Source organism: Podarcis muralis, chromosome 16 (assembly GCF_964188315.1).
Source record: "Podarcis muralis chromosome 16, rPodMur119.hap1.1, whole genome shotgun sequence".
Classification (NCBI taxonomy): domain Eukaryota; kingdom Metazoa; phylum Chordata; class Lepidosauria; order Squamata; family Lacertidae; genus Podarcis; species Podarcis muralis.
Genome location: NC_135670.1, coordinates 4,728,966 through 4,799,093, shown reverse-complemented (window position 1 = coordinate 4,799,093; position 70,128 = coordinate 4,728,966). Strand labels below are relative to the sequence as shown.

At 46.8% G+C, this 70,128-nt stretch overlaps 3 protein-coding genes across 4 annotated transcripts; 2 read left to right on the top strand and 1 right to left on the bottom strand.

Annotated features, from left to right (window-relative positions):
- The first annotated feature begins 1,976 nt into the window (after positions 1-1,976).
- On the top strand, positions 1,977-3,837 carry LOC144325869 (uncharacterized). The gene is made up of 4 exons (XM_077920654.1): positions 1,977-2,388; positions 2,487-2,603; positions 3,031-3,077; positions 3,721-3,837. Exons 1-4 carry the CDS (start codon positions 2,103-2,105, stop codon positions 3,769-3,771), a joined length of 501 nt encoding a protein of 166 aa, XP_077776780.1. The 5' UTR covers positions 1,977-2,102; the 3' UTR covers positions 3,772-3,837.
- A 5,856-nt stretch (positions 3,838-9,693) lies between these two features.
- On the top strand, positions 9,694-26,842 carry APH1A (aph-1A gamma-secretase subunit). Its single transcript, XM_077920808.1, has 7 exons — positions 9,694-9,855; positions 14,611-14,781; positions 15,485-15,558; positions 17,020-17,142; positions 19,122-19,249; positions 23,121-23,244; positions 25,384-26,842. Exons 1-7 carry the CDS (start codon positions 9,743-9,745, stop codon positions 25,446-25,448), a joined length of 798 nt encoding a protein of 265 aa, XP_077776934.1. The 5' UTR covers positions 9,694-9,742; the 3' UTR covers positions 25,449-26,842.
- Positions 26,843-30,760: 3,918 nt separating this feature from the next.
- Positions 30,761-58,635, bottom strand: CA14 (carbonic anhydrase 14). 2 transcript variants are annotated; one of them, XM_077920806.1, is made up of 11 exons: positions 57,890-58,635; positions 48,153-48,173; positions 42,952-43,131; positions 41,744-41,886; positions 39,672-39,767; positions 39,459-39,525; positions 38,855-39,012; positions 38,206-38,332; positions 34,131-34,151; positions 31,821-31,905; positions 30,761-31,510 (listed from the first exon to the last, which is right to left on the bottom strand). In XM_077920806.1, the coding sequence occupies exons 1-11, from the start codon at positions 57,948-57,950 to the stop codon at positions 31,441-31,443; spliced, it is 1,029 nt and encodes a 342-aa protein (XP_077776932.1). In that variant the 5' UTR covers positions 57,951-58,635; the 3' UTR covers positions 30,761-31,440. The 2 variants fall into 2 exon arrangements, with proteins under 2 accessions (XP_077776932.1, XP_077776933.1); XM_077920807.1 differs by having other exon boundaries at positions 31,769-31,905; positions 57,890-58,625.
- Between the last annotated feature and the right edge of the window lie 11,493 nt (positions 58,636-70,128).

The window sequence follows — 70,128 nt, the reverse complement described above, 5'->3', positions numbered from 1 at the left end:
GTCTCTAAGCCCCACTCACCTCACAGAGTGTTTGTTGTGGGGGAGGAAGGGAAAGGAGAATGTTAGCCGCTTTGAGACTCCTTAAAGGGAGTGAAAGGCGGGATATCAAATCCAAACTCTTCTTCTTCTTCTTCTTCCACTCCTTCAACTGTTTTTTTGTTTTCAGGTCTTTATATTGCACTTTAAAACCTCTATTTCTGACCTTTATCTCCTTATAGTCAACTCTGTCTCTTTGGTCTAGAAAGTTATAAAATGTTTTAGGTTTCGTTGCAGGATTTATTTCAATCCCGCTAGTGTCTTCACATTTTTGCAACAATTATTCATATACCCAATAAATTTACTCCAGCCTCTTTGAAACTTTTGGTCGTTCTGGTTCCGGATTCTACTGGTCAGCTTGGCTAATTCTGCATAGTCCATCATCTTTGTCTGCCGCTCCTCAGTCGTTGGCAACTCCTGCACTTTCCACTTTTGAGCTAATAAAGTTCTTGCTGCTGTCATGGCGTACAGAAATAGTCTTAGCAATTTCCTCTCCCATCAAACCCAGCAAAAATGCTTCTGGCTTTTTGGGGAAGGTATATCTAAACATCTTTTTTAGCTCGTTAGATCAATTCCCAGAATGCCTTTACTTTATCACAAGCCCTGCTGACCTTTCTCAATGGTCCCCATCACCCCACTGCAACGCCCACATGAAGGTGGTTCTCTGGCAAGAAGCTGGTGTCACATTAAACCTTTTCCACTGAAGCTGCTGCACATTTGATGTGGGCTCTGGACTTCTGGCTGCTGCCGCTACTTTCAGCAATGTTGTTGACCACATACCTTGTTTTGTCCTCCGCAGGTAAGATTTATTCTGCTGCTTTTGCCCAAATCTTAAAGCCTGAGAAAGCGATTTTGTTGAATATTTTTTATAGACTCTGAAACTTTCTGTAGTTTTGGTAAAACATTTCCCACTTTTTCCTTAAATGTGCATCTGATTTCTAATGTTTCAGTCACAGGGCAATGTAGAGATCCTTGAGCGGTGTTTTATCTTTTTACGGGAAAAGACTGGGGTGCAAAACTGCAGCCGTTAACGGTCCTTGTGGCGTTTCCCCTCCACAGTGCTTCCAGCCCACCTTTCGTTCCTGTATCCAACGCAGAGGTTCCAGTTTGTGGGTATTGGAGAGTCGGCACAGATTCCGTGCACTTCTGCCGAAAAAATTGAGGATGGCGGATTATCATTCAGTTGGTATAAAAGAAGAGAAAGCAGATTGCCAGTTTTAGTTAAACGTTGTAACGATGGAAAAACCGGGGACAGATTTGTCTGCAGAGCTGAAGCTTACAGTCAAAACTCAGTGCTGGAGATCTTGAATGTCCAGAGGTCGGATTCTGGCATATATTTCTGTGTCACAACAAATTATAATGTCAACAAAGGATTATGCCTACTGGTTGTTGGAGGTAAGAGATTAGGTCTGAGATTTGCACTAGAACCACTGAGTGGTGCAGTTAAATTAGCATCCGTTCTCAAGATCATCTCATATGTTGCAGGCAAGGCTGTTGTTGAATTCTAGCCCCACTCTTAGTAGCCTTTCATCCTGTCACAAAATATCAGAAACCAGCCTCGTTCGGCCTCCATTGGCACCAAGAATCTCATGGAGGGTCTTTCACATCCCTCAACTGCACGGCTGTTTCCTACGATTCTCTCTAAGAAACTGCTCTGGCCTTTGCAGGAGCAAAACATTAACCCAGCCCTTCCCCATACCATTTAAGGGGGCCTCACCCCAAACCTCCTGACCTAGATGCAGCTTTCCATAAGGCAGATCCACCCTAGGGATGCTTAGGAATGGATCGAAATTAAAACCGCCGGCATCATAATTGCATGACACAAATATCTCATGCAAGCCACAATTGGGATACTGTGTACAGTTCCAGTTACCTGACCTGAAAAGGGATATTGTAGAGCCAGTAAAGGTTCAGAAGAGGATGTAGGAGGAGAGTTTGTGCTTTTTAGTTTTTAGAAAGGGCAAATAAGAGAGGGCAGGATAGAGGTGGATGAAATTATGCAATGATGAATCTCTCCTCTCCCTATTTTTTTCTCATCAGACAGTTATACCCCGAGCACCCGGGTGATGCTTTTAAAACCCTCTAAGCAAGGCCCGTCTTCCCAGCTGGAAAACCAGCTCGCTTGCGTGGTCCATGGAGCGTGCAACTTAGTCCAGGTTTCCTGGGACGTCCCGGGAGGTCTCCCTCATGAGGCCTGGACCCTTTTAGGAAAAAACAACAGTGGGTCCTTAACCTTCGTCAGTCTCCTTCGCTTCCCCATGGAATTACACAGCGGTGGGGGAAATATCACCTGCGAAGTCAGGTTCAACTCCTCCAGCACCAGCGTGAAAAGGACCGCCATGTTCAATGCATGTGAGTGATGCAGTGTTGTCTTCTGTCGACAGCAGAAATTCCTGAGTAAGCAAAGCTGGGTTTTTTTTTAATATATTCTTTCTCTCCTTTTTTGAAAGCTTCTTCCACAGATGATAACGGGAACTGCCAAGTCTACAGAGTGTCGTTTGCTGTCGTTGGAGTGTTGGCATCACTGCTCATCTTTCTGAGTTTTATTTGGATCCGAATTGGCCCAGGTAATATGAGGAGCTGCACCCCGGGAAAGAACCATGACAATATGCCCTATGCCAGTGTCTCTTTACACAGAGGGCAAAATGAAATTTTGCTGCCTGTAGTGCACAAGGCAGCCGGGGCTTCGCACTATTTGTTTTATGTTTTAATTAGCAAGATATATATATATCACTTAATCAACAAAAATCAGTTGTATAAAACAGTGCAAAATGTGCATAAGAAAATACTGTAAAAATCAAATATTAAATTTGTGTGTGTGTATCAGGGTGGTCCAACCACTTTTTGGCAGCCCTCGACAATATTCAAGAAAAAAACACATCTTAAAGCCTTTTTTAAAAGTGTGTCATGTGTTGTTAATGATAGCACATATGTCTGCTTGTGTGTTAAATTTGTTTAATAATCAAATATAGTAAAACTGTTTTGCTCCCGAAGGGTGTCACACCAAGATCTCTGGACCTCCTCCTTCAGAGGAAATACAGGTAAGGGCTCCTTTAAAAATATAGATGGGTGATAGGAATGGGGAATAAATTTGATTCCGTTTGCATTAAATTCAGAACTATCAAATTTGCACTTCCTGAAACACTATGAGAACTGAAACACAGCCAACCTTTGAAGTTTGCACTTCCCAAAATTTTGCAATGTTGTTCTCCATCCAAACAATGTTCACAAACAGGAATATATTTATGAAAATAATGTACAAAAATGCATCCCATTAGGGATAATTACTTGAGAAAATCTGTTCATGAGTCAGAAGTGCATACAAAATGAAATCTGCACTAAAATGTTGTATGGTTTTCATGAAGCTTTTTTAAATAAAAAAATCACAAAATCGCTGCAGAAATGATGATGATGATGATGATGATTTATTATTTATACCCCACCCAGCTGGCTGGGTTTCCCCAGCCACTCTGGGCAGCTCCCCAAAGAATTAATGATAATAATATTAATAAAGTGATAAAATATCAGACATTAAAAGCTTCCCTAGATGTGGAGAACTGTATTTAAAACTGGAAAAATGAGAAACGGAGACAGAGAGGTCTGGATGCTTCTCACATGGCCAAAAAGGCATTGAGTTTAAGCCATCAAGCAACTAACAGCCCTCTCCTCCAAATTTTATAACAGGATGAAATTTCCTATGGCCAGCTGGTCTTTCAGGCAAGACCTAAGATGTGAGGAAGAGAAGACCAACAGTGCAAGGGAAGAAATCCAAAATTTTGAAGGACGTCTGAGAAGCATCAGTTGCTAGACTCTGATTTGGGAGGAATATATATGTGTGTTTGTGTGTGTGTGTGTGTGTGTGTGTGTAATAGATTTGTTGTCCCAGAGCACCTTATCTCTCTCAATTGTGCAAAACTTCATTTCCAGCAGGCAGCTGAATGCCTCTTGCAAAATGCAGACACTCTCTGCAGGTGGCCACAAATAAAAATAAAAAGCAGCGAATGTAAGATGTAACGTCTGTTGCCTTTTGCTTCTCTCTGTGGCAAACCTGCTGTGACCAATGCAAGAGCTTTTGAGACATGGAGATCTTATCTCTCTCAAGGACCACAACGGGGCAATTTTGCATTTTGTGGGCTGGGGGAGACTGTGGCTTTTTGCAAGAGCAGGAATTTGAGGTGTGATGATGCCATGGGGGCAATTGTGTCAAAAAACATTTGCTGTGCCTAACTCTGAGCCACTTTTGCTGTGCATTTGTGGCTTGTTGACATCAGATTGCAAAATTCTACACGGGGAGGAGGTGGTTCAAGAAATTTCTACCATTCTGAGAAAGTTTTGCACTGAACAAATCACACAAGCAAAGAGGGAGGCTTGTTGACGTAGGGTATTGATATTTCTCAGAAATAAGCCCTTCCACAAATCTCTGAATAAAAAGAAACTTTACTCAGAGCCCTCCATACTGAGCTCAGAGCAGCCAAAGCTACACTATTAATAATAATAAAAAAGCAGAAACTGTTAAAATAATCAAATTAATTGTCGTCAAATCCAGCAATGCACGCAATAGACCCTCCTCCCCTTTCTTCCTTAAGGCGTTTTGTCTTGAATTTAAATTATTGGCCTGTAGACAGAATCGGCTTTAATTTTCAATTTAGCTGCTTTGAGAAATTTGTAAGTGCCAACAGTGTTTCATCAACAAATCCATGAGCTGACAAGAAACAACTTTTGCCCAGAATATTGTTAAACCCAGCGATGCCTCTGAGTTTTGCAAGTGTTTCTTTAAAAAGTGTGTCTTAATTTTTGTTTGGTTTACATGCATATTTTCAGCTTTTGGGTATTGCTTTTTTTCTGTAATAAACTTGATTTGCTTCACAGTTTGTCTTCTGTTTGAGTCTGACTCTGCTATTTGCAAAAAAACACACCCCATTTTTCATTTTCCCGCCTTTTTTGGCTTTGTGTCGGCCATCTTTGCTCCCTCAGTTACCTCAGTCTGTCGCACAAAACATCTTATTTGGTTGTTTTTCTCTTTACAGGCCATACCAGACAAACAAGTACTTAAAATTATAAATTCGTAATAGTCCAAAACATAATAATCTTTTCAGTTTCAGTTTAATTTAGGCTATGGAGTTTTCAAAGCAACCACAGCAAAAAAAAGAAAGAAAGAAAAAAGGACAATCAACGATGTCTTTTAAAATGAGACATTAGCAATATATTTAAACGTAAACCAAAGAATTTGGACATTGGAGGTTGTTTATTTATTTCCCTCACCAACTTTTGACATTTATTTATGGTTTCATTAGGAAATGGAGAGTTGTTGGTTTTTTATATTCACTTATCAGTAATATTTATATATATATATGATTTTGAGTTTAACTTGCAGTGACCTGGTCCAGAGTACACAGCGGGACATAACAAAATAGCTAGTCAATACATTAAAACTTGACATTAAAAAATAAATAAATCCCTGTTTATGCACTTACTACCTTTTAATTTTTTTAAAAAAAATGTGGTTTTGGTATGTGAATAATTTTGCATATATGTTGCTGGGCTGTTCCTAGATTTCTCCCTTTCGCAACATTGTTTATTTGTGCATTTCTTTCCGCCTTTGTCACTGGTAAAACGTGACAATCCTGAGCTCCTTGGAGGAAGAACAAGACATAAATCCATTTTAAAAAGCGGTTCTGCTTTTATCAGATTTCCCCTTAGGTTATTTTCTTTCTTTCTTTTTTTGCTTTCTTTCAAAAAAAATTATTGATTTTCCAAAAAAAATTAAACAAATAAACAAACAAACATAAATCTCAACCGTATTTAAACCAAACTTAGTAACATTGTTAAGTGACTGCCTCGTATCCCCCTGGTTGAATTTCAGTGTATATCATTTTAACGGTTTTCCAAAACCAATATTCTTTTAAAATTAACTTAATCACTTAACACCTTTCTTTCTTTCCAATTCAGCATTAAACATATTAATTCATCACATGACCTATTTAAATCCTAAGCCTATCTATTATCTCCAAGCATCTCCAATTAATTTAACTTAACATATTTAACTAAATAGTCTTTAAATTTCCTCCATTCTTACTGGTACTCCTCCTCCTCCTGGTCACGGACTCTTCCAGTCAGGTCGGCTAGCTCCAAAAAAATCCATCCTCTTCATCTGCCATTCCTCCACTGTTGGGACTTCTTGTGTTTTCCAATTCTTAGCTAATAAAATGCGAGCAGCAGTTGTGGCATACAAAAATAATTTAACATCTTTCTTGGGCAATTCCAAACCTGTTATTCCAAGAAGAAAGGCCTCTGGTTTTTTGATAAATGTATATTTCAACATTTTGTTTCAATTCATTATAAATCTTTTCCCAGAGGTCTTTCACCTTGGGGCAAGTCCACCACGTATGATAAACGGTACCCTCTTTATCTTTACATTTCTAACACAAGTTATCACTGTTACGGTAAATCTTTGCTAATTTTACAGGAGTCAAATACCATCTATACATCATTTTCATTATATTTTCCTTCCCCTTAGGTTATTTTCGCCTCGTTCAGAACGAACGAAGCCAAGCTAGCCAGGCCTAATCGACTTAAATGGGTCTACTCTGAGTAGGACTGGCACAGGGTGCCACTCAAAGAGGTTACCTATAAACATTTATCTGCCTACAAGGGAGCAGATACTTCTCTATCCCTGGAGAATTTTACAATAATATTAATTTTATTATGGAATAATTTGAGGGGGGGTGGTATAAGCGCTGCCCCACATAATCCATCCCATGATGTGGTACACACACACCATTTGAATGGCAATGTCCATCAACTTTTATATGCCTGTTGTCTTTGTCCATGGAGTTTTCTTGGCAGGGATACTGGAGTGGCTTGCCGGTTCCTGCTCCAGGTGAATCATGTTTGGTCAAAACTCTCCACTATGACCTGTCCATCTTGGGTACCCAGCACGGCACAGTTCATAGCTTCTCTGAGTTATTCAAGCCCCTTCGCCATGGCAAGGCAGTGATCCGTGATTTTTTCTTGGGAGAAAAGCAATGACAAACCTAGACAGCATCTTAAAAAGCAGAGACATCACCTTGCGAACAAAGGCCCATATAGTTAAGGCTATGGGTTTCCCAGTAGTGATGTATGGAAGTGAGAGCTGGACCATAAAGAAGGCTGATCGCCGAAGAATCAATGCTTTTGAATTCTGGTGCTGGAGGAGACTCTTGAGAGTCCCATGGACTGCAAGAAGATCAAACCTCTCCATTCTGAAGGAAATCAGCCCTGAGTGCTCACTGGAAGGACAGATCCTGAAGCTGAGGCTCCAAGACTTTGGCCACCTCATGAGAAGAGAAGACTCCCTGGAAAAGACCCTGATGTTGGGAAAGATGGAGGGCACAAGGAGAAGGGGACAACAGAGGACGAGATGGTGGGACAGTTCTCGAAGCCACCAGCATGAGTTTGACCAAGCTGTGGGAGGCAGTGGAAGACAGGAGTGCCTGGCATGATCTGGACCATGGGGTCACGAAGAGTCGGACACGCCTAAACGACTAAACAACAAGAGCCCATCAACTTTGGGGGTCCCGGCCTTCTCAAATATTTTATTGGGGAGGCAAAGACCCCTCGGCCCCCTGGGAGTTGGCTCCTTTGCACCCAGTAAGCTTCATGGTGGCCAGGCGGGAGGATTCGAATCCGGCTCCTAGTCTGATGCTACAGCACCCTGGCTCTGTCTGTCTCTATATCTCTTTTATCCATTGCTATCTATCAATCTCCATTTGCAAAGAAAACCAGCATCTTCTTATCTATTAAAAAAGTATCAATATTGTTTTATCTGTCCATTTCTATCAACCTGTGAAGAGCAACTTTCTATTGGTATTTACCGACCTACTAAGAGTATCCGGTTAATATGTATCATCTATTCTTAGAGCCACAAAGCTCTTAATCTCAGGTGTTGTGGGTTTGAGTCCCACATGGGGTGAAAGATTCCTGCATGACAGGGTGGGTTGAAATAAATGGCCCTCGGGGTCCCTTCCAATGCTACGATTCTATGATTAACAGTATCTGCCGATATCTGTTTATTTATTTATCAGTAGCTATCTATCAATATGGGACGCTGGTGGCGCTGTGGGTTAAACCACAGAGCCTAGGACTTGCCGATCAGAAGGTCGGCGGTTCGAATCCCCGCAAAGGAGTGAGCTCCCATTGCTCAGTCCCTGCTCCTGCCAACCTAACAGTTCGAAAGCATGTCAAAGTGCAAGTAGATAAATAGGTACCACTCCGGCAGGAAGGTAAACGGCGTTTCTGTGAGCTGCTCTGGTTCGCCAGAAGCGGCTTAGTCATGCTGGTCACATGACCCGGAAGCTGTACACCGGCTCCCTCGGCCAGTAAAGCAAGATGAGCGCCGCAACCCCACAGTCGGCCACGACTGGACCTAATGGTCAGGGGTCCCTTTACCTTTACCTTTATCTATCAGTATCTACCTATATCTATTTATTAAGTGTGCCGTTGGCAGGTTTTGACTGAGCTTTGGTATGTAAATAGGATAATTGTATCAAATAAAATTATTGTAAGCCAAATAATTTGCAGAAATAAAGTTTAAGCACGTACTTAAGGAATTTAATTCGGGAGTGCAAGATCAGAGGTCTTGACAAATTAAATCACAAATGGATGTACAGTACAAAGCGAGCATTAGTTAAAGAATGAATAACCGTTTATTTTTTATTTATCATTTCACCTATAATCTCTATTGTACACTTCTGTTATAAAGTTTTCAATCAATAAAGCACTCAAAAGCAAAATAATAATAATTATTTATTAAGTGTGCATATCAGTATCTATTGATTCTATCTATAAAGACTATCTTTTTAATATATTTTTATTAGTTTTTTTAACATATAATTTTCAACAGTAATTAAACATACTTTTACATCTTATTCAAATTTTTGACTTCCATCAATCCTGTCTGAAAATTTTCCAATCTAATCTCTCAGTATGCATTTCTTATTTCCCCTATTACATTTCAAACTCATAACCAATATCTCTATCTTTTTCTACTTTGTAACGCTTCGTATGTTTCTCCTTACAAAACGTCTTGTAGTCCTACTAGTGTAATTTGTTGATTACCGTTGCTCTTCAAATAACTCATATACTTCTTCCAATCTTCTGTAAATCTCTGGTCCCGCAGGTTTCGAAACCTTCCTGTTTGTCCAATTCTGCATAGTCCATTAATTTCATCTGCCATTCTTCTTTTGTCGGAATTCCTTCTTGTTTCCATTTCTGGGCTAACAATACTCTTGCCCAGTTGTTGCATATAAAAACAATTTAACACCTTGCCTATTAATGTCCTGACCTATAATACCAAGTAAAAATGCTTCTGGTTTTTTTTAAAAAAATGTATATTTCAACATCTTTTTCATCTCATTATATCATTCTATCTCTCTCATTATATATCATTCTATCTATAAAGAATATCTATCTAGCTTTAGAGGAGGTCCCCTCTACACTATTCACACATCTATGGAGCTGAGGGCGGGGCGAGTGTCGCGCTCCTGAGTGTCCCTCTCACCTGAGAGACTACAATTCCCATGAGGATCTGCGGGACCGGCCCTCCCTGTGGGCGTGGCTCCCCCTCCCCGCCGTCTCCCATTGGCCGCCTGTGGCCCCGCCCGGGCTCTCTGCCGGAGCTTCCCTCCCTGCCTGGTTCCTGCTGCCTCCGGCGCTGCTTCTCGGAGCGATGGGGGCGGCGGTGTTCTTCGGCTGCACCTTCATCGCCTTCGGGCCGGCCTTGGCCCTCTGCCTGCTCACCGTAGCCGGGGACCCCCTGCGCGTCATCATCCTGGTGGCTGGGTCAGCAGGGGGCTGATTGGGGGGGGAGGGGGCTGCGGGGGGGGGGAATCCCCTCTTCTTTTTTGGGGGAGGAAAGTGGGTCCCGGTTGGGGGTGGGTGACGTGGAGAGAGGGCTCCGGGGCATGTGCAGAAAGACCTTCCGTGGTAGGTCTCTGCCTAGCAAAGAGAGGAAGGTTATGATTGAACAGTAAATTGCAAAACAAAAAACAGGATTATTCCCACATTTCCTGTTTGCAGGCGGAGAGATCATAGCCTTGTTTTGTTCACGTGTTTTTTTTTGTTCTTGTGGAGGGGAGAAGGCCCTGGTCCCAGCCTCCTGGTTTGGGGGGAAGGGGGCTGCGGGGGGGGGGAATCCCCTCTTCTTTTTGGGGGGAGGAAAGTGGGTCCCGGTTGGGGGAGGGTGACGTGGAGAGGGGGCTCCGGGGCATGTGCAGAAAGACCTTCCGTGGTAGGTCTCTGCCTAGCAAAGAGAGGAAGGTTATGATTGAAGGATAAATTGCAAAACAAAAAACAGGATTATTCCCACATTTCCTGTTTGCAGGCAGAGAGGTCATAGCCTTGTTTTGTTCACGTGTTTTTTTTGTTCTTGTGGAGGGGAGAAGGCTCTGGCCCCAGGCTCTCAAAGAGAAAGTGGGTGGGCTTTCCATAGAATCACAGAATGTAGAATGAAGGGACCCCCTCAATGCAGGAATCTCAACTAAAGCATCCACAAAAGGTGGCCCCGCAATCTCTGCTTTAAAACCTGCAAGGAAAAGAGCTCACCGCTTCTTCCTGTCGGAAAGTTATTCCTGATGTTTAGCTGGAATCGCTTGGTTGCAAAATTAGGAGGCCCACCTTTTCATTTTGAGGCAGAGATCCGTAGCCTTGCTCACAGATTCTGGTGGAGGGGAAAGAGGAATCTGGGGCATGTGCAAAGCACATCCTTTGCAGGCCCCAGGCAAGAAGGGGGCAGGGAATTAATGACAGGTTGCAAAATTGTTACTCCCACTTTCTTTCATTTTAAATCGGAGATCACAGTGTTTTGCTTGGTTTGGTTTTGTTCATATAAGGGGCAAACTTCCACCCACTTCCATGGGTGGAGTAAGCTCAGTTTGAGTAGACCTGTAGAGGGTTGTGGGGCCTGGAGTGGGGGAGGGGGCAAAAGCCCCTCTGGGGGCAATAGGGCTGGTGGGTGGAGACCTCTTTTTCTAGGGTCAGGGGAGGGGCTTCTTGAGGTTATGAGGGTGATATGGAAACACACTTATGAAGGTGAGGGTGGGGAGGGGGCTCCATGCATAGAGCCCACCCGTTGAAGGTCCCAGTGTGGTTATAACTGATGGGCTGCGAAATTATTATCTCACCTTTTCATTTTAAGGCAGCTTAATTATATTTTGGTTTTTCATTTATGTTTGCTTAGGTAACCATCTCTATATCCATACTTTTTCCGGGGAGTGAAGTCCCGTTGTAATCTCTGTCATTTTAGTTCTTGATGATTATTTATTTATTTGCACATAACCGCGCAACGACGTGAAATCGCTTAAGCGGCTTACATAGAAAGGCGATTCTCAAAATTGCTTTGATATGCTATTATAGGAAGCAACTCATAAATATAAACAAACAAACAGTCCTTTTTAAAAGAGAAGAAAAGCATATTTCTCTCTCTCTCCCTCCCAACAACACAGTGCAAAGTGGGTGGGCATAACCCACAGTTTATTGGCCAATTCTGCCCACCTGCGCCCCCTCCCACCAAGACATTAACTAACTTTTCAGGCACTTCCTCTTCCTTTCTCCCTGATAAAGTATCCGGTTTAAAATACTGTACTATCTTAGTATCAGTGCTGCTACCCCAGCAGGGAAATAATCATCTTTTTTAAAAAATAATAATCAGAAACCATTTTTTTGTGGTTTTTCTAAGGAGCTTGTCGGTCTTAAGAGCTCCTGGAAGTCACACAGTCTTCTCTGGGTCCTCTTCCCTTAAAACCCATATTTTAGGACCAGTGGGATTTAAACAGAGTCAGACCCTTGGATCCATCTAGCTCAGTAGTGTCCACTCGGACTGGCAGCAGCTCTTTGGGGTTTCAGGCAGTGGGACGTTCCCAGCCTCACCTGAAGATTTTGAGGATTGCACTCTGAGATCTCCTGTGTGCAAAGTACCGTATTTTTTGCTCTATAAGACTCACTTTTTCCCTCCTAAAAAGTAAGGGGAAATGTGTGTGCGTCTTATGGAGCGAATGCAGGCTGCGCAGCTATCCCAGAAGCCAGAACAGCAAGAGGGATTGCTGCTTTCACTGCGCAGCGATCCCTCTTGCTGTTCTGGCTTCTGAGATTCAGATAATTTTTTTCTTGTTTTCCGCCTCCAAAAACTAGGTGCGTCTTGTGGTCTGGTGCGTCTTACAGAGCAAAAAATACGGTATGTGCTCTTATCACTGAGCTGCAGCCTTGTCCTCATGATTCCAAATAAAGGGATTGATTTACTGCTTTGTCAATGATGTTGCAGATTTAACCCCAGACCTTCTGCGTGCAAGGCAGGTTCCCTACTGCTGGGCCAGGTCCTGTTGGCTGTGATTTATTTATTTTTTGCAGAAGTTACAATCCATGTCCTTGTTTATTATTGCCTCCAGAGTGTAGGAAGCCGGGTCTGGAGCACATTTTGCTGGTGACGACATGCTAGGCTCTGTTACAGATGGCAGGAGCTTGCTATGATGAGTTTTGGAGATGTATTGAGAGCAAGCAAGGTGGGGTCGCGGGTGGCGCTGTGGGTTAAACCCCAGAGCCCAGGACTTGCCGATCAGAAGGTCGGCGGTTTGAATCCCCACGACGGGGTGAGCTCCCGTTGCTCGGTCCCTGGCTCCTGCCAACCTAGCAGTTCGAAAGCACGTCAAAGTGCAAGTAGATAAATAGGTACCGCTCCGGCGGGAAGGTAAACGGCGTTTCCGTGCGCTGCTCTGGTTCGCCAGAAGCGGCTTAGTCCTGCTGGGCACATGACCCGGAAGCTGTACGCCGGCTCCCTCGGCCAATAAAGCGAGATGACCGCTGCAACCCCAGAGTCGGTCACGACTGGACCTAATGGTCAGGGGTCCCTTTACCTTTACCTTTAAGGTGGGGTCGATGCCTTCCTCTTCCTTGCATTTGAAGCCTGTACTTGTAAAATGCGCCTGCAGCATTTATTCCCACTGAGAAAATCACAGCCCCAAAGGTGCCAAAACGTCCCTTTGGAAACTGTGAGAAAGCACCTTTGGTTGACAAAAGGGGACATTGTGTGTCTCCTCTGCAAATCTAGATTTTCCAGTTCTGCTGTTTATTTACAAAAAAACAACAACCCCAAAGCCTGCATTGCATTCCTTCCTTCCTTCCTGCAATGGAGCACATGACAAAGGTTTGCATCTGACCAAACTTCCCTTAGATAGCTCAGAGGAGAGAAGTTAGATACATCATCGGCGCATGACAGCCTTAAAGAATTTTTTTCCTTCCAATAAAGTACATCAGAAAAATTGTCCAAATATAAACAGTTCACTTATTAAACCTCACAATAATTTCATAATTATCTGTCTATCTATTTCTAATCATAGTATAAACCAAATCAGAAATTTTGGATATTACTATAAAAAACTACTCTGAAAATTTATTATTCAAAAAATGAAAACTTCATCTGGTTGTAAATGTTAAGATTATACCAGCAAGAATGAGTCTTTCTAAAAAGAAAAAAAAAAGATTTAAATCATGTCTTACTGACTAGTGATTTAAATCGTGATTTAATTCGATTTGATTTTAAATCAAATCCACCCTGATTTAAATAACCGGGTTAAGGCTTGACAGGGTGGGGGTTTCTGGCAAGTGGTACAGGCATGGGAGAGGGGCTGTTCAACTCAGCTGTTGTCAGCCTGAGGCCTTGCAGCTGTTTTGAACTACAACTCCCATCAGCCCCAGCGGTAGTCTGGAACATCTGGAGGGGCCCAAATTTTGATGACTGTTGGCCTTAGCTTCTTCCCGCCAAGCAGAAAAAATTCTGCGTAGTAGCTCATGATTTTAAAAGGTTGCAAAAAGTGGGTTATCCTGGTGTGAATCTCTTCTCCCAAAGTTCAGAGTAAAGTGGTACCTTGGTTCTCAAACGCCAAAAACCCGGAAGTAAGTGTTCCGGTTTTCGAACATTTTTCAGAAGCCAAACGTCCAACGCAGCTGTTGGTTATTGTTTCCAGGGCACCTGAACCAATCCGAAGCTGCGCCTTGGTTTTTGAACATTTTGGAAGTCTAACAGACATTTCCGGAACTGATTAAGTTTGGCGCTTTTGTTTTTGCTATTTATTTATTTATTTAGAGGCTTTTTTCAGTTAATTTGTTTTTGTGTGGAACCCAGCTCAGCTACTGATTGATTGATTGATTGATTGATTGTGTGACTGTGGAAATGGATAAAAGCCCCCCCAACCAAACAATGACTATCATCAGTGAATGCAGTTAAGAAAAAAAGTAAAATTTAATTTTTATCACCTGAAATACTGTCTTATTTATTTTATAGCACAGTACATTGATTATTCCTTTCATTTTATGGGTCAATGGTCTCGTTGGATAGTAAAATTCACGTTAAATTGCTGTTTTAGGGGTTGTTTTTAAAAGTCTGGAACGGATTAATCCATTTTGCATTGCTTTCTATGGGAAAGCGTGCCTTGGTTTTGGAACGCTTTGGTTTTGGAACGGACTTCCGGAACGGATTAAGTTTGAGAACCAAGATACCGGTTGATAACAGTTAATGTCCTTTTATTTCTCTCGTTGTCTATCCAGGGCCTTTTTCTGGCTGGTCTCCCTGCTCCTGGCCTCTTTGATATGGTTTATTTCGGTGCATCTGAGCGACCGGGAAGATGGGCGTTTACAGTACGGCCTTTTGATGTTCGGGGCGGCTGTCTCGGTCTTGCTCCAGGAAGCCTTCCGCTTCGCGTACTTCAAGCTCCTCAAGTAAGAGTGCCTTGCTAAGCTGTGGCAAATATTGCCAATTTTTATTTTAGTTTTTTATTTATACTTTTCAAATTTATGCCTTCCATTAGTTTTACAATCAATTTAACACTTCAAAATTTGACTTCCTTCTCCCTCTTTCTGTGGTCCATTTTTATAATGGTCTTTTATTGATAAATTTAATGCGGCGTCCTTTTTTTTTAAAAAAAAGAAACCACTCAAAGGTTTTTTATTACAATCAAGTGGTGTGTATAAACCTTGTTGAATAAATAAAAGTAAATTGATCCATCCATCTCCTTTATATACGCACAAAGGATACAATAAATCAAAACATAAAATTGGAGTCTGTTCATAAAAGGAGATACTGTGAGATAAAACTAATAAACAAATGGAAAACAATTGCTCACTGAAATTTCCTAAATAAAAGATGGCAGGGGGAAATGCAGCAGTGCATCGCAAATAAAATGGAGTATGATTCAAAAGAAAAACAAAATTAAAGAGTCGGAACCGAGGAGCTGTTGGGTAAACATGGAAGTTTTTAAAGAGGCAGTCGGGGATTATTTAGTTGTGATTCCTCCATTGCCAGAGGTTGGGCTACCCAACCTTTGATGCCTCTTCCAACTCTATGCTATAAAAATCTCATGACTGTCTCTGCCTCACAAACCGCCGACCCATTTCCTGCTTTCTTTTTGCATCCTGCCCTCAGGAAAGCTGACGAAGGGCTGGTGACCATCAGCGAAGACGGCCGGTCTCCCATCTCGATCAAGCAGATGGCATATGGTGAGCGAATTGCTGGCTGTTCCCTTTCCTGCATGTCTGTCTCCCTACGTGCGCCACAACTGTCACTGAAACTGTTCCTCCTTGTAGAATCCAGATGTCCCTTTTTTTTTTTTTTTTTTTTTTTTTTGCTAGCTTGGACCAAGAGCCCTTTTCTGGCCTTAAAAAGCAGCCGCCTGTAACCGACAAAGCTAAAGCAGAAGCCCTTCACACTTCAGAATTTGGTTTCCTTTAAAGTTCCATTTTCACAGCGGCCCCTCCCAAGTGAAATAACAACTTTGCTGACTTATTCATTCATTCATTCATTTATTAAATTTTTTATTAAAGGTTTTCTTGTTTTACAGAAGTAAGTGTAATGTCTCTCATATTTTTTCCATGTAACATTTTTACAAATCCGTTTCATTTGTTGAGACATTAGGGGGAGAAAAAAAAGAAGGGGTGGAGGGAGGGAAGATGGGTGGGGGTGGAGTCGGGTGGCGATGTTTCTGTTATGCTTAATGAATGTAGGGTTTGGTATCAGCATTGCTTGTACTGTTCACTTGTGTTCCTTTGGTGGTGAGAGAGGTTGCGGTTGGCCTAGGCCAGGGGTCTGCAACCTTTAAGACAAAAAGAGCCACTTGGACCCGTTTCCAAAGGGAAAAAAACTGGGAGCCGCAAAACTCGTCATTATAAAAATAACTTTTTTATCACTTTTTAAAATTATTTCTTTGTTTGACCCCTCAGAATTACTCCTCCTCATAGAAATAAACGTTAAATTAACAAGTTACCTTTTTTTGTGTGTGTGTTCTTCACTCCCCTTCAAAACAGTGACCAGCGTACATGCCCCCTTTCAATGCAGTGACCAGTGTACATGCCCCTTACAAGGGACGGTGCGTGACTAACGCACGCACCGCCCCCATGCAACGTCACAGCCAGTACAGCGCCTGCCACAGTGGGGAGTGTCGGGGCGCACAATGTGCCTCCTCCCCTCGCTAGTATCCGCTAGTATTACGGCAAAGGTGTAAAAGAGCCACATGCAGCTCCGGAGCCGCGGGTTGCAGACCCCTGGCCTAGGGCGTGGTTGTTTGTTTGTGATTGGCTGTGGTGATCTTTGTTTTCGTGTGTGAGTGGGGCGGGTGGGTGTTTTGGATCAGGTTAGCCCTATTGATTTGTATGCTGTTGGTGGATTATTGTCGTTGTCTTGTTGGGCTGTGTATGTGATAAAGGGGAGCCATACCGGGGTAAAGGCGTCGTCTTCTGTTTGTCCCCGTGTCAGTTTCAGTTTATTGGTTAATTTTTCTAGCTGACTTATTCAGACCTCTTGAGTTGTCCTTCCTCTGTGCATGCAAATTCCATTATAAACGGCTCTCACGTTGGTGGCTGCTAGTTTGGAAAGTGATGTCCTGTACAATGAGGCACGGCATAGCAATAAACGTTCTCAGAGTGCTGTGAAATTTGGTTTGTCCTTCGTACTCTCTTCCGCAGTGTCGGGTCTCTCCTTTGGAATAATCAGCGGGGTCTTCTCCGTCATCAACATCCTTGCAGACTCTATTGGACCAGGCACCGTGGGAATCCATGGAGATTCGCCCCATTACTTCATCACTTCAGGTATTACACACCTGTAAGGTTATATCATATTACAAAATCTGGGAGTAAGAATTGCTGGATGAAATGTGGAGTGGTGGGTCATATGTGGTGGGATTGTCTGTTAGTTAATGAATTCCGGAAACAGATTGGTATAGAAATATCAGGAATTGTGGGTAGGAAGGTGGAAATATCTAAATTAATGGTTCTTATTAGCCTGAGTGGCACCGAGTTAGAAACAAAAGAGAATTGTAAATGGGTAAAATTGATGGTAATTGCAGCCAGACAGGTTATAGCGAGTAACTGGAAAAATGCAGAAGAGCTAGGGGTGAACCAATGGAGGGAAAAATTGAAAAATATTATAATCCTAGAATATCTAACTGTGAAGATACAAAAAATGAAAGGGTTTAAGGTCAGTGAGAAGGAGGAGGATTGGTTTGAGAAGATACTGAATTATTTGGGCAGGTTTGAACAAATTGGGGCAATTAAAATGTTAAAAATTAGATAAACCTTGTGGAGAGAGGAGTGTTAAGGTATATAGAATTGTGCATATAGTTGATTTGAATATGTTATCATTGATTATGTATACCCAACGTATCAGCCACCTGGGGGGTTTCATTGTTTGTTTTCACTTTTTGGTTTTTGGTAAAATAAAAATAAAAAAAATCACTTAAGGTGACTTTCGGGGACATAGGAAGGCCATTGACCTCTGGGGTCCATCTAAGTTCTCAGTGTTCCCTATGGGTGGGGGAAACCTATGGCCCTCTAGAATCCTAAAAGAGAACATGTAGAATGGTCTCAGCCCTTATATACCTGACAGACACCTGCACTCCACAGGTGAGGATAACCAGCTTATCAGGAGGCCTATTCCATACAATAGAGCAGACATCCCCAATCTCGGCGCTCCACATGTTTTTTGGGACTACAATTCCCATCATCCCTGGCCACTGGTCCTGTTAGCTAAGGATGATGGGAATTGTAGTCCCAAAACATCTGGAGGGCCAAGTTTGGGGGTGCCTGCAATAGAGAAACAGGGCCTTCAAGGTTGTGGCATCTCTCATTTGGAATTCTGACCTGCTAAATATTGGAGAGGTGCTTTCTCTGTTGAGTTTTTGGCGCATGCTGCGTACCTTCCCCTTCCTGCAAGCTGTCCAAGAACAGATCTTTCCTTTTATTTATAAATTTTACAATTTAAAACATTCATTTAAACATGCTTAAAATATCAATGACTTCCCTTCTTCTCTTTCCATGGTTCATTTTGCATAACATAAATCCCTGCATTTTATAAAAACGAAACCATTCAGTATTCTATTATTGCCCCCATCAAAGCTTATTTACACTATTGAATTTATCTTAATGCTGCCAGCATTTTCAAATTCCCCCCACATATTCAATAAACGTTTTCCAATCTTCTTTATACATATGTTCTTCTTGTTCTCTTATGCTATAAGTTAGGTCTGCAAGCTGCGCATACTGTATTCCATCAGTTTAAGTTCCCATTCTTCTTTGCTTGGGACCTCGCTCGTTTTCCATTTTGGGGCTAACGAAACACGGGCCGCAGTAGTAGTAGCATACGTAAATAACCTTTTTTTTGTCTAGAAGAGATCTTTCCTAGTCTTCGGTGTGTAGTGGGATTGATTTTAAGAAGTCCAATCACTCCTGCCTTTGGGAGGAAGGATATATGTTTAACAGTAGATTAAATAAAACACGCATCCATCATCTCTGATTGTTGGCTAATGGGAGTTGCTGTCCAAAATTATCTGGATGGCCAAACTTTCCCCTGCCCTGCTCCACCCTGACTAATAAAGGCTCTCCAGTAATGGGACAATCGCAGCCCTACCTGGGCTGCTGGCCACTTGACAGTCCAAAAAAGATTGTCAAATGTTTCTCTAAACTGGCACTGTCCACACGGAACAGACTGCCAAACCACCGATTTTGAGAAACAGCGTAAATCGTACTTGACGCAATATGGCTTGACCATTCTCCCGCCCTCCTCCTTCCAGCCTTCCTCACGATGGCGCTGGTTTTCCTACACACGTTCTGGGGCACAATCTTCTTTGACGCCTGCGAGAAGGGCCGCTACTGGACTCTGGCGTTGGTGGTCATCAGTCACCTGGTCACGTCCGGCTTGGTGAGTAGAATGATCCGTGTTACATCGGAACGTCAGGAGAGCACTGTTGGATCAGGCCCCAGTCTATTCCAGCGTCCTGGTCTCGCAGTGGCCGAATGCCCCCGAGAACGAAGGATCGAGATAGACTGCTACTGGAGCTGGAGGTTCCATAAGAAAGTCAGAAGAGCCCTCTAGCTGGGTGAGGTTAGTGGCTCATCTAATCCAGCATGCTGTTCTCACAGTGGATGAGCAGACACCGGAAAGGGAAACTTGCAGAGAAGACATGGATGCAGGAACACTCCTGCATGTTTCTTCACGCAGTGCGTGGGTTAAACTACGGAACTCCCTCTCGCAAGAAGAAGAAGAAGAGTTTGGACTTGATATCCTGCCTTTCACTCGCCTTAAGGAGTCTCAAGGGTGGCGTGTTGAAGCACCACTTTAGCTAATGGGGCCTCCTGCTGCTGCTGCCGCGCAGCCGGAGCACGATTTCTGTTCTTATCCTGAAGCAAAGTTCTTAACCTGAAGCACTATGTCTGGGTTAGCAGAGTCTGTAACCTGAAGCGTATGTAACCCGGGGAACCACTGTAGTATTTAATTAAGGGACACGGGTGGCGCTGTGTGTTAAACCACAGAGCCTAGGACTTGCCAATCAGAAGGTCGGCAGTGAGCTCCCGTTGCTCGGTCCCTGCTCCTGCCCACCTAGCAGTTCAAAAGCACGTCAAAGTGCAAGTAGATAAATAGGTACCACTCCGGCGGGAAGGTAAATGGCATTTCCGTGCGCTGCTCTGGTTCACCAGAAGCGGCTTAGTCCTGCTGGCCACATGACCCGGAAGCTGTACGCCGGCTCCCTCGGCCAGTAAAGCGAGATGAGCGCCGCAACCCCAGAGTCGGCCACGACTGGACCTAGCGGTCAGGGGTCCCTTTACTTTTACCTTAAGGAGTCTCAAAGCGGCTAACAATGTCCTTTCCCTTCCTCCCCCACATCCTTTATTAGAGGAGAATCCAATCAGATGAATGAATCCCCACATTCAGCATGAAGAGTGATCCTCCATTGAAAGTAAACAAACCAATAATCCCGGCACAGAGAAAATTAACATGCTGAAGGTGAAAGGTGATAGCTTTCTACATGCAGGGACATACCGTATTTTTCGCTCTATAAGACGCACCAGACCATAAGATGCACCTAGTTTTTGGAGGAGGAAAACAAGAAAAAATACCTATTCTGAATCCCAGAAGCCAGAACAGCAAGAGGGATCGCTGCGCAGCGAAAGCAGCGATTCCTCTTGCTGTTCTGGCTTCTGGGATAGCTGCGCAGCCTGCATTCACTCCATAAGATGCACACACATTTCCCCTTTCTTTTTAAGAGGGAGAAAGTGAGTCTTATAGAGCAAAAAATATGGTATTTGGTTTCCTGTGTAGAAGCAGGCTGGGAATGTCCCTACCTAAAACTCTGGAGATCTGCTGCCAGTTGGCATAGATAATACTAGATGGACAAATGGTCTGGTTTGGTACAGGGCAGCTTCCTATTGACCTCTCCGGAACCATGGGGATTAGAATCTTGCTATTATTTTTAAGGGAAGGTCCACAGCTTGGTGGTGGGTCAACTGCTTTGCATGCAGAAAGTCCTAGGTTCAAACTTCTGCATGGTCAGGTAAGGCTGGGAAAGACATCTTGTCTGAAACTCTGGAGAACTGAAACAGTCAGTGTAGATGATACTGAGCTAAGTAAAGGTAAAGGGACCCCTGACCATTAGGTCCAGTCGTGGCCGACTCTGGGGTTGCAGCGCTCATCTCGCTTTATTGGCCGAGGGAGCTGGCGTACAGCTTCCAGGTCATGTGGCCAGCAGGACTAAGCCGCTTCTGGCGAACCAGAGCAGCGCACGGAAATGCCGTTTACCTTCCCGCCAGAGCGGTACCTATTTATCTACTTGCACTTTGACGTGCTTTTGAACTGCTAGGTGGGCAGGAGCAGGGACCGAGCAACGGGAGCTCATCCAGTCGCGGGGATTCGAACCACCAACCTTCTGATCGGCAAGTCCTAGGCTCTGTGGTTTAACCCACAGTGCTACCCGCATCCCGACTGAACTAGATGGGCCCAAAGGTTTAGAGAATAGCTTCTATCTCTCTCTTTCGTATCCTTAGAACTTGGGAATATCCAATGAAGTTGAACACTGGAAGGTTCAGGACAGATAAAGTGCTTCTTCACGCAGTGCATAGACTATGGAACTCGCTCCAACAGGAGGCAGTGATGGCCACTAAGTTGGGTGGCTTTAAAGAAGGACTGGACAAATTCATAGAGTGAAGCTATCAGTGGCCACGAGGCACAATGGTTACGTTCTACCTCCACGGCCGGAGGCGGCGATATCTCTAAACTCCAATTGCTGGACACTGCAGCAGGAGAGAGATTCTCTTGTGCCCGAATTCTGTTTGTGGGTTTGCCACAGGCATTGGGTGAGAACACGGTGCTGGACAAGATGGGCCTGATCCTGTAGGCCACTTGCTTTGTTTTTATACTGTCCCTTTATCCTGTTGTTTATTGTTGGTGTGAGGTGGGGATTTCTCCATTTAATAGTGAATATTGAATTCACACAGGAACGTGAATAGTTTTATTCCCACACCCCTTTAAAAAAATATTCTGGTGTTAAAGGTCTCAAACGACGTGTGATCCCGGCTTAGTTACAACCACCCCTCTCTCCAGATTTCCAAAGGCTTTCCTGTGTGCTTTTCCTAGTGTTGCAAAGGAGAGTGAGGCCTGCGAGCAGGACTCTTAATTTGTTTCCCTCGCACCCCCTACCTGCTCCGCTCCTCTCCTTAGCAGTGTAGGAGGAGGAGAGGCTGGTGGGAGGACGTTAAATGTGAGATTTGCAGTCACATGAAAACCATCTGGCCTTCTAGAACAGCAGGGAATTATCCCCTAAGCCACATCGGTCAGCCGCAGTTGCCGTGGAGACGAGCCTGGGCTGCCTGCTTTGAAGAGGTTTATGGGATGTGGAAGGGATTGGCAGCAACCGCAAGGAGAGGATACAGGATCAGATCATAGAGCTGGAAGGGCCCTCCCTAGGTCATCCAGCCAACTCCGTGCAATGCAGGAACCACAGCTAAAGACTGGATTTGGAGCTCCATTTGGTACATAGGCTAAGACCCTCCCTGCCCGCGGACTGTCTCGCCAGACTGGTGCATGCTCTAGTTATCTCCTGCTTGGACTACTGCAATGCGCTCTACATGGGGCTCCCGTTGAAGGTGACCCGGAAGCTACAACTAATCCAGAACGCGGCAGCTAGACTGGTGACTGGGAGCGGCCGCTGAGACCACATAACACTGGTCTTGAAAGACCTACATTGGCTCCCAGTACGTTTCCGAGCACAATTCAAAGTGTTGGTGCTGACCTTTAAAACCCTAAACGGCCTCGGTCCAGTATACCTGAAGGAGCGTCTCCACCCCCATCAATCTGCCCGGACACTGAGGTCCATCTCCGAGGGCCTTCTGGCGGTTCCCTCACTGCGAGAAGCCAAGTTACAGGGAACCAGGCAGAGGGTCTTCTCGGTGGTGGCACCTGCCCTGTGGAACGCCCTCCCACCAGATGTCAAAGAGAAAAACAACTACCAGACTTTTAGAAGACATCTGAAGGCAGCCCTGTTTCGGGAAGCTTTTAATGTTTTATGTATTATAGTATTTTAATATTTTAGTATTTTAATATGTTTCGGGAAACTTTTAATGTTTAATAGACTGTTGTATTTTAATATTCTGTTGGGAGCCACCCAAAGTGGCTAGGGAAAGCCAGCCAGATGGGCGGGGTATAAATAATAAATTATTATTATTATTATATGGAGCAGAAGTATTGCAGTCTGAAATCCTTTGTTCTGAAATCCTCTCTTTCTCTCCCATCTCCACAGACATTTCTAAACCCTTGCTACGAAGCCAGCCTCATCCCCATCTTCATCATCACTTTCTCCATGGGCGTCTGGGCCTTCTTCACCGCCGGAGGTTCCCTGAGGAGCATCGTCACCTGCCTGTCATGTGAGGGTCGCACTTCTGTGTGGGAGAGGAACGGGTGCAGGGCAATAGCTAAAACAGACACACACACACACACACACCCCAAGCCCACCTGGGTTTATACAGGCATGGGTAGGAGCAGAAACAGCTTGCTTGACCTAAGCCAGGGGTCTGCAACCTTTAAGACAAAAAGAGCCACTTGGACCCGTTTCCGAAGGGGAAAAAAGCTGGGAGCCGCAAAACTCGTCATTATAAAAATAACTTTTTTATTATTTCTTTGTTTGACCCCTCAGAATTACTGCTCCTCATAGAAATAAAGTTAAATTAACAAGTTACCTTTTTTGTGCGTCTGTTCTTCACTGCCCTTCAAAACAGTGACCAGCGTACATGCCCCCTTTCAATGCAGTGACCAGCCTACATGCCCCTTACAATGTAGCGGGCGGGCGGGCGGGAAGGTGACGTCGGGACGGTGCGTGACTAACGCACGCACCGCCCCCATGCGACGTCACAGCCAGTACAGCGCCCGCCACAGTGGGGAGTGTCGGGGCGCACAATGCGCCTCCTCCCCTCGCTAGTATCCGCCCCAGAGCCGCGGCAAAGGTGTAAAAGAGCCACATGCAGCTCCGGAGCCGCGGGTTGCAGACCCCTGACCTAAGCAAATACTGTATTTTTCACTCTATAGGACGCACTTTTCCCCCTCCAAAAATTAAGGGGAAATGTATGGAGCGAATGCAGGCTCCTTGGCTTCAGTGATAGCAATGCGAAGCCTCCAAAGCGCAGAGGGAAGCGCTCCCTCCACGCTCCAGAGGCTACGCATTGCTTTCGCTGAAGCCTGGAGAGCAAGACTCTCCCAGCTTTAGCAGAGAGGGAGAGCTGCGCAGCGCCCCTTCAGCGAAGTGGGAAGAGAAATGGAAGGGGCTCCGTTTCTCCTGCCGCTTCGCTGAAGGGGCGCTGAGCAGAGAGGGGGGGAATTATTATTTTTCTTGTTCTCCCCTTCTAAAACAAGGTGCATCCTATGGTCGGGTGCATCCTATAAAGCGAAAACTACGGTAGCTTTAGTTTTTTTAAAAAATTAAAAACCCAAGTTTCTAGACCATATGGCTGCAGGGATTTCAAGTGTTTGAGCCTTGTTGGTTTAGAGAAAACGGCAGGCGAGAGGTGATGTGATAGAGGAGTCTTATCAAATTCTGCATGGCATGGAGAAAGGGCAGAGAGAAATGTTTTCCTCCCTCTCTCATAACATTGGAACTCATGGGCTTTGGAGTATTCAGGACAGATAAAAGGAGTGCTTCTCCACACAGCGCCGAGTTAAACTTGGGAACTCGGTCCTGCAGGAGACAGCGATGGTTCCCAGCGTGGTTTAACAGCCGGTTCCTTCTTTCCAGGGAATTCTGGGAGTTGTTTCTCTGGTGGGAACAGAGGGTCTCAGCACCCTTCACAATCTACAGTTCCCAGTGGTTATGTAAGCTTTCAGAATATTTAGAATTAGCCAAATTGACAGGCATAATAAGGAAAAAACCCAAAAGTGAAGTAAAAAAAGTGCCTAAATGAAATACCTTCAAAGTCAAGGTTCGAGGGCAGAAATCTGTCTGAGTCTGGAATAGCCTTGTGAAGTGAAAGGATAAGAAAGAGGGATTTATATCTAGATGTTAGGATAGAGATGATCAGGAAAACAGGAAGACACAAAGAGAGGTAAAGGAGGTGCTGTGGGACTGGTGGAAGTCAACGTTTGTTTTTCTTTTTAGTGTTTATATTATTAACTTGTAAGATATGGATTTGTGGTTTTTTTGTTTTTTGAATGTTGTGTTTTTGTGTTTTGTGTATTGTTATTTTTCAATATTTTTCGTGTTGTTGTGTGGAAAATACTAATAACATTTATATATATATATATTTTAAAAAGAGATAAATATTCTGAAACAAGAATATATATATTAAAAAATCTACACTTCCCAGGATCCTTTGGGGGGAAGCCATGTCTGCCTAAATTGATCCAGTTTAAAGTGCTTAAGATAGGGCCAGAGTCTTACTAGCAGACAACTGGCCAAAGATTGCCCAACTGGCAGCAGCGACCACCCAGATAACGTGGTTTAGATGGAGTCTAGCCAGTGGTTGCCTCTATACGTCGGTCTTTCTCTGTCCTGACACAGCTCCCTTTTCTTCCAGTCCGGCGGAAGGAAGCTGACCAAGTGATGGTCTACTCTGCGCTGCAGCTTCCTGTGGAGGACTGAGCCCACCCTTTTTCGGCATCCTGGATCCGAGGATGTTCCTGACGACCACCCAAGTGCCCTTCCGTTGGCTGCAGCCTCTGCCAATCAAATCCACGCCCTCTCTCTTCCCTCCCCCCTCTGTCTGGGAGGCACAAGTCCAGAGTCGACCCTCCTAGCCCAAGGGATGATTCCTTGGGCCCGAACTGACAGCTCTGATGGCAGGATGATAACTACTCCCAAGAAGTGCTCATTACATATTCCATGCGGTTGGAAATTCAATATTCCATGTGGTTGGTTTCCCTACCGTCCCTCCAGTGTGTGTAAGGAGGTATATTTTCTTGACTCTGATCTGCAAGAGGGAGAACGTCGGCTAATCTCTTAAGCATTTTCATCTTTTCGGTAGAGGCAAACAAGGCCACATAATTTGTCCTCCGATGTTTTCTTGGGACACACAATTTCTTGGAGCCAAAATGAGCCCCTTCCCCCTCTTCTTCAACGTCTGGGAGCTCAGGATATACAACCAGTTCTCTTTCTGGGATGTGTGATGTTGATGTAAGTGGTGTGAAGTTAGCTGTGCCTAGGCTAGGCGCCCATTTCTCCTGGTCGGCAACTTTGGCCGGAGGGCCAAGAGAGGAGAGCAGGCCTGCTCAACCACAATCCACCCTCCCCGAATGAAGTGATTCCCATCAACATCGTAGTAGCAACTGGAAGCTGGTTGGAAGTGTTCAAGAAGGCCCGGATTTGGCCCTGCTGCTGTGAGTTGCCGATTCTGCTCTAATCTGCAAAGAGAGCACGATCCCCTCAAGTGACGAGGTTACTCTAGATCAGTCTTGCTGACGGCAGCGAGGGTCTGCCACCCACTTTTTGCTGTTAAAACTCCCAAACCGGAATGATCCCTTGTTCTGAAAGAATCCTTCCTCTGTATGCAATTGTTTTTATTTTACTGCTGTACTTTTTCAAGGACAAAAACTGAACTGAAGTTTCTTTTTTTTCCTTCAAGAGGACAGAAGAGGTGGCGCATGAAAAGCCTTTGGACTGAAACGCCTTCCTGTTGGCCTCGATGTGTTGAAACACTGGAGCCCTGGATTTTTAATATATGTGTCTGAACGCGCAAGGGCAGCCCTCCCTAAGTTGTTGGGGGCTCCCAGCATTCCCTTGCTCCTGGGCCAACTTGGCAGGGGCTGAAGGGAGCTGGACTCCCAGCAATATCTGGTGGGCCACAGGTGGACTCCCTCCCTCAATGCTAGCCGCGGTCAAGCCCAAGGACCACGAAAGATAGCAGGGGCCTTAGACGATGAAAGCGGCCTTCATGGGATATTTGAGGAAGGGAAGAAGAAGAAGGAGGTCCAGTTGAGTGTGTACGGTTGCCATATTTCAGAAAGTAAAAATCTGGACAATAAAGTTGTTGATCCTTCCTTCCTTCCTTCCTTCCTTCCTTCCTTCCTTCCTTCCTTCCTTCCTTCCTTCCTTCCTTCTTTTCTTTCTTTCTTTCTTTGCAAAAAAACCCCACTTCCAGCATGGATTTCCCCGGACTTTTTAACCAATTACAGTGGTACCTTGGGTTAAGTACTTACCGTATTTTTTGCTCTATAAGACTCACTTTTTCCCTCCTAAAAAGTAAGGGAAAATGTGTGTGCATCTTATGGAGCGAATGCAGGCTGCGCAGCTATCCCAGAAGCCACAACAGCAAGAGGGATCGCTGCTTTCGCTGCGCAGCGATCCCTCTTGTTCTGGCTTCTGAGATTCAGAATATTTTGTTTCTTGTTTTCCTCCTCCAAAAACTAGGTGCGTCTTGTGGTCTGGTGCGTCTTATAGGGCGAAAAATACGGTAATTCGTTCTGGAGGTCTGTACTTAACCTGAAACTGTTCTTAACCTGAAGCACCACTTTAGCTAATGGGGCCTCCTCCTGCCACCATAGCGCCAGAGCACAATTTCTGTTCTTATCCTGAAGCAAAGTTCTTAACCTGAGGTACTATTTCTGGGTTAACGGAGTCTGTAACCTGAAGCGTATGTAACCTGAAGCGTATGTAACCCGAGGTACCACTGTATCAGAAATTCTGCCTGGACGCTGTTTTTGGCGGACGAATCCCAGATATGTCTGCAAAATTCTGGGCATATGGCAGCCCTGTGAGTGTGGAGTCACCAAGGGCTCAGTTGGCACCTCTGACTGAAGATGGCCGTGTGGCTGCTGGCCAGTGCCAAGGCAAATAGGGCTTTCTCCATAAAGAGGAAGAGTTTAAATGATTCTGCCCTCCCCCCCCCCCTTTCAAACAGGAACAAGAGAAGAAGGCTGTCTCTCCCTCTGGTTCCCCCCCCCCAAACTCTATGGTTGTGGCTGCCAGCCAGTGAGCAGCAGTATTGGAACCTTGGGCAGGAAAGCACTTGTCCTGCAGCAGGGAGTTTTAGCGCCATCTGCTGGCCAGGAAGTGCCACTGCATCTACATTAACATACTGCTGCTTTGATATGTTGGGGAAGGAAGAGGCATTTAAAGGGTTTGGGTTTTGTTTTGTTTTTTGACAGATCACCAGTCCTTTAAATATAGAGATATATATTGAAGCCAGGATCCTTTCTCCTATCATCCCTGTTGGTGCAATGAATAAAAGGACTTCTCTCTTGTAACAGGGCTTCCTGCGTTGGGAGTGGCAAAACGGCATGTGATTATTATTATTATCGGTTCTTTAAAGCCCTAAACGGCCTCAGTCCAGTATCTCTGAAGGAGCATCTCTGCCCCCATCGTTCTACCCAGACACTGAGGTCCAGCTCTGAGGGCCTTCTGGCGGTTCCCTCACTGCGAGAAGCCAAGTTACAGGGAACCAGGCAGAGGGCCTTCTCGGTAGTGGCACCCACCCTGTGGAACGCCCTCCCACCAGATGTCAAAAAAGAAAAACAACAACCGAACTTTTAGAAGACATCTGAAGGCAGCCCTGTTTGGGGAAGCTTGTAATGTTTAATAGACTACAGTGGTACCTTGTGTTAGGAACTTAATTTGTTCCGGAGGTCCGTTCTTAACCTGAAGCACCACTTTAGCTAATGGGGCCTCCTGCTGCCGCGGCGCCGCGACTGCACAATTTCTGTTCTCATCCTGAAGGAAAGTTCTTAACCCGAGGTAATATTTCTGGGTTAGCGGAGTCTGTAACCTGAAGCGTATGTAACCCGAGGTACCACTGTATTGTATTTTAATACTGTATTCTGTTGGAAGCCGCCCAGAGTGGCTGGGGAAACCCAGCCAGATGGGCGGGGTATAAATTATTATTATTATTATTATTACTATTACTATTATCGATTCGGGTTCTGCCCTCGGGAACAGCAGGAAACAAACTTGCTCCATCTCCCACGGGGCAGAAGGAAGAGGTCCAAGGGGGAGTTTTCCTCCCCCAACCCACAGCAAAAGCCCAGAGATACCCCACCTCGCAGACCAAGGGGTCTTCTTTGCAGGGAAAGGTGGTGGTTTTAAAACGCCCACCTCTCAGAGGCCTCTGGCTATTTTTGGCAGGGAATTCTGGGATCAGCTGACCCTGTGTTGGCAACGCTCCCTGTGCCCCCGCCACAAACTGCATTCCGCTCCAAAGTGGCGGCTGGTGTGGAATGTAGCGGAATTCCTAATTGCGGTTCCCATGTCGACACGCAAATAAGGAATTGCAGGGGGGTGGTTCTGTTTGGCCATTCTCATGTACAATCTGTGTTGCTGTCGTTTAGTCGTGTTTGACTCTTCATGACCCCCTGGACCAGAGCACACCAGGCACTCCTGTCTTCCACTGCCTCCCGCAGTTTGGTCAAACTCATGCTGGTAGCTTCAAGAACACTGTCCCACCATCTCATCCTCTGTCCTCCCCTTCTCCTTGTGCCCTCCATCTTTCCCAACATCAGGGTCTTTTCCAGGGAGTCTTCTCTTCTCATGAGGCGGCCAGAGTCTTGGAGCCTTAGCTTCACGATCTGTCCTTCCAGTGAGCACTCAGGGCTGATTTCCTTAAAAATGGATAGGTTTAATCTTCTTGCAGTCCTGTGGGACTCTCAAGAGTCTCCTCCAGCACCATAATTCAAAAGCATCCATTCTTCAGGCATACTACATTTCAAAGTGGGAATCCTAACGTCATAGCACTGGAGAAGTGAACTGTTGGAAGGGACACCCAGGAGCCATCTATTCCAACCCCTAACCCAGTTGGCGGAGCGGCGCCGGGTTCAACCCCCAATGGCATCAAAAGGCAAGGCTGGGAGAGAGACCCCTGCCCAAAAACCAGAGACCCGCCGCTGCCAGTCAGCGTATAGAGTCTATAGTGTAAGTTATGCTGCACTTCATGGACCAGGGCTCTGATTTGGTACAGGGCAGCTTCCTATCTGAATCAGTCCAGAACCATGAGGACTAGACACTTACATCGTTTGCGATGGGAGGGCTGTATCTCAGTGATAGAGCATCTGCTTTGCTTGCAGAAGGCCCCGGGTTCTGTCCCCTGCCACTCCTTGCCCGAAACCCTTGAAAGCCAACTGCTGCCAGTCAGTGTTGGCAAGTACTAAGATGGACCCTGACGGCCTGCTTCAGCATATGGCGGTGCCCTGTTGTCTGTTGGCTTGGGAATTACAGAAACCATCTCTGTGCTTCGTGGCTCCTCCGCCCACCCCACATTTCAAAGAGATTATGAAACAGCTTATTATGAACCAGGCAGAGGGCCTTCTCAGTAGTGGCACCCGTCTTGTGAAATGCCCTCCCATCAGATGTCAAGAAAATAAACAGCTATCTGGCTTTTAGAAGACATCTGAAAGCAGCCCTGTTGAGGGAAGTTTTTAATGTTTGAAGTTTTATCATGTTTTCAGTGTTCTGTTGGAAGCTGCCCAGAGTGGCTGGGGAAACCCGCCAGGTGGGCGGGGTATAATTATTATTATTATTATTATTATTATTATTATTATTATTATTATTATTATTGGCTTTGCGCACGCTACCTAAGCTAACAGACCATCCCCAAAGGGTCTTGTAGTGCTAATCTGAAGCAAACATAAAATGAGCAAAGGTTTGGACCAGCTCTCTTGCAAATCCTCGTTTATATCCCTTAATATTCATTCATTTATTCATTCATTCATTGATATAGGTGGCAAACCTGGTTCTCCCCCCTCCTCTTTTACACAACAAACCTGTGCCGACAGGCAGCCCACCGGCCTAAGTTCGCCCACTTCATGTCTGAGCAGGGATTTCAACAGTGGTCTCTTCCCGGTTCCAACACACTAACCGCTACCCCACACTGCCTCCCCAAAATAGATTTGTGCCCCTGCCCCCTTGCCTCGCCACCTCCCTTTCCCCCACCCCAAATCCAAAGCAGTATGCAGTCACTGGGGCAAAAAGAGGGGAAGGGACTTTTATTTCTTTTATAAAGTGGTTAGATGGAAACACTTTGCTCAAAAGGGGTCTCAGTCTACATCTGTTTGCAACCGGCTCCAGGAAGAAATGCGGTGTGTATGTGTGGGTGTTTTAAATCCATGAAAATAACAAGAATGTGTCAGATTCTGATTATTATTTTTTAAGGGGGACACCCGGTTGGAAAGAAATCGCAAACTGGACAAACCCAAAACTCTTTGTACATCTCTTCCTTGTCAAACCTAGCAGGCTGTGCCAAACCTTTTTCTTTTTAAACAACCTGGATTTTACTCCCTTCTTATCAGCCTTGCATCTCCAGATGTTGACCCTGTCAACTTCCTCAACTCATCGGTTGCGCTGGCCGATGGGAGTCTGAGTACATTACCTGGAGGGCAGCTGCTTGAGAGAAAGGCCACCCTAAATTCCTGCTCTCTGGGCAGAACAGAGGTGGGGGACCTTTGGCAACCCGGGTGCTGCCAAACTATAACTCCCGCCAAGGGAAAGGGGTGGGAGTTGTAGTTCCTCAACATCGGGAGGGCCAAATTTCTGTGGCCTCATCTGCTGCCCTTCCTGGCCCTGCAAAATGTGGATTTTTTGTGTGTGTATGTCAGAGCAAAGGAAGAGGAGATGGTTCAGAGGGAGCCTGTCTGCGTCGTGGGTCAAGGTGTCAGTCCAAAACTGCTCGCCGGGAAGAAGATGTGAAGACGACGCCCTTTTGTTCCTCCATCCTCTTCTCCCTGGTTGAGAAGGAGGGAGGGCGAAAGTCAGGGAGGCAGCAGAAATAACTTCTTGAGATCCTACAGCAGCTGCTCTAAGGCACTGGCTGAACTACAGTTCCCATTGCCACTTGCTGAGCCTAATGAGAGTTCCCCAGTCCTGATAGGGTCTTAAGAGGCACCACAGCCCTCACCCCAAATTAGCACCCATCTCTTTGGGGGGGAGCATGTCTGGGGTAACACTTGTTTTTTTGGCATCAAGTTAACCAGGGGGGATACCTCCTGCCAGAAGAAGGAACCAGCTCGGCCTCAGTCTGTGTCCGCATCTCACCGTATTCTCTTTGCCACAATCCAGCCGGCGAGGAAAATGCCCAGGCAACCCAAAATCACCCCGAAAACGATGGCCACAATCTCACCTGGAAGGGAGAGAGAGAGAGAGAGTTTCTTCTTTACGGCTGAATATTTTAGACTGTCTCCTACAAACCTCTTAGAGGCCTTTTCTCCTCATAAGCTGTGTATAAATTTTGTTATCAGGATTCAGGCCTCATCATGAGACTGAAACTGCCTTGGTCGCGCTGGTTGATGATCTCCGGCGGGCTAGGGACAAAGGTGAGAGCTGTTTCCTAGTTCTGACCTTTTAAGCCCTAAACGGCCTCGGCCCAGTGTACCTAAAGGAGCGTCTCCACCCCCATCATTCTGCCCGGACGCTGAGGTCCAGCGCCGAGGGCCTTCTGGCGGTTCCCTCATTGCGAGAAGCAAAGCTACAGGGAACCAGGCAGAGGGCCTTCTCGGTAGTGGCGCCCGCCCTGTGGAATGCCCTCCTGTCAGATGTCAAAGAGATAAACAACTACCTGACATTCAGAAGACATCTTAAGGCAGCCCTGTTCAGGGAAGTTTTTATTGTGTGACATCTTAGTGGATTTTTGGTCTTTGTGGAAGCCGCCCAGAGTGGCTGGGGAAACCCAGCCAGATGGGCGGGGTACAAATAATAAATTGTTTTTGTTGTTGTTAAATAAATAAAATACAGAGTCCCAAGTTGGCCAGGTGGAATGATCGTAGCTTCCTCACTGAGGACTAGCGCAGTGGAGCAGCTGAAGAGGCTATTTCTTTACATACTTGCTTGAAACTCTGAAGGAGAAGATGGAGAGCACTGTTCTCTCTCTCCTGGGAGATAGGAAACTGTCCTTTCTGCCGCCCAGCCACCTAGTTCAGTAGTGTCTGCACTGATTGGCAGCAACCCTCCGGAGTTTGGGGCAGGAGTCTCTCCCAGTCCTGACAAGGTGCTGGCGGGGACTGACTCTGGGACCACCTGGGTGCCAAGTAGCAGGCATTCTGGCACTTTCGCTTAGAAGCAAAAGTAAGGTTCCAGTCCTCAAGGTTCTTAGGAAAGAGCTGGTTTAAATAGGAACAAAGGAAGCTGTGTTATACATATCCCTCTAGCTCATTATTGTTGGCACTAAAAAGCAGGGGGTCTACCTGGAGATGTTGACGCTCTATCCCTGAGCTTCAACATCAAAAAAACTAAGATCATGGCCACTGGTCCCATCACCTCCTGGCAAATAGAAGGGGAAGAAATGGAGGCAGTGAGAGATTTTACTTTCTTGGGCTCCATGATCACTGCAGATGGTGGCAGCAGTCACAAAATTAAAAGACGCCTGCTTCTTGGGAGAAGGGCAATGACAAACCTAGACAGCATCTTAAAAAGCAGACACACCACCTTGCTGACAAAGGTCTGTATTGTTAAAGCTATGGTTTTCACAGTAGTGATGTATGGAAGTGAAAGCTGGACCATAAAGAAGGCTGATCGCCGAAGAATGGATGCTTTTGAATTCTGGTGCTGGAGGAGACTCTTGAGAGTCCCATGGACTGCAAGAAGATCAAACCTCTCCATTCTGAAGGAAATCAGCCCTGAGTGCTCATTGGAAGGACAGGTCGTGAAGCTGAGGCTCCAAGACTTTGGCCACCTCATGAGAAGAGAAGACTCCCGGGAAAAGACCCTGATGTTGGGAAAGATGGAGGGCACAAGGAGAAGGGGACGACAGAGGACGAGATGGTGGGACAGTGTTCTCGAAGCGGCCAGCATGAGTTTGACCAAACTGCGGAAGGCAGTGGAAGACAGGAGTGCCTGGCGTGCTCTGGTCCAGGGGGTCACGAAGAGTCGGACACGACTAAACAACAACAACAACAACAAATCCCTGAGCTTTGGCCCTTTCCTTAAAAACTAAGCAGGATTCTAGTCCTCAAGATTCTGAGAACACAATTCTAATACATGGGCCTCTCCTAACCCTGCCTGGAGATGTCAGAAGTGGGGACTGAACCCAGGACCTTGTGGATGAACAGCAAATGCTCTTCCACTGAGCCAGGGCTCATTCCCTGGGGTGTTTAAATAAATAGTTCCAGTTGCGGTCGCCTCTTCCACCTGCCACCTCGATGCCCCCTGCCCAGACTCTGCAGGGTTTGTGACCATCCCCAGGTCCTGTCTGGCCCCCTCCACAGCCCTTTCCCAGCCCCCACCCTCCATCCCATCATGTCAAGCCACCGTCCTCTGCCATTCTTGTAAATTTCACCACCCCGCTGATAACACCTCCGGATGACCCCTCCATAGAGCAGCTCCGTCCATCCCGCTGAACGAACAATTTACCTGCAGAATATCCTGGCGACCCTGAAAGGTAAGATGAGAGGGATTTTCAGTGTTCTGATACATTACATATATGATCTCTTCCAGCTTCTGCCTTCTGGAAGAAGGTCCAGGGTTATAAAGACTAGGACTAGCCGCCTGAGAAACAGCTTTTATCCAAATGCGATTTTGGTTTTAAACGCAGTGTAAGGTAGTCTCTGTGGGAGTATATTGTATTTAATTATGGGGTGTTTTTAGGGGGTTAACCAGGCTGGGATAACTGGGATAGCAGGCTTGTTGGTTTTTGAATGTCTGAGGTAGATTTTTTCAATTTCGCTGTATGGGACAATGACAATAAAGATTATTGTATTGTATTGTATTGTATTGTATTGTATTGTATTGTATTGTATTGTATTGTATTGTATTTGTCAGGGGCTCAGGAGCAGAGGCACAGGGGAGAGAGGAAATGGAGAGCGAAGGGGAAGAATCTGAGGGCAGCGTAGGGGAGTATGACAGTGACCCGAGAGATTCCATGAGCCTCTCCAGCGAATCAGAAGATTCCCAGAAGGGGGCGCCGATGGTCAGGGCAAGGGGGGTCCCAGGGGGGACGCACCAGAAACAAGGGGCCAGCGGGGACTCCCAAAGCAGCAGCGGGAGATCAGGACCAGCTTCCCCACCAGAGCGTAGGGGGGGGGGAAGAGTCCCATGTGTCAGGGCCAGCGTCTCCTCCAGCAGGGAGAGAGCATGAGTCAGGGGTGGCCACGCCTCCATCGCAGAGTGAGGGAACGGAGGGAGAGTCAGGTGCAGCTAGCCTCCCCGAAGGGGGAAGCAGTGACAGGAGCAGTGTAACGGTCAGGAGGAAGGTGGCCGGCTGGGTGCACGCGCCAAGTTCGAATGTACAGGTGCGCGGCACAGCAGGAAACCCGGATGGGGAACCAGGTCCTAAAGCCCGCCGAAGGGAGGGGGAGGACTCAGGAGACTCAGCGTCAGAAGAGTCTAGAAGAGGCGAGACCCCAGCGGACAGGCGGGCCCAGAGGAGAAGAGAGCAAAGGAAGAGGTGGAGCAAGGCTAGAGTCTTAAACTGGTGTCTGGGGGGAGGAGACTCAGACGGAGCTTCGGCGGTCTAGAGTTTGAGACGTAGAGCTGCGCGCCGCGGCTGTGAAAGCGAAACTGAGCTTCAATAAAGACTGTTTTATATAACAACGAACTGGCGTTGGTCCTTTGTGAGCTGGGACCTGGGGCAGCTCTGACAGTATTGTATTGTATATATAGCTCAGTTGGTAAGAGCATGGCACTCTTAATCTCGAGGTTGTGAGTTCCAGCCCCACGTTGGGCAAAAGATTTCTGCGTCGCCCAGGGTTGGACAAAGTGACCCTCGCAGTCCCTTCTAACGATTCTATGATTTTATTAAGTTTGATTGTTTCTAGTCCTCAGGGACCATCGCAAAACGAAAGTTCAACCCAGTGGTTTCTGGAATTTGGGGGGGGGGCACCGTTCCGCCCCCACCCCCAACACTAGATCTGTGTACTCATCCCCAGTACTCCCTGCTCTACCCTATAAAAAGCTTTATTCAGAATAGCAATGTGCACGACCCGCTAAGGGAGATAACAACACAATAAAATTCAGAACAGCAACGATTAATTGCACATTTATTGAAAATCCAGTCAAAACTCTATTTAGTTCCTACGGGACCGCCTCTCCTGGTATGCCCCACAGAGAAACTTACGGTCTTCAAATAAAAACATCTTGAAGGTCCCAGGCCACAGAGAAGTTAGGCTGGCCTCAACTAGAGCCAGGGCTTTTTCGGCTGTGGCTCCAATCTGGTGGAACGCTCTGTCCCAAGAGACCAGGGCCCTGCAGGACTTGACATCTTTCCGCAGGGCCTGCAAGACAAAGCTGTTCCACCCGGCCTTTGGTCAGGGCACAGCCTGACTCACTCCCTTGGCAATCTTCGCGGAGCTCTGGCCCAATGGTTGCCAGTGGCTTGAATTAATTAATTTTATATTGAATGATTTTAGAGTGTTGTTTATGCTGTACTTTTTTATTGTTGTTAGCCGCCCTGAGCCCGGCTTCGGCTGGGGAGGGCGGGATATAAATAAAATTTATTATTATTATTATTATTATTATTATTATTAATTAAAAGAAGAAGAAGAAGGATGACTTTGATTCAGCAATGCTGACTTTTCAAAGCCGATAGTCATTTGCACCTTCAGCACCTTGACCCCTGCCTCTTAGTGCCCCCTTAAGTAATCCCACTCAGCTAGGGGGAGGTACTGTCCATTTAGGGTACCAGGGGTTTAACTGCATGTAAGTAAAACAAGGTAGCAGAAATCGAAATGGACCAGGACTTGAATATTCCACGACATTGCAGGGGGGTTGAGCTAGATGACCCTGGATCCCTTTCCAGCCCTACAGTTCTATGATTCTGCAACACGAGCCTGTTTAGAAGGCTGGATTTCCTTTGCGAAATCACACCCCGGCCCTTAAACACAGAAAGTTTATTGCTCTTAACCGGGGGTCAGCAAACTTTTTCAGCAGGGGGCCAGTCCACTGTCCCTCAGACCTTGTGGGGGGCCAGACTATATTTTGAAGGGAAAAAATGAACGAATTCCTATGCCCCACAAATATTTTAAATAAAAGGACACATTCTACTTATGTAAAAACACGCTGATTCCTGGACCGTCCGCGGGCCGGATTTAGAAGGCGATTGGGCCGGATCCGGCCCCTGGGCCTTAGTTTACCTACCCATGCTCTTAACAAACCCAGGACCCATCACTGTACCCAACCCTCACTGTTCCTATTCCCTTTGTGGCTGCTGGACTACTTTTGTCCACTAGAGGGCGGCACCTCCCTGCCTGTTTTAACCCCACCATTCCTGACTGGCAACTTTGCCCAGAGAGAGAAATCATTGCCAACCTCTCAGACAGCTTCTCAATTACCAGCTCAGCGCATCGAAAATTAACAGATTTGCACAGAAAGATATGCTATCCCCCTGCTACCTGCTGCAGGTGAAGCTGCTGGGAAAGGCGCAGTCGCACGGCCCCAGTTGAAAAGTTGGCAACCATGATGCACAAGGAAGGGCCGCTATGCAAACTGATCAATTTATCTATCTATTGGTTCCTTAACGTCTTTGCCCCCCCATATCCTCCCATCAGAGTGAAACCTTTGGCTGCTGCGCGGAAGGTGAAGCGAGCTTCTTTTATCCTGCTCCAGAGGGTAGGACTCGAACCCACGGCTTCAAGTAACAAGAAAGGAGATTCCGACTAAACATTAGAAATAACTTTCTGGCAGCGAGAGCTGTTTGGCAGTGGAACCGTCTCCCCTGTGAGGTTGTGGACTCTCCTCCCTTGGAGGTTTTTAAGCAGAGGTTGGGTGTCCATGTGTCACGGATGCTTGAGCTGAACTAACAACTGGGGTTGGACTAGATGACCCTTGGGTCCTTTCCAGGTCTTCAATTCTATGATTCCAATTGCTCGATTGCTTTGCAGGGGCTTTGGAAATTCTTCCCGCTGCTCCATTGTGTGGTTGTAGGGGCTGCTACCTTTCCTTGGGTTGCTCACCAGGCCCCCCCTCCTTTTACACCTCCCCAAGGGACGCGGGTGGCGCTGTGGGTAAAAGCCTCAGCGCCTAGGGCTTGCCGATCGAAAGGTCGGCGGTTCGAATCCCCGCGGCAGGGTGCGCTCCCGCTGCTCGGTCCCAGCGCCTGCCAACCTAGCAGTTCAAAAGTACCCCCCGGGTGCAAGTAGATAGGGACCGCTTACTAGCGGGAAGGTAAACAGCGTTCCGTGTGCTGCGCTGGCTCGCCAGATGCAGCTTTGTCACACTGGCCACATGACCCGGAAGTGTCTGCGGACAGTGCTGGCCCCCGGCCTCTTGAGTGAGATGGGCGCACAACCCTAGAGTCTGTCAAGACTGGCCCGTACGGGCAGGGGTACCTTTACCTTTACCTTTAAAGTGGGGTTGTGGGGAGAGTTGGTGAGCAACTGGAGGGAGAGCCTTGCATGTACATCTCCTCCAATATTTATCTGACTTACAGAGACAGACAGAGAGATTATGTGTGTTTAAGCAGAATTTTCCTGCACAAGAAGTTGGCACTCACCCACAGGGAAAGAGGCAAGAATCACTCGGCCATTCAAGGCTTGCAGAGCCCGGAAATTATCCACGAGGAGCTCTGGGTGGGCTTCCCCTTCCGCTGTACTATAGACAGATTTCTGTAGCTTCTCTAGCTGGAAGAGAAGAGGTAGATAAAGGTGAACTTGAGGCAACCCTGTCTCTGTACTGTGGGAGGAGGAACTCTCCACCTGTCCCCCCAAATAAATCTCTGCTTGTTGACCCAGAGTCACCCAAGGGACTGACCTTTCCATAGTTAAAAGCCCGCTCCTTATTTAACCCCCTCAACCCCTGCCAGATAGGCCAGGCTGAGAGGCTGTGACTGGCCTCAGAGCCACACCCAGCAAGCTTCATGGATTTGAACCTTGGTTTCCCGGGTCCTAGTCTGGCACTCTAACCACTATGCCACACCGGCTCACGAGCTACAACCCCCAGGATTCTCTGTGGCTGTGAAATGGGTACAAAACCAAGGGTAAGGTAAGATTCCAGCATTTCGGGGGTCAGACTAGAGGATCGCCGGGTCCCTTTCTCATGATTCTAAATTTCCAGTGCAGCTCTTCCCCACTCACCTAGCACTGAACATCACTCTGGGTTTTTGGGAGGTGAGCCTAAAGGTTTGTGTGTGGCGGAGAAGATACCTGGGCAGCCGAGAGCTGGACGGGCTGGTGGAAGACAGTCCACAGCACGCTCTGGAAGCACGGCGGGGTGGTCAGAGAGCCGTTGTAGCGGAAAAAGTGTCCCAAATGTACCGGCAGGAGGTCGCGGACGTTGAACGGGGCAACGGTGGTTTTCTGTTCTGTCCAGGAGATGTGAGCAGAGGAAAGAGAGGAGGAGAATGAAGCGCCCATACACAACAGGACAGCTTCAGTGGCTGTTTATCAGCTCCTGTGCCTGACCTGGCCTGGTTTCCTGCCTGGTCTCCTGCCTTGGCCCTGTCAGACTGACTCCTTGTGGAACCCTTGGATTTGGGACCAGACCTGGACCGCGTTATTCGGGTTACCCCCGGGCCCAGCACACTATGTGCCATTGGCTTGATCCAGCAGGGCTTTTCTAATGAAACCTCCAGCTCTAGAGGCAGTCTATCGTCCTCCCTAGGTGCTTAGGGGTATTTGACCACTGGGCGAATGGGATGCTGGACTAGACGGGTCCTCCTTTTTCAAACGCTGCTCCTTTTCACATTCCAAATCCCATTTCACACACACACAACCTGCCTGCCCTGATTGGTCAAGAGGAACGATTCACCTGCGTGCTGGATCTTGTCCAGGAGGTCCAGGATGTGGTTGTAGGCAGAGTTCTCTGCATCGCCAGCCTGCCAGACACATTGGGAAGAGGGTGAGCTATTGTTTTTGACTTATTTCTGTGGTGCCCTGAGAGGTCCCTGCCCCAAAGAACACACACAAGCTTGATTGGGGCAGCTTTTCGGGTGCATTGTGTCTTTGCTATTATAACGCTTACCTCCAGGAAAACGCCCAAGACCGCCAGTCCATCTGGGTGGTGCATTGCCAAACTCACGTTGCTGTACTTCTCTGAGTTGTAATGGACAACGTGAAGCTGAGAGAGAAAGAGAGAAAGAGAGAGATTGAGAAAGAGAATTGGGAGATCTAGTGCATGTGACTTAGCTAGGGGCGCAGATCACCTGCGATTATTATTTCCATTCTTGCACTGTAAGTCACTTTCAGGCACTTTTGTGTAAGAAGCAATAGATAAATGTAATAAACCAGCACCTTCAAACCTAGTGATGCTCAGGAATTCTAAGAAACAAACAAACAAAATTGGTCCATTTTTGAACTCTGGGTTCAGAAACAGAGCAGTTTTGAAAGCGGTGCTTAAAACCGGCGCACGTTCGGTGGTGAAAATCAGCACAGTTTTTAAACTGGTGGGTTAAAATCAGCATTCTTTTGAAATCGGTGATTAAAATCAGTGCCCGCTTCAACGGCCCAGTCAGCCATCTTGATTTCAAAATGGCGTCCAAAAACACGAGAAGGAAACCTGCTTCTCGGCCTCAGGAACCGCCGTACAAAATTCGGTGGTGACATCTTAAGGGGTGTCCGAATGCACCGCGAACAAACGGCCTTCCATAGCAGGGAAGAAAATTACAAGGATGAGCCGTCGTCCTGCCCCGGGTGCAAAAATGTCCCACAGCAGCCCTGTCCCCCCCCCAGGCGTTTCTGATTCCCCCAGCCCTCGTGGCGTCTGCTATGAGTTTTAAGCCGGTTACCCGTCTACTGCTGCCATGGCTGGGTCAGCCCAGGTCTCCTTTAGTGCTTGCTCTGACAAAAGAACTTCAGCCATTTCCCTCCAATTCTCACTGTCCCGGGTTGCCCTCATTAATCCCCCACCGCCCCTCCGTGAACTGGAGGGATCTTAAATCCGACCAAAGTCCTCCATCTTTCTGGAGCAATTACACAAATTTGCAAAGGTGTCTCTGCCTCCCGTTTCAGGGCCTGAAGCTGCCCAGGAAGAACGTTAAATCTCCTGTGTTGTGCTATTTCCTCGCACGCTACCTGGTTATATTTTCTATGAAAGTGCAGTTTTGTAAAAATAAAAAAATTAAGTGTGTGTGAGAGAGAGGGAGGGAGAGGTGAACTTGTCAATTCCAGTGTCCTTCAGCTTCTCATTTTTCCAATCATAAGTTCAGTTCTCTGCATTCGCTTGAGAATCTATTTTTAAGTTCCCCGTGAAAATTCGCCGGCTAATTTTTAGGACAGATTTCTCCTGATTCATACGTTTTTAGAGAGAGTCCGTGTGGTTAGAGCGCTGAAGAGACTAGAGCTCCAATCCCTGATCAGCCAGGAAACTCAGTGGGTGACCTGGAAGGAGGTGTGGAGTGGAAGCAGTCCCTGCCTCTCAGCCTGACCTACCTCCCAGGGTTGTTGAGAGGATTAAATGGGGAGGAGACATGTGTACACCACCTTGATCTTGAAGTGCGGGCGGCAAGAATAAATAAATATCTGATAAAATGAAATTACATGCAATTTTGCCTACTGCGCTTGTTTCTGCAAAGCCTCCTCAAGTTAAACTTTTTGCATGTCATTTCCCCTGATATATCATTTTTTGTGGGTACTTTAGTATATATACTTTAGTATATATAGGGACACGGGTGGCGCTGTGGGCTAAACCACAGAGCCTAGGGCTTGCCGATCAGAAGGTCGGCGGTTCGAATCCCCGCGACGGGTGAGCTCCCATTGCTCGGTCCCTGCTCCTGCCAACCTAGCAGTTCGAAAGCACGTCAAAGTGCAAGTAGATAAATAGGTACCGCTCCGGCGGGAAGGTAAACGGCGTTTCCGTGCGCTGCTCTGGTTCGCCAGAAGCGGCTTAGTCCTGCTGGCCACATGACCTGGAAGCTGTACGCCGGCTCCCTCGGCCAATAAAGCGAGATGAGCGCTGCAACCCGAGAGTCGGCCACGACTGGACCTAACGGTCAGGGGTCCTTTTTTTAGTTTATGCATTTTCGTATACGTGACTCAGCTGAAGAACTACAGTGCAAAATTTGGAGGAGTGTGAATGTTTTACTCTGGCCTACTTACTTCTGCTGGGAAGGGCCTCCCGTCCACCTTGTGCTCTGACCCTTCAAGACTCCCCTTCCTCCCCCAGTGGAGGTGCAGCTGAACGGCCGTAAACATCTTGGGCAAACCGTGCAGTTGCATGCTTGGGGGCAGAGACATCTGCACTGCAAGAGAGAGAGGGAGAGAGAGAGAAGCCACAAGGTCCTCATTCTGGTGGTTGCAAACCCTCCAACCTTTCTCCGATGAAAACAGAGACGTCCCGTTCCATAATGATAATTCTATTATTTATACCCCACATGCCTTACTGGGTTGCCCCAGCCATTCTGGGCTACACACAGTCATACCTCAGGTTACGAACTCTGCGGGTTGCACATTTTCGGGTTGTGGACCATGCTGAACCCAGAAGTACTGGAACGGGTTATTTTCATGCTTGCGCATGCGCAGAAGCGCAAAATGACATCATGCGCATGCACATAAGCACATAAGCGCATCGTGCACGTGCGCAGACGCGGTGCTGCGGGTTGCAAACGTGCCTCCCGCATGGATCATGTTCGCAACCCGAGGTATGACTGTATATAAAAACATAATAAAACATTAAACATTTTTTTAAAGCTTCCCTATACAGGATTGCCTTCAGACAGCTCAGGGGTCTGCATACCCTCCATCATTTCTCCAAGGAAAATAGGGACGTCCGAAGGAAAAGCAGGACATTCCGGGATCAAATCAGAAACTGGGATGGCTTCTCTAAATCGAGGATGTCCCTGGAAAATAGGGACACTTAGAGAGTCTGTGCTTGGATGGGGAGACCATTGCTTCCTTCAGCCCTTCATTGCAAACAGAAGCATTATTATTCGCATGTGCAAAGAGAATGGATCGTGCCCTGGAGTTGCCAGGTGAACAACTGGCCACATTTCGTCGCCACGGTAACGGACCAGCATCTTCCCTGGTACAGAGGTCTCCATGGCGACGTGGAGGGGAGTCTTCCTGGCACCAGAGATTTTGCAGGCCTGGGCTGTAGCCATGGGCCGACCGCTCTTCAACAAGGTGGTTATACATGACAGACATGTGCTAGCTTCTTGCATTTTTCTATTTTTGTGTATCGAATCCGCCTTTCCATCCTGCAGCGCTCTGGCAGGGAGCGTTCCCTAACCCCAGGAAAATAGAAAATACAGACGGCCGATGGCGTTGGGGAAAGGGGGAGTGCCGTTAAGTCCCATAAACACCCTCACCTGTGTGTCCATTATTTATCAGGGTGAAGTCATCGCTTCCTGGATTCCGATACCCCGACGTCTCAACCGGAGGCAAGGAAGGGTCATATTGGACTGCGCCCGTCTCAATGTCAATAGGGGACTGAGCCTTCCACCCACAGTCTGGGTAAGTGTCCGGCCAGTGCTCTTGTCCGTGGGACCCTGAGAAGGAAGAATATAAACTGCTATGTACTGAAGTTCTCACCCTGGGCCAGCAGGGGGATACTGTAGATAGTTATGCAAATAAGGGATCGAAAATGACGTTCAGTGATAATACATGCTAAGACATGTAGTGGATCAAACAAGAATGTGTTGATCTTAATCCCCTTGCTTTCTTATCACATACAGTGGTACCTCTGGTTGAGAACAGGATCCTTTCCAGAGGCCGGTTGGTAACATGAAAAGAGCGCAACCCACAGTGGCGCGTCTGCGCACGCATGGGTTGCGATTTGCTGCTTCTGCGCATGTGAATGACATAATTTTGTGCGTCTGCGCATATGAGAGCGGTGAAACCCAGAAGTAACTCTTTCTGGTACTTCCGGGTCGCCGCGGGACGTAACCTGAAAGAACGTAACATGAGGTATGACTGTATACAACATAGGAATAAAGGTAAAGGGTAAAGGGACCCCTGACCATTAGGTCCAGTCGTGACCGACTCTGGGGTTGCGGTGCTCATCTCGCTTTATTGGCCAAGGGAGCTGGCGTACAGCTTCTGGGTCATGTGGCCAGCAGGATTAAACCACTTCTGGCGAACCAGAGCAGCGCAACGGAAACACCATTTACCTTCCTATTTATCTACTTGCACTTTGACGTGCTTTCGAACTGCTAGGTTGGCAGGAGCAGGGACCGAGCGACGGGAGCTCACCCCGTCGCGGGGATTTGAACTGCCAACCTTCTGATCAGCAAGTCCTAGGCTCTGTGGTTTAACCCACAGCGCCACCCGCGTCCCTCAACATAGGAATAGAGAGATGATAAAATTAAAATAAAAGAGCAAGGGTGTGCTGTATCTTGCTGATAGTATGTTCTTGTAACGCTTACTCTATAGTAAGCTGGAAGGACCATCCATCAATATTTCTTAAAAGGTAAAGGTACCCCTGCCCATACGGGCCAGTCGTGTCCGACTCTAGGGTTGTGCGCTCATCTCACTTAAGAGGCCGGGAGCCAGCGCTGTCTGAAGACGCTTCCGGGTCACGTGGCCAGCGTGACAAAGCTGCTCTGGCGAGCCAGCACCAGCGCAGCACACGGAAACGCCGTTTACCTTCCCACTATAAAGCGGTACCTATTTATTTACTTGCACTTAGGGGTGCTTTCGAACTGCTAGGTTGGCAGGCGCTGGCACCGAACAACGGGAGCGCACCCCGCCGCGGGGATTCGAACCGCCGACCTTTCGATCGGCAAGTCTTAGGCGCTGAGGCTTTTACCCACAGTGCCACCCGCGTCCCATCAATATTTCTAAACCGCTTTAAATTCTGGAGTTTCTATGCCAGTGTACGTAAAAAATGAAAAGAACCAGAAAAGATTTATTCAAATCAACCATAAAAACTGATCCTGATGAATACACAGCCTGCATCTGACCACGGCCAAAATCTGCGCCACTGTCCACCGCGCTGCCACCCACAAAGAGTTTTTTGTCTGTCCTCATCTGCTTCCTAGCATTGGCACCCAGTGCCAGTTCCGCCAGTAATAAGGGACGTCTTTTCCTCGCCAAAAAAAAAAAGGCGAAAAGGCAAGTCAGGTCCCCTCTCTTTCTGTGAAAGAGGTTTGCTTCTGAATGGCCGCCCCGCCCCCCATGCAAGGCAGGAGAAACATATCACACGCTCCCTTGCATCTGAATTCAAGCGCTCGCCTGGCTCTGCGCTGGCTGCAAAAGTTTTCCTTCCATGCGGGGAAGCAAGGATAAAGCTGTTTGCTTTTTCCCTGCCTGGCGCAATTGTCATTCCGGTGGCCTCAGAGCTTAAAATGACAGCAGCATGGTTGGAGGGTTCAGGAGTTGTTTTCCTGCACCTTGAAATTCGCCGCCGCCACCAAACAGTTAGCCCGACCCATTGGAAAAGACATTGTTGTTGTTGTTTAGTTGTTTAGTCGTGTCTGACTCTTTGTGACCCCCTGGAGAGGTGCTGCCAGTCAGTGCTGACAATACTAAGCTTTGTTGTTTAGTCGTTTAATCGTGTATGACTCTTCGTGACCCCCTGGACCAGAGCAGGCCAGGCACTCCTGTCTTCCACTGCCTCCCACAGTTTGGTCAAACTCATGCTGGTAGCTTCGAGAACACTGTCTCACCATCTCGTCCTCTGTCGTCCCCTTCTCCTTGTGCCCTCCATCTTTCCCAACATCGGGGTCTTTCCCAGGGAGTCTTCTCTTCTTGTGATGTGCCCACAGTCTTGGAGCCTCAGCTTCAGGATCTGTCCTTCCAGGGAGCACTCAGGGCTGATTTCCTTCAGAATGGAGAGGTTTGATTTTCTTGCAGTCCATGGGACTCTCCAGAGTCTCCTCCAGCACCAGAATTCAAAAGCATCCATTCTTCCGCGATCAGCCTTCTTTATGGTCCAGCTCTCACTTCCATACATCACTACAAGACATACAGATGACTAAACCTGAGCCCATGAATTTCACTGGGTCCTACTCTGAGTAGAGCTTCGTCTCGTGCAGCCCTTTGTTTTTCTGCAACTACGAAAAATGAATGAGGCATGTGAACAACCTATCAGGGCAAGATTTGTATTAAAAAATAACTTTTCGGGAAAGGAAGTCCTCGCAATTTCCCAGCCGTCGCTCATGTTTCTCAAGCCCCGCCCATTGTAGGAGGGGCCTGGGATGAACCAATGAGAGCTCAAGAACCTTCCGGGGACTTTGACACCATTCTGCTTGGTCGTTGCCCCTCCGATTTTCTCCAACAGAGCGCCAACAGGTGAACTGACTAACGATCATGGTACACTGTTTTCTCCAATTTGGGGGTCATTTTTGACTATTTGCTGTTCAGGAGAGGTGAAGACATCAATATCAGCTTGTCTTGTAGGCTCATAGACTTGTCGGAAGAGACCCAAAGAGTCATCACAGACAATGCAGGCATCCCAGTTTCTCCTTTTTTCAACATTTCCGAATCTATTTACCCTTTTTTTAAAAAGGTACTGGTCCTCATGAAAAATGATCAGCATGTTAAGGCAAATTTATTCCAATATGTGCACTTTCCCCATGTGATTTCCCTCGAATCATAGAGTTGGAATAGTCCACAAGGGCCATTGAGTCCAACCCCCTGCCAAGCAGGAAACACCCTCCCAGCAGATGTCAAAGCAATAAACAACTATTTTACTTTTAAAAGTCATCTGAAGCCAGCCCTCTTTAGGAAAGTTTTTAATGTTTGATGCTGTACTGTTTTTAATATTCAGTTGGAAGCCGCCCAGAGTGGCTGGGGAAACCCAGCCAGATGGGCGGGGTATAAATAATAAATTATTATTATTATTATTATTATTATTATTATTATTATTATTATTAGGTGCCCCATGATATTCTTGTAAAGAAGCTGGTAAAATGTGGTCTTGACTATGCTACCACTCAGTGGATTTGTAACTGGCTGGCTGACCGAACCCAAAGGGTGCTCATCAATGGTTCCTCTTCATCCTGGAGAAGAGTGACTAGTGGGGTGCCACAGGGTTCTGTCTTGGGCCCGGTTTTAGTTTGTGGAATCAAGGTGGGGAGAGGCCCTAAAAAGTTTGGGAACGGCTGTGTTACATGGAGAGAGAGAAAACAACTCTCCCCTCTGGCCTCTAAGCCCCCAAATTCCCTTTTGTAACTGCTGAGTGTGTTTTCTACAGCCGCACGGCTGTTTCCCCCCAGCTAAAACCTTCCGCACCAAATCACCGTCCCAATTAGCAAAGGAACCGGCGACGTTCCAATGAGGTTAGCATTGCGGCACTCAGCCAAGCAAGCTTGATCCTCTTTCACGGGGAGTAATCCAGTTCCATCCCACCCCCTTAAGCTCACCCAGAGTGGCCAACTCATGGGAAAGAAACAAAGGCATTGTTGATGTTGAAGGGCTGAAAAGGGCTTAGCCGTGGTGGCGGCGAAGGCCGGTTGAGATCCCTCAGCTGGGATTGGCGTTATTTGCAATGAAGGGGGAGAGGTTTTCTTTGGTTCGTGTTTAAAGGTGAACCTATCTGAATTTGCTTTTCCCAAAAGGACCTGCAGAGCGAATCACGGCCACCCTTTAAAATTCGGAATTCTCTGAATTTTGCAACGCAGGCCTCTGACGAAGCAATGTGTTCAAAAATGTATATTCAGGGGAAAGCATGGAGATGCTTTTTTTGGGGGGGTGATCGTTTCCCTAATAATTGTGTGTGTGTGTGTGTGTGTGTGTGTGTGTGTGCGCGCGCGCACACACACACACACACACACAAAATCTATCAGTGAAAATAATGTTTTAGAAAAGTATTCTATTAAGTTACCTTGATTTCAGCAAGGCATTTGACAAGGGCTCAGGGCGGCTAACACCAGGTATAAAAACAAATGAATTGAAATACAACTTAAAAACAAGATTAAAATACAACATCAAAATATTAAAACGCAGCCTCATTTCAATGGAAAGCTTTTTGGGGATAAAAACATCAGGTCTTCACCAAGGCTAACTCAGGCTAAATCCACCTTTGCAAGGTAATCACCAGGGATCTTAACACCCCGGTTGGTTTGCCTAGGGAGAAGCAATCTTTCAGGTTATTTGCCTCTCCCAAACCTGCATGAAACGAGCTTAATTATTTACTCTCTCTTAATTTATTGCATATGTGTTGCATTTATTTCATTTGCAATGTTCATAGTCGTCTCCATTTGATCCTTGCAACAAGCCTGCAGGAAAGGTTAGGACAAGAGTGAGTGACTGCCCCACAGGTCACTCAACCAGCTTCATGGCAGAGTGGGGGATTCGAACCCTGGTCTCCCAGGTCCCCCTCTAACCGCTACACCACGCTGATGCCATAGGGAAAGAAGGCGGCTCAGCAAAGACCTTCTGTGCATGCTCAGGAGCTTATTGTTGGACTACGCAGCCTGGCATTGCTTCCTTGGTGCTGGCTGCAACTCGGGGAGGGGGCCTCCTCAAACGTGGCGCTGTGGCAAACTTACCACTGGCAGCAAATGAATGTGTTTGAAATTCTGGAAAGCAAATTCAGACACGGGGAGGACAAACAGCCTCTCCTTACCTTCATATGTCCAGTGGGATCCTGCAAAGGGAGAAGAGAAGTGGTGAGTCAGTGTTGCTAAATCTTAGCATCGTCAGCAATAATCACCATGTATAAGTTAGATAAAAGAAAGGACTTATTCACACAACACATAGTTAGACTCTGGAACTCCCTGCCACAGGAGGGCCAACAAAATGGGGGTCTTTGAAAGAGGATTGGTCAAATTCACGAGGAGAGGGCTATCAATGGCTACTAGGCATGCTGGTGATGCTCTGCGTCCACAGTGAGACGCAGCGATGCTTCTGAATACCAGGTGCTGGAAATTGCAGGAGGGGAGAAGGGTCTTGTGCTCAGAACTCTGTTTTCCTCTATTGCCCTCCCCCCCCCCGCGATGCCCCTCCCCTGCTGCTGCTCATCTGTATCTTATAATCTGAGGTAAAGGTAAAAGTAAAAGTAAAGGTAAAGGGACCCCTGACCATTAGGTCCAGTCGTGACTGACTCTGGGGTTGTGGCACTCATCTCGCTTTACTGGCCGAGGGAGCTGGCATACAGCTTCCGGGTGACGTGGCCAGCAGGACTAAGCCACTTCTGGTGAACCAGAGCAGCGCACGGAAACGCCGTTTACCTTCCCTCCGGAGCGGTACCTATTTATCTACTTGCACCGGCGTGCTTTCAAACTGCTAGGTTGGCAGGAGCAGGGACCAAGCAACGGGCGCTCACCGCGTCGCGGGATTCGAACTGCCGACCTTCTGATCGGCAAGTCCTAGACTCTGTGGTTTAACCCACAGCGCCACCCGTGTCCCATAATCTGAGGTAGACTGCATCTGATCCTGAGGTTCCATCTTGTCCTGTTAAGACACCTTTTGACAGCCGCAACTGCTATCTCACGCACCCCCCCCCCGTCATCTCATGACATAATCCTATATGGCATTTTGAAAAGTTTATTGGCCAGTACCACAGCCTTGCCCTCAGAGAGGTTCTGCCCTTTTAAGCTGGCTCCTTTCATACGTTTTGTTTTTTTAAAAAGACGAAGGAGCTTTTACAAAAGGTCATTCCATCCCCAGGGAATGTTTGAGTCGCCTCAAACACCGAATCTAAAAAGCCCATCTCCAATTACACTTCGGGAAAGCCGGTGAATGCTTTTAAATTTATTTGTAGCCGAAATGTACATATCTTTACATATACATGAATGCATGTATGTAGAGAGAGGGATATGTTAAATCGCACCTGGGACCTAAAAGTGGTGAGAGGTCAGCTGCAACAGAAGAAACCTGAGTCGAAGCTGATAAGTGAATTGGAATTTCGTTCCATGCCTGAAAAAGGAAGCCAGTCTCTTGCCAGGGATCTGATTTGCAGGAGAGTTTATCTCCGGCCGCTGCTAAATTTACCTCGGTCGCGTGAACTTGGAAAAAAGTGGGGGAGAAGTCTCCCTTCCCTCCCCAATAGCTTGGAAGAAGTTAGGGCTACAAGACGGGAGATTTCTGCAAGAGGAAATTCCGACGAAAGAAGAATGGCAGGCAAAATTAATGGACTGCGCAGAATTAGATAAAATGACAGGAAGGATTCGAAACCTGCGGGACCAGAGATTCACAGAAGATTGGAAGAAACATACGAACTATTTGAAGAGCAACTGTAATCAACAAGTTATGCTAGCAGGACTACAAGAAGTTTTGTAAGGAGGGATATATGAAACATTGTAAAGTAGAGAAAGAACAGAGGTATTTGTTATGAGATTTGAATGTAATAGTGAAAGTAAGAAATGTAAATTAAGTGAATAGATTGGAAAATGTTCAGATGTGGTTGATGGGAGTCAAAAAAATTGTATAAGGTACAAAAGTATGTTTAATTATTGTTGAAAATGTTGTGTTTATATAAATTTATATAAAAAGAAGAAAGAAAAAAAAGGAGATTCTGATTCAATACTTGGAATAAATTTCTGCCGGAAAAAGCGATTTGACAGTGGAACCGACTCCCTCAAGAAGAAGCAGGAACTTCCTACATTGGAAGACTGGTAGATAAAAATGGCAGAATATGTGGAGATGGCAAAGCTGGTGGGGAAGATCTGAAATCAGCGAGACGAACTGTTTCAAAAGGACTGGAGCAAATTTATATTCTATATGAAAGAAAATTGTAAACATTTGAAAACGTTTGTAGGTTTGAATTGAAATGCTTTGTAATGTGAAAACAAGGAACTGATTTACATATAGGGAGGTAATCTTTATAAAGAAGAAGTTTTAAGGTAAAAAAGTGGTTATAGAAACGCGAGAATTCGGTAAAAGATATGTGGAAGTCAGAAAGAGGAAGGGAAGGAAGCCGATGCTCTGTTTGAGCAATGCTTTATGTCATAGATTTGTGCAATGAGATGTAATTAAATATGAAAACTCAATAAAAAATATTTTTTAAAAAATATTATCATCCCTCCCTCCTTCCAGCCTCCTTTTAAGCAGAGGCTGGAAGGCCAACTGTCATGGATGCTTGAGCTGAGATTCCGGCATTCCACGGGGTTGGACTAGATGACCCCCAGGTGTCCCAATTCTACAATTCTTTGATTCTATTTCTGTGACCTTGTATTCAAATCTTTTCTGTCATAGCATAAGAATGCCAACCGAACCATAGAACTATAGAGGTGGAACGTCATTCGTCCAACCCCCTGCAATGCAGGAATCGTAGCGGAAGAACCCTGACAGCCCTGTTTTAAAAACATTTGGCCTCTGACAGTGGAAGGAGGCTGTAGCCAATGCGGCCGGCGGCTGCTCCAGCTATAGCAAAGCAAACACAACCAAGAAGAGCCTTGCGCCACCTGAAAGTTCGCACATTCACATGCCTCAAACTCGCCTTGTCGGTTGCGTGAATCCCCAGCTTTGCTGCCTTTGCTTTCAGCCTGAAACTGCCAAACTACCAGGAAGTTTGAATCTATTAATCTAGGCCCAAATCAAGACAACAGGTTTTTTTCCCTCCCACCTCTAACAGATGGACATTAACAGGATGGTTATGTTAGCGCCAATGTCCGCTGCTGTAAATGGTCACTCTGCATACCTTGTGAGCATTTGAACTTTATAGGGGATTACAGTGGTACCTCGGGTTACATACGCTTCAGGTTACAGACTCCGCTAACCCAGAAATATTACCTCGGGTTAAGAACTTTGCTTCAGGATGAGAACAGAAATCGTGCTCCGGCGGCAGCGGGAGGCCCCATTAGCTAAAGTGGTGCTTCAGGTTAAGAACAGTTTCAGGTTAAGAATGGACCTCCGGAACGAATTAAGTACTTAACCCGAGGTACCACTGTATGTGTGTATATGTGTATGTATATGCATATGTATATGTATATAGGCTACTTTTAAAATGAGGCCGCATTTTAAATTGCATTTTAAATTGGGTTCCCCCCCCCCATTATGATTTTACTGGTGTTAGCCCCCCTGAGCCCAGCTCTGGCCGGGGAGGGCGGGGTATAAACAAAATTTATTATTATTATTATTATTATTATTATTATTATTATTATCATTATCATTATCATCATCATCATCAACAACAACAACAACAGGCTGTGTTTTTTTCTATCTAGCCTCGCTATTTACATTTCCTCTCCCTCTCTCTACACCCACGTGCTATGTGTATAAATGCCCGCCAACATGATGAAGTCCACTCCTTTACTCCATAAGACCATAAGAAGAGTCTCCTGGATCAGGCCAACGGCCCATCTAGTCCAGCGTCCTGTTCTCACACTGGCCAAATTACCCCCAAAGAACCAAAGACTCAAGATAGACTGTCTCTGGCGCTGGAGGTTCCATAAGGACGTCAGAAGAGCCAATGGCTTCCGTCGCACGTTCCTAAAAGACTTCAATAATAATAATAATAATAATAATAATAATAATAATAATAATAATAATAATTTATTTATACCCCGCCCATCTGGCTGGGCCTCCCCAGCCACTCTAGGCGGCTTCCAAAAATACATTAAAATATCACACGTTAAAAACTTCCCTGAACAGGGCTGCCTTAAGATGTCTTCTGAATGTCAGGTAGTTGTTTATCGCTTTGACATCTGCTGGAAGGGCGTTCCACAGGGCGGGTGCCACTACCGAGAAGGCCCTCTGCCTTGTTCCCTGTAGCTTTCCTTCTCGCAATGAGGGAACCGCCAGAAGGCCCTCGGCGCTGGACCTCGGTGTCCGGGCAGAACGATGGGGGTGGAGACGCTCCTTCAGGTATACTGGGCCGAGGCCATTTAGGGCTTTAAAGGTCAGCACCAACACTTTGAATTGTGCTCGGAAATGTACTGGGGGCAGCCGGAGCAGGATTTCCCATGGTATGCCCCGCGGAGGACCTTAAGGTCCACAAATGACAACACTTTGGAGGTCCCAAGTCGCAAGGTGGCTAGATTGGTCTCAACTAGGGCCACGGCCTTTTCAGTACTGGCCCTGACATGGTGGAGTGCTCGATGTCCCAAGAGACCAGGGCCCTGCGGGACTTGACATCTTTCCGCAGGGCCTGCAAGACGGAGCTGTTCCACCAAGCCTTTGGCCAAGGCACAGTCTGACCCCCCTCTCTTCTTCTGTAATCCTCATAGAACTCTAGCCCAATGGTTGCCATTAAATTGATTCTGAATTGATTTACGAATGAATTGATTTCAGAATGTATTTCAATTAATTGACTGTGATTTTATGTAAACTGTGCTGTTTTTACTGTTGTTAGCTGCTCTGAGCCTGGCTTTGGCTGGGGAGGGCGGGATATAGAAACATATATATATATATATATATATATATATATATATATATATATATATATTATTATTATTATTATTATTGGGGCAGCGTGCCCCCAAGTCACCGCTTCACTCCCAGGAGAGGCGCGTGGCTCGGGCACGCTGCAGGCCCCGCGGTGAGTGCCGGCCGCCATTTTGTCACCCCCCTCAGTGCTGACACCCGGGGGGCGGCCTGCTCCCCACTACCCCCCCCTTCCTCCGCCCCTGCTCCCTCCGACTGTGGCAGCTGAGCATCGCCATCCTGGCTAGTTGCCATTGATCGGCTTCTCCTCCTCTGTGAATTTCCCAATCTGCTTTGGAAAGCATCGAAGTTGGTGGCCTGTGGCAGGGAGTTCCGTAGTTTCTTTCCATCTGCCCCGAACCTTCCAACATTCAGCTTCACTGAACGCCCAGAGTTCTAGTGTTAGGAAAGGAGGGGAAAACCTCTTTCTGTCCTGCCATAGCTAGTTTGGTAGAGCACGAGGCTCCTAATCTTAGAGTCGCGGGTTCAAATCCTGCATTGGGCAAAAGATTCCTGCCTCGCAGGGGGGTTGGACTAGATGACCCTCAGGGCCCCGCCCATCCCTACAGTTCTATGATTCGATTATTCTATCCACTTTCACCATGCCAGGCCCAGTTTTGCAAACATCTGTCATGTCAAGAGAACAGGATGTTGTGCTAGTTTTCTCCACAATAAAGCTGTTCGTTTCTCACCTGGAGGACGTCCAGCTAAGACCTCTGAGAAATGCAAACACGTGCGGAGCTTAAGCACACTTTCCATGCACCGTTCATGCTTTAAGCCTCTGTGTCTGAGAACCCTATTTTTGCCCCAGAGGTTTCCCCGTGAAATCGTGCTCTTTGCCACTGAACCAGAGTAAACAGCTATCCACGCGAAACCCGAATTGCCGCTTGTTGCGCTTCAGCGGCGAAAAACAGTGCTTGGATCTGTGCAAAATGGATATGCCTTTTAAGATGGTTTAAAGAAAAATATCTCCCTCGCGCTCTCAATCTCCTCTTGAGTTAGGTTGGCCACAATCCTCTTACATTTCGGACAGGTCTGTCCAGTTAGGGCTGTGGGGAAATCCCTTCCTGTAAAGCCAGCGGTTCTCAACCTGTGGGTCCCCAGATGTTGTTGGACCACAACTCCCATCATCCCTGACAACACTGGTCGTGCTAGCTAGGCATGATGGAGTTGTAGTCCAACAACATCTGGGGACCCACAGGTTGAGAAACACTGAGGAACCCTGGAGAGATGCTGGAGAGATGCAGACAAGACTGAGTGAAAAGGACACAAGGGCCGACGTGGCGAGAAGCATCTCCTTCTCTTCCTCTTTAAATCAGCCGTCTGTTCACTAGCACCTTGCTTTCTCTCCTGCGCAATAGTCCAGCGAGAGAGCCCCAAGCGGGAGGTTCCAGGTTTGATCCCCAGCATCTAAGCCTGAAACCCTGCAAAGCCTCTGCTGGCCCGTGTAGGTAATATTGAGCTAGGTAGAGCAAGGGTCTCTTGGTTCAAGGCAGCTTCTGATATTCCTTTGTACCAGCAGCATTTTGCAGGCCTTGAAAGCCTTTATTTTCTGACCACGGCTCTTCTACGTGGAAGCATATTTCTTCCGAATACGTTATCTGCTCTGCTTCATCAGAGCTCTGCTTTGGCATTTCCTTTCTTTTTATTTCACAGAATTTGATACGATCATCTTTATTGTCATTGTCCCATACAGAACAACGAAATTGAAAAAATCTACATCAGGCATTCAAAAACCAACAAGCCTGCTATCCCAGCTATCCCAGCCTGGTTAGCCCCCTAAAAACTCCGATACCCCATTTTAAAATACAATATACTCCCATAGAGACTACCTTAAAGGTAATGGGACCCTGACCATTAGGTCCAGTCGCAGACGACTCTGGGGTTGCGGTGCTCATCTTGCTTTATTGGCCGAGGGAGCCGGCGTACAGCTTCCGGGTCAGTGGCCAGCAGGACTAAGCCGCTTCTGGAAACCAGAGCAGCACATGGAAATGCCGTTTACCTTCCTGCCGGAGCGGTACCTATTTATCTACTTGCACTTCGACGTGCTTTCGAACTGCCAGGTTGGCAGGAGCAGGGACCGAGCAACGGGAGCTCACCCCATTGCGGGGATTTGAACCGCCGACCTTCTGATCAGCGAGTCCTAGGCTCTGTGGTTTAACCCACAGCGCCACCCGCGTCCCTATAAGAGACTGCTTACACTGCGTTTAAAACCAAAATCGCATTTGGATTATTCTCCATTATTTCCTCCTAATGTATGATGATGATGATGATGATGATGATGATGATTATTATTATTATTTATTATCGGCATCATCATCATCATCACCTGGGTGCAAAGGTGTGGACAATTCCAAATACCGTATTTTTCGCCCTATAGGACGCACTTTTTCCCCTCCAAAAATGAAGGGGAAATGTGTGTGCATCCTATGGGGCGAATGCAGGCTTTTGCTGAAGCTATCCGCAAGCCTTGCACATCCGGGGGGGAGTTCCCCCCCGGGCGCAAAAGGCTTGCAGGCGGCAGCCTGCAGCGCGGAGCACGGGGCGCCCTCCGGAAGATGCACCGTGCTTCACGCAGGTGTCCGCAAGCCTTGCGCACAGGGGGAACTCCCCCTGGGCCCGCAAGGCTTGTGGGCGGCAGACTGCAGCGCGGAGAACAGGGCGCGCTCCGGAGGACGCCCCGTGCTTCGCGCAGGTGTCCGCAGCCTGCCGCCCGGCGCATGAGGCACCGGGCAGACATCAGCCAGCCCCACAAGCTCGGGGGACAGCGGGGAGGCCAGCGCCGCCTTCCCACTGTTCCCCAACCTGGTTTTGGGGGGGGGGAAATAAAGGTGGGGAAATTTTCCTTTATTTCCCCCCCCAAAAAAGCAGGTGCGTCCTATGGGACGGAGCGTCCTATGGGACGAAAAATACGGTAAATAAACCACTCCCTGTTCTTTTAGGTAGAGTGTGGGGTGTCCACTCCTCAGATTTTGAGTCATTATCCTCTCTTGACTCCTTGAGAGTTTTGCCTAGGAGGCTGGAGGGCAGGGGTGTGTTGTTGTTTGTTGTTTGTTGTCACACACCTCTTTGCCCTGCCCTTTGACACCTGAGATAGACATTTACAGGATCCACCCTAGTCCTTCAACTGCTTTCAATACAGTGGTACCTCAGAAGTCGAACGGAATCCGTTCCGGAAGTCCGTTCTACTTCTAAAACGTTTGGAAACCAAGGCGCAGCTTCCGATTGGCTGCAGGAAGCTCCTACAACCAATCGGAAGCTGCAGAACCCTTATTGGACATTTGGCTTCCGAAAATAGTTCACAAACTGGAACACTCGCTTCCAGGTTTACGGCATCCAGGAGCCAAAACGTTCGACTTGCAAGGCGTTTGGGATCCAAAATATGACTGTATTGAATTTTAAATTGCTGTAACCTGCCCTGCAATCTGGTGGAGAAGTGTAGGCAAGAAATAATGATAATGGTGATGATGATATTAATATTAATAATAATAATAATAATATCAACAAAAACTGAAATAACTAATATTGATGAATTGTTAATAATATCTTACAATCACTAGTAATTAATAATCATTTACTATTAAATATAATAAAAACAGATGATAATAATAACTAGTAATATTTATTATTACTGTTTGTAAGAGCAATAACGTTTCATAGAGGTTGCAGATCAGAATGGATGGGTCTGTCAGTTCCTCCTTTCCCCAGTCCTAAGTTCAGTTCGTCACACGCTTGCGTGTGCCCACATTAGTTTTGTTTCTTAAGCCCTCTCGAAAATTCACCAGCGTTTTTGTGCATATTTTTTGCACGCAAAAAAAAAATCAGCACACTTTTTGACACGCAATTTCTGCCGCCGTGCTTTTCTAGACTCCTCTGGCAAGCACTTTGTGGACACTTCCCCCGCCCCCCCCCAAAAAAAAGTACGCATTTTTTCACTTTTTTGGGTTGGCTGGTTTGTTGTACAGCTTCATTGCAAAATTCAGAGAAGGGCAATGTCAAACGATAGTTGTGTTCCTGTACTGTCTTGGGACGCGTCATGTGGGAAGCAAAGACCAAATTCCTCCCCTGTGCCAAGTTAGGAATAGCAAAGTATATGTCCTTCTATATGACATTTGTCAGCTCTGGTCTAAATGAATTATTATTATTATTATTATTATTATTATTATTATTACGATGATGATGATGACTTACATTTGTATTCCACCTCTCCTTCAAAGGAGCTCACTGTGGCTTACATACTTCTCTATTTTATCCCGCCCTGTGGAACGCCCTCCCACCAGATGTCAAAGAGAAAAATAACTACCAAACTTTTAGAAGACATCTAAAGGCAGCCCTGTTTAGGGAAGCTTTTAATGTTTAATAGGTTATTGTATTTTAGTGTTTTGTTGGAAGCCGCCCAAAGTGGCTGGGGAAACCCAGCCAGATGGGTGGGGTATAAATAATATATTATTATTATTATTATTATTATTATTATTATTATTATTATTTGCACAACTGCTAGGGAGGCTGAGCTGAGAGAGGCAGTGTCTGCCCAAGCAAACACCCAGTAGCCTACTGGGGCTTCGAACCCTGGTCTCCCCCAGGTCCTAGTCTTCATTTAATTCCCCCAACCCTGCGAGATTGGTTAGGCTGAGGTCACTCAGTGAGCTTCAGGGCCAAGTGGAGATTCGAACCCTGCTCTCCCGGGTCCTAACCCAACACTCTAACCACTAAGCCACACTGGCTCTGGAACGGGAGCAAAGCTTTTGCAAATGCCCTTCAGGAAGAGGAAGAGCAGGCGTTTGCAAACGTAGCCGTCGATTCCGTCCGAACGCTGATTACTTGGGGGTCTGTTTGTTTGTGCAAAAAGAGTCGGGGCTGGCTCTGTTTATTTGGGGGAGAATTATGCTCTAGCCACCCACAAGCGGTTGACAACAGGGGCTCAACTGCACCTCGTCCCAACGGAGGGGAAATCCACCCGGCGGCAAAAGAGCAGAAATTAGCAAGGTGAAGACTTACCGCCGCTCCCAGTCCAAGCTTGGGGCAAAACTTGCAGGAAGAGAACAGCAAGGAGCATCATGGAATGGCAGAAGACAGGTGGATGAGGATTTAAAAAAAAAAATAGATGGATGTTCTCTGGTCCAAAAAAAATTAATAATTGCCTTTTTATGCTTCCTTCCACTGTGGCTTCTCAGTCTGCGCAAAGGTATACTCAGTTCCCCGAAACAGAATGGGTTCAGATGGATGTCCAGGTCACCACGAATGAGATCTGCCTTCTTTTGCCTTTTTACCTTGTCCTCTCCCAGGGAGACATCGGAGCCACTTTGCCAGCCACCCAAAAAAACAACACCCTGGACTTTTTTTATTTTGTTTTTAAGGTAGCTCTGAGCGACAGAGGGAGTTTGCCCGGCGCCCGAGGTCCCTGCTCCTTAAATACGTCGTCCACAGAAGTCTGTGGAGTCCCAACGGTGTTTGGACAAGGCGAGAGAGAGAGAGAGAGAAAGGGGACGAGGGAAGGGGGGGCTGGAATTTGGCCGCTGTTCAGGCCTGTGCCAGCCAAGTCCCTCTGCAAGAGGCCGGCCGCTTTGATCCGCTGGTCCTAACAGAGGAGACGGGCTGGAGTGGGGGACGTGGGAAAGGGACGGTTCTGGCGGTGATTATAAAATGGCAAAAGAGGGTCTGAGGCCAGGGACTCGTTTGCCTGCACCAGGAGCCTGTTAGGACGCCTGTGATGTAACAATGAAGGCAAGGGTTCCACTGACCATACACAGAATGCCCTGGAGCGCGAAGGTTCCAGTTGTCACCGTCTCCCTTGTCCCGGAGATATGGGGCACCCTCTATTGAAAAGGTCAGTGCCCTACAGAGCCCTGACTCTGTGCCTCAGCCGTCTGAGTTAAAGGGCAGAGTCACTCTGCCTAGAGGAAATTGGCCAGTTACTATCTGCCACGTGGCATTATGGTCGAGGGTTCGAGGGTCGGGGTTTGGCGGTGGTAGGGAGCAACTGATTTGCATGCAGAAGGCCCGAGCCTGATGGAGCCCAGGGTCTGATTTGGTGAAAAGCATCTTCCTATCTTCTTCTCAAGGGACGCGGGTGGCACTGTGGGTTAAACCACAAAGCCTAGGACTTGCCGATCAGAAGGTTGGCGGTTCGAATCCCCACGACGGGGTGAGCTCCCGTTGCTCGGTCCCTGCTCCTGCCAACCTAGAAGTTCGAAAGCACGTCAAAGTGCAAGTAGATAAATAGGTACCACTCCGGCGGGAAGGTAAACGGCGTTTCCGTGCGCTGCTCTGGTTCGCCAGAAGCGGCTTAGTCCTGCTGGCCACGTGACCCGGAAGCTGTACGCCGGCTCCCTCGGTCTATAGAGCGAGATGAGCGCGCAACCCCAGAGTCGGTCACGACTGGACCTAATGGTCAGAGGTCCCTTTACCTTTTTACCTTCTTCTCAAATCAAAACCATGAGGACTAGACTCTTACTTTTGCAGGAAGACGTCGAGAGAGCTCCTGCTCTGCATGTAGAAGGGCTCAGGTTCAATCGCCAGCGGCCTCTCCCGGTAGGGCAGGGAGAGCATCTGCTGCCAGTCAGTGCTGGTAATGCTAGATGCTAGATGGAACAATTGGTCCCGGACACATTGTTGTTGTCAGCCAACAGCTTCCTGCATTCTTACACAACGCAGAACTAAAACCCGGACTCTGGCAAAGTGGCGTCTGGTCCACAAAAGCTTATGGATGCTCAAATGTGCTTGCTTTTTTCTTTTAAGGCGTCTGTTGTACCACAAGGCTCTTTCTCGATTTGGCTCTCCGGAGGCCTGGAAGGCAGCGAAGATGACCAAAGAAGAACGCAATGTGGAGGCCAGCCAAAAACAGAGGCTGCGGGAGACTTCTCAAAGCTGTTTGTCGGCCTCGGCAATGTGTCCAGGACGGATGTCAGCCCCTTCTGGACCTCTGCGAGGAGCATCAGTCTTCAAAATGAATATCTGAAGGGAGCGTAAGGAGGATTAAGATGGCTAGCACTGCGCTCCGACACAGATGCTTTTATCTATTTTCAAGTTTAGCTGCTTTCGCAGTTGGGGTTGCAAATATCGACGTTTGCAAACCACCCGAAATACTTAGCTACATGGGTGGTAAACAAACAAACAAACGTGCTCCTTCGTGGGGCCAAACTGTGGAACTCCCTGCTGCAGGAAATCACCAAATTAGATGGCTTTTAAAAAGGGGATCAAATTTGAAGAGTGTAAGGCAATCAATGGCTGCTTAGCTTGAAAGGGATTTACTCTGCCCAAGTAAGCATGCACGAGATTGCAACCCTTAAGCGTTTTTTAATTCCACTGATTTCAGTGTTGATTCCTAAAGAAATATTTCCATTCCTTTGAAGGCTTCCAGACTGGTGTCCATTTATGAGGTGGGGGGGGCTTCCCATGTGTGAAAATGAACTTGTAGCAACCACGTGCCACCTTGCTTGCATCGAAACTCCAGCCTCCCCCCTTTCTTTTTGAATTTAATCTGGGTTTTACCCTTTCTGGGGGCGATCCAGTAATCCCTCGCTGGAAGGCCATGGCTACCCGCATGATCAGAGACAGCCTTGCTGTGAATATTAGTTGAGAGTTAGCAACAGCAGGAGAGGGCAGTTCGACGCCTCGCCCTTCTTGTGGCCTTCATAAGAACGTAAGGACTCCCCTGCAGATGGATCAGGCCAAAGGGGTGTGGGAAATTGCAGTTAAACATAATTTGCAAGCATAGAGCTAGTTAAGGCATGAAAGGGTTAAGACCACAGAGCTCAGTTAGGTCACACACCCCTCGCCTCCAGTGAGGGAGGAAGTGAATCTCCTTTCCTTATTCTTCTTTGTGCCATGTAACATACCAGGAAGGACATGTCTGATCTTGAAACTATCTTTCTGTATTTTGTACCCAAGAGTATTCTACCTGTGTTCTCCTTGCTGCCACGTGGAATGATACATGAACCAGACCTTTGGATTTTGCAAGTAAAACTTTTAAACTTACTTAAGAGTGCGGCCGGTTCATTGCGATGAGGGAAGCACGTAAGCAAGCTAATTGGGGTATATAAAAGCATCTAACAGCCTATTATTCCCCTGCCTGGCATGATTGTTTTAAAATCTGCAGGGGGCTGTCTCCCACAGGAGATTGTGCTAAGACCAAGCTAGGTGTCCAACCAATTCTTTTATTAATTACAGTCATACCTCGGGTTACAGCTGCTTCAGGTTGCGTTTTATCGGGTTGTGGACCGCGGAAACCTGGAAGTACTGGAATGGGTTACTTCCGGGTTTTGGCGATCACGCATGCGCAGAAGCGCTAATTTGTGCTTTGTGCATGTGCAGAAGCACTGAATCGCAACCCGCGCGTGCGCAGGCGCAGGTTGCGAACGCTGCGGGTTGCGAACGTGCATCCTGCACGGATCACAATTACAACCCGAGCATCCACTGTACTCCACACGGGTGAGCTAAATATATTTACCTCCATTGGAGGCCCACCTAATAATAATAATAATAATAATAATAATAATAATAATAATAATAATAATTTATTATTTGTACCCCGTCCATCTGGCTGGGTTTCCCCAGCCACTCTGGGCGGCTTCCACAGAGACCAAAAATACACTAAAATGTCACACATTAAAAACTTCCCTGAACAGGGCTGCCTTAAGATGTCTTCTGAATGTCAGGTAGTTGTTTATCGCTTTGACATCTGCTGGAAGGGCGTTCCACAGGGCGGGCGTCACCACCGAGAAGGCCCTCTGCCTGGTTCCCTGTAGCTTTGCTTCTCGCAATGAGGGACCCGCCAGAAGGCCCTCAGCGCTGGACCTCAGTGTCCAGGCAGAACGATGGGAGTGGAGACGCTCCTTCAGGTATACAGGACCGAGGCCGTTTAGGGCTTTCAAGGTCAGCACCAACACTTTGAATTGTGCTCAGAAACGTACTGGGAGCCAATGTAGGTCTTTCAAGACCGATGTTATGTGGTCTCGGCGGCCGCCCCCAATCACCAGTCTAGCTGCCGCATTCTGGATGAGTTGTAATTTCCGGGTCACCTTCAAAGGCAGCCCCACATAGAGCGCATTGCAGTAGTCCAAGCGGGAGATAACTAGAGCATGCACCTAGTTCAGGATCCTTTTCTCACAGTGACCAACCTGTGGGAAACTCTTGAGCAAGATTTCAGCACAAAAGCGGCACTCTCCACCAACTGGGATTCAGAAGCATTTCCTGTTTTCTTGCAGAGAAAGGTCGTTGTGGCTGTTAGCCATCGATAGTCCTTTCCGCACACAGAGAGATTCACACAGAGACGCACAAGGTGAGCTCCTCCGAGGTGGCAGATTCACCAGCTCTCAAAAATAAACGCGTGGACCTCCTGAGGTGTAGGAATCACGCCAGGCTCTGCTGCCCATGAGGCATGTTGGCATGGCTGCGGCGGCTGGATCCTGGACACGTCATGTTGTAACATTAGCCGTGGCCTCTTCAGGATTTGAACTGTACCCTTGTCAAGTCAGCTCCCTGACAGACCAAACATTGCGGGCCGGAGTCCTGCTCTATTCATAGGCCTGCTCTTCACCGCTGCAAACGGAGTCACGGTCACAGTGCCCTGATTTCTCCACCGCAAGCAGTTTGCTTACCTTCCGTTAGGTTTCACCTGCATCCTGCTACCGCCTCCCCTTTCAACAATGCGGTGTCAATATAACTCTTTATACAATCTATACAAGACATTGAACAATATGAAATATATGAAATAGGCACTCTCTGCAAAACCAAATACAGTGGTACCTCGGGTTAAGTACTTAATTCGTTCCAGAGGTCCGTTCTTAACCTGAAACTGTTCTTAACCTGAAGCACCACTTTAGCTAATGGGGCCTCCTGCTGCTGCCGCGCCACCGGAGCACGATATCTGTTCTTATCCTGAAGCAAAGTTCTTAACCTGAAGCACTATTTCTGGGTTAGCGGAGTCTGTAACCTGAAGTGTATGTAACCTAAAGTGTATGTAACACGAGGTACCACTGTAAACAAAACCAGATACAGTGGTACTGTAGCCTTATTGGAGTTCACCGATTGGGTCTGCGTTGCTCCAGAACAGGAGGAAGGAAGTCAAAATGACACCGAGTTGGTTCAAAGAAAGAGTTTATTCTGCTCTCCGGATAGCAGAAGGCACCTGCGTGGTGAGTCCACAGCAAGTACAAAGAAATGACAAGTTTCATGCAGTATTTATATCCTCCAGGCACCCTCTCCCTCCTCCCGTCAGAGCCCAACCATGTCAGCCTATGTACGCGGGTTGACATCACATATGTTCCTGCTCTGGCACTCTTAACCTTAAAAGGGATTTCCTTCCTGCACTCCTGACCATAAAAGGATATTTCTGTTCCTACTCCTATCTTGGAGCAAGAGGTCACTACTTCCGAGAAAATGCTCTGGCGTTAGTCCCAGACTTGGGTCTCTGCATCATTTGTGGTCAGAACATAAGATATGTCTGTGTCTGTTCTACTGGTAGAGTCAAGGCCAGTCTTGCCGTCAAACTGATAAGGGAGAGAGCTGTGTTCTTGTTTTGCATTTGCTCAACGGCTGAAGTTTATGCATTTTAGCTAAGGAGAAATGGGGATTTTGGTGCAGTTTAAAAACTGCCTGCACAGTCAGTTTTTTGGGTTTTGGAAACCCATTCCTCGCAAGACAAATGCCTCGCAAGACAAAAAACTCGCTAGACGAAAGGGTTTTTTGTTTTTTGAGCTGCTTCGCAAGACGATTTTCCCTATGGGCTTGCTTCGCAAGACGGAAACGTCTTGCAAGTTTGTTTCCTTTTTCTTAACACCGTTAATACAGTTGCGACTTGACTTCGAGGAGCAACTCATAGCACGCGGTGTGGTAGCCTTTTTTGAGGTTTTTGAAGACTTTGGTGATTTTTGAAGCTTTTCCAAAACTTTCCCGACACCGTGCTTCGCAAGAGGAAAAAAATTGCAAGACGACAAAACTCGTGGAACGAATTAATTTCGTCTTGCAAGGCACCACTGTAAACAGAAATCTTCTAAATCTTTGAAAGCCACAAAATGTGCACTCTTGATGGATTCTCTTGAAAACCTAGAACCAAATAAACATAAGTCTTATAAGTCTCTGAAAGTCTGTGTGGGCTATGCAGGTCTCTGAGAGAAGCAATGGGTCAGATTCTTATCTGGTGAAAACAAGCCGTAAAGCTTTGTTCTATGACGTCCAACGCTGTCAAAGTGGTCCGCAAGTAGACCTTGTGAACAGTGATTCCGGATATCCCCACTGTTTCGTGGAATTCTTCTTCAGCACAGCAGAAGGATACAGAAATGCCTCATAGCAATTGCTGTTATTGTTAAGTTGTGGGTGAACATATCAGACGACACAGTGACTCTTCAAACAGCTCTTGTTTATTCACAGGCCAGGACAGAACTGAACTGAAGGGCTCAGCTAGCCTGCTTATATAGAGCTCCAGTACAACGGAACTGTAACAACTTTCTAAAATTATCCAATCACTGAACGTCACTTTTGATCCCTTATTTGCATAACTATCTACAGTATCCCCCTGCTGGCCCAGGGTGAGAACTTCAGTACATAACAGTTATACAGTTCCATTCACCATATAGCTGGGTTTATGAAGCATTTCTGTAGATTCTAGGTTTGCAAGAGAATCCATCAAGAGTGCATATTTTGTGACTTTCAGAGATTTAGAAGATTTCTGTTTATTTGGTTTTGCAGAGAGTGCAGATTTCATATATTTCATATTGTTCAATGTTCTGTGTAGATTGTATAAAGAGTTCATATTGACATCGCATTGTTGAACTTGGTCATCGTGTCGCCTTTGGATATTACTGATATTTGTTTGCAACATAGGGGTTTGATCGTTTGGTTACCACCTCCCCTTTGTCGGAACGGCAGGGAGGGGAGAGTTTTAGTGGGACGAGAGCCGGTGTGGTGTAGTGTGTTCGAGTGCCAGGCTAGGACCTGGGTTCAAGTCCTCCCAATCGGCCATGAAGCTCTCCCTGGGTGTGGCCTTGGAGACCAGTCGTTGCCTCTCAGCCTGACCTACCTCACAGGGTTGTTGTGGCGACCAGGGAGCTCTCCAGACCACCTGGAGCTCTCCAGAGAAAAAAGTGGGGTTTGAATGCAGTTAACAACAACCACCTTTCGGCTGCGTCTAGGCACGGGCAAATCTGTCAGTTCCGTTTTCTCTCAAAATCTCTTTTTAGTTATTGACTTCAATTCTCCACATGACCAAATTAGTTTGCGATTTTATTAATCGTTAAAAATAATAGTCATTATTAGTAAAAACCATGAAAATTTATTAGCATTTCAGTACCAAGGCTGCACATGCAAACACTTGCTTGCAATTTTACCAACTTTACAGTTTTGCAAAGCAATGCTGCCTAATATCGTTCAGTTCCTGTATGTCACTTTCCCTAAAAATTACATTTTAGGCGCACTCGAACCTAGATTGCATTGTTCATATTGCACAGGCCTTTTTTCTCTTTTTAACCAGTCAGTATTTAATGAATGTTTTTATGGGTGCCGTTCTTAAAATTTGTAACATGTGGGACTCAGCTTTCCCACCTAGAAATATACTTTGACCTTCCTGTTCCTCCATCCCCATCCCCCATCCCCCCAAAAATAATTCTGGTGCTGCCCCTACCGCCCTTCCCTTCCCGTTTTCTCCCCATGTCGATTTCTAAATTGCAATTCCCTTGGGGCAGAGACCTCTCTCCCCTCCAAATGTCACACCAACTCATAGGAGTGGGGATTAAAAGTATCAGAAATAACAGGAGAGGGAAAATTGTCATCCTTTGCCCTAAAAAGCTCCCAGTAATTATTGGCTGGCTATGATCCCTCTCTCTGGTGAGAGTAAATGGTACTACTCTTTTGTGTATACCTCCTTATCTGATGAAGTGGAGCCAGAGGCCTTTGAGGCGATGAAACTCAGCACCAGCCCTGCACACCATCTACCTCTTTCCGAGTGATGGAAAAAGAAGTTCACCATGAACAGGAAAAATAAGCCGGTCCAGAAACGGCAAAGACTAGCTTGGCGCTCATACGTAAAAGATACAGTGCTGCCCCGCAAGACGAATGCCTCGCAAGACGAAAAACTCGCTAGACGAAAGGGTTTTCCGTTTTTTGAGTCGTTCCGCAAGACGAATTTCCCTATGGGCTTGCTTTGCAAGACGAAATGTCTTGCGAGTTCTTGCGAGTTTGTTTCCTTTTTCTTAAAGCCGCTAAGCCATTAATAGCCGCTAAGCCACTAATAGCCGTGCTTCGCAAGACGAAAAAACCACAAGACGAAGAGACTCGTGGAACGGATTAATTTCGTCTTGCGAGGCACCACTGTAATTTGAAAAAACCAGAGTCTTTCTTGTTGGGAAATGGTGGGAGAGGATATTGGTAAGAATGCTCTGAAATTGTTCCTATACGCAACAACAGCATTGAGGTTATTGCTGGCCCAGGTTCGGAAACAGCAACAACTGCCAGCAGTAGGAGGGTGGCAGCAGAAGGTTATGGAATACGCAGAAATAGCCAAACTAACGGGGAAAATTCGACAACAGGGCGACGAAACGTTTCAAAAAGAATGGTGAAAAAATATGTCATATATAGGAAAGGTAAGGTGAAATAGTGAAAACAGTAGAAATAAACCTCATCATGGCAAAATACAAAGAATATTACTGGTCAATAATAACAATAAGAAGTAAAATGTGACCAGTGTAACTAACAGTATTTGTAAATGAAGATAGACAGACAACAAGAAACGTATATATAGAAAGATTTATTTGTTTACAGACATTTTATGGACAAATGTGGGAGAAGAAGAACAATATACAAAATGGATAAAGACGATGCGAAAAATTTAGAGATGATATAAAAAAGCCAGAAGAAGGAAGGAGGGAAGTCAGCTCCTAGGAGCAAGTATAAATGTAAAATGTAATGTAATATGTGTGTGTATACAGTGGTACCTCAGGTTAAGTACTTAGTTTGTTTTGGAGGTCCGTTCTTAACCTGAAGCACCACTTTAGCTAATGGGGCCTCCTGCTGCCGCCGCACCACCAGAGCAACGATTTCTGTTCTCATCCTGAAGCAAAGTTCTTAGCCCAAGGTACTATTTCTGGGTTAGTGGAGTCTGTAACCTGAAGCGTATGTAACCTGAAGCATATGTAACCCGAGGTACCACTGTAGTATGTAATTAAGGGACACGGGTGGCGCTGTGTGTTAAACCACAGAGCCTAGGACTTGCCAATCAGAAGGTTGGCGGTTCAAATCCCCGCGACGGGGTGAGCTCCCGTTGCTCAGTCCCTGCTCCTGCCCACCTAGCAGTTCGAAAGCACGTCAAAGTGCAAGTAGATGAATAGGTACCGCTCTGGCGGGAAGGTAAACGGCGTTTCCGTGCGCTGCTCTGGTTCGCCAGAAGCGGCTTAGTCATGCTGGCCACATGACCCGGAAGCTGTACGCCGGCTCCCTCGGCCAATAAAGCGAGATGAGCGCCACAACCCCAGAGTCAGTCACGACTGGACCTAATGTTCAGGGGTCCCTTTACCTTTAAGGTAGTCTCTATGGGAGTATATTGTATTTTAAAATGGGGTATCGGAGTTTTTAGGGGGCTAACCAGGCTGGGATAGCAGGCTTGTTGGTTTTTGAATGTCTGATGTAGATTTTTTCAATTTCGTTGTTCTGTATGGGACAATGACAATCGCATTGGTTTACACTGCCCTCTGGTGGCTCAGATAACAACATGCAGAAGCAACATGTGGCGAGTTTAGGGTTTCAAACAGGGACACTTGCATCAGCGATCAAAACTGAGACCACCTGTTTGCAGTCCAGGTGCTCAATCACTGAGCTACGGCCCTTCCCCTTAAAATAAATCAGGATTCTAGTCCTCATGGTTCTCAACCAAGGGCTGGTTTTTAATTGGGGCAATTGGCCCAATTGCTTAGTATTAAGGTCCGTATAGTTCAAGCTATGGTTTTCCCAGTAGTGATGTATGGAAGTGAGAGCTGGACCATAAAGAAGGCTGATCGCTGAAGAATTGATGCTTTTGAATTCTGGTGCTGGAGGAGACTCTTGAGAGTCCCGTGGACTGCAAGAAGATCAAACCTATCCATTCTGAAGGAAATCAGCCCTGAGTGGTCACTGGAAGGACAGATCCTGAAGCTGAGACTCCAATACTTTGGCCACCTCATGAGAAGAGAAGACTCCCTGGAAAAGACCCTGATGTTGGGAAAGATGGAGGGCACAAGGAGAAGGGGAGGACAGAGGACGAGATGGTGGGACAGTGTTCTCGAAGCGACCAGCATGAGTTTGACCAAACTGCGGGAGGCAGTGGAAGACAGGAGTGCCTGGCGTGCTCTGGTCCAGGGGGTCACGAAGAGTCAGACACAACTAAACGACTAAACAACAACAAAGCTTAGTATTGTCAGCACTGACTGGCAGCACCTCTCCAAGGTGCTTTCCCAGCCCTAGCTGGAGATCCTGCCAGGAACTGAACCTGGGACTGGGGCGGAAATAGACTCGCAGCAAACTTTTACTCATTTCACACGTCTCCCCTCCTTGGGCCCTTTCCCAAAAAAGCACACCCAGCAACCAGCTCAGATTGCACAGCAGCGCTTCCTGAACCCGGTGCCAACCTTTTCCAGACGGTTCAGGCTGGCCACTTTCACCAGTTCGCCGTCACCTTCCTGGCCCAACAGACTGGTTTGCTCACACGTGGCTTCCCTTTGCTTTCATAAGCCCAACCTTTGCCCTGCCCTGGAGAGGCTGGCTTGTCGACAGCTGGGGTTTTGCAAATGCAGCCGCCCCTGGGCTGGCGCACTGTGTCAGCACATCACTCTTTCCCACCTCCCCAGTAAAAAGGCTTATGAAACATCCCTCTGTTGTTGCAGGCCTGAGAGCGCTTACAACATGGGTATGCAACCTAAGGCCCGGGGGCCGGATGCTGCCCAATCGCCTTCTAAATCCGGCCCACGGACGGTCCGGGAATCAGCGTGTTTTTACATGAGTAGAATGTGCCCTTTTATTTAAAATGCATCTCTGGATTACAGTGGTACCTCGGGTTACATACGCTTCAGGTTACATACGCTTCAGGTTACATACGCTTCAGGTTACAGACTCCGCTAACCCAGAAATAGTGCTTCAGGTTAAGAACTTTGCTTCAGGATGAGAACAGAAATTGTGCTCCGGCGGCGCGGCGGCAGCAGGAGTCCCCATTAGCTAAAGTGGTGCTTCAGGTTAAGAACAGTTTCAGGTTAAGTACAGACCTCTGGAATGAATTAAGTACTTAACCCGAGGTACCACTGTATTTGTGGGGCCTGCCTGGTGTTTCTACATGAGTAAAATGTGTGCTTTTATTTAAAATGCATCTCGGGGTTATTTGTGGGGCATAGGAAATCATTCAAATTTTTTTCCCAAGATAGAGTCTGACCCTCCACAAGGTCTGAGGGACAGTGGACCGGCCCCTTGCTGAAAAAGACTGCTGACCCCTGGCTCAGAAGATGCCTGCTGGACACCTCCGAAATAGCATCCCAAGTCTTTCAAAGCTGGGGCAAGCTTCCCCTGTTGGATTTCTGCCTGCTCTGCAGCTTTTTCAAGGGCTGGGAGGGGGCGAAGTGGAAACCTAACACCCAAGGATACAATGTCTGTCACACAGTAAGAAGAAAGTGTTATTTGGTAGCAATAATAACAGTAAATTTGTTTATTTGCAAGTATCTCTGAACTGTTCAATCTAAGAGCTGTCTAAGCAGTGGACACACCTTTAAAATTGTAGCTCAGATGCGGCTAAGATCCACAAAACTATTCAAAAGCAAATACAGTGGTACCTTGGGTTACATACGCTTCAGGTTACAGACTCCACTAACCCAGAAATAGTGCTTTAGGTTAAGAACTTTGCTTCAGGATGAGAACAGAAATCGGGCTCCGGTGGTGCGGCGGCAGCAGGAGGCCCCATTAGCTAAAGTGGTGCTTCAGGTTAAGAACAGTTTCAGGTTAAGAACAGACCTCTGGAACGAATTAAGTACTTAACCCGAGGTACCACTGTATGCATAAAACAAGTATCACTAAAACACAGAGAAAATAAGTAATTTTTTTTTTAAAAAGCAACATAGGAAACTGAATTATATGCTTAGGAAGACTTCTGGAAATAAATCAAGCTTTATGCAGGCATCTAAAACAATACGGAACAGGGCGTTGTGATGGTGTCAGTGTTTGTGACGCAGCGACGAGGCCATTTTTTTGTTGTTCCATTATAAACTGTACATCTCTTTTCTTCTGTTATG

Bases quoted from the DNA above. Each gene is read 5' to 3' on its own strand.
- LOC144325869 (XM_077920654.1), top strand. From the start codon at position 2,103: ATGCTTTTAAAACCCTCTAAGCAAGGCCCGTCTTCCCAGCTGGAAAAC. The intron at 2,604-3,030 runs GTAATATGAGGA...TTGCTCCCGAAG, and splicing joins TTGGATCCGAATTGGCCCAG to GGTGTCACACCAAGATCTCT. The intron at 3,078-3,720 runs GTAAGGGCTCCT...ATTTTATAACAG, and splicing joins CTCCTTCAGAGGAAATACAG to GATGAAATTTCCTATGGCCA.
- CA14 (XM_077920806.1), bottom strand. From the start codon at position 57,950: ATGATGCTCCTTGCTGTTCTCTTCCTGCAAGTTTTGCCCCAAGCTTGG. The intron at 39,768-41,743 runs GTAAGTAGGCCA...TTTCTCTCTCAG, and splicing joins GGAGGCCCTTCCCAGCAGAA to CTTCACGTTGTCCATTACAA. The intron at 39,013-39,458 runs GTGAATCGTTCC...TCTCCTGGACAG, and splicing joins GGACAAGATCCAGCACGCAG to AACAGAAAACCACCGTTGCC.
- APH1A (XM_077920808.1), top strand. From the start codon at position 9,743: ATGGGGGCGGCGGTGTTCTTCGGCTGCACCTTCATCGCCTTCGGGCCG. The intron at 17,143-19,121 runs GTATTACACACC...TCCTCCTTCCAG, and splicing joins CCATTACTTCATCACTTCAG to CCTTCCTCACGATGGCGCTG. The intron at 19,250-23,120 runs GTGAGTAGAATG...CCATCTCCACAG, and splicing joins ACCTGGTCACGTCCGGCTTG to ACATTTCTAAACCCTTGCTA.